This window comes from Psittacula echo (genome assembly GCF_963264785.1).
Source record: "Psittacula echo genome assembly, chromosome: 4".
In the NCBI taxonomy this organism is placed as follows: Eukaryota; Metazoa; Chordata; class Aves; order Psittaciformes; family Psittacidae; genus Psittacula; species Psittacula echo.
Window position 1 is genome coordinate 69,109,943 of NC_137738.1, and position 72,089 is coordinate 69,182,031.

The following is a 72,089-nucleotide window of genomic DNA, read 5'->3' on the forward strand; positions in this document are numbered from 1 at the left end:
ACTCCCCTACTCTTTTTACCCGCTTTCAGTTCTTTTAATGATTCTTATCATGTCCAGCTTAATTAATAATTTCCCACAGGGCAATATATCAAATACAATCAAGATAGCTATATCCATTCCCTTTGCCTAAAAATATCACAGAATTTATCAAAAAATGATCTTTTGTTAATCTGAGATAATCTACTTTTGATTAAAAAGATGTGACATTCCATTCCATTTACCTCCATGCTCTTCATTATTTTCTCCTAGACATTTCATCTTAGAGACTACTGAGAGCAGACCAAGACATACTTTGATGCCTGGATCAGTTTTTGCACCTTTCTAAGACACATTTGCTACTTTATAGTTATTGGTAACATTTCTGCCTTTCTCTAACACATCTTGTATCAGAAACTTCATTTACCATGTCTCAGAGCTTCCAGTTGAAGATTAGCCAGTCTACTGCCATCTGTCTCTCCTCCTTTTCTCTCTGCTAAATTTTTTAGTATCTTTTTCCCACTAGTCACCTAGTTAGTCAACCCCAGCTGCTAATAGCTGCAATAGAGGAAACACATTAGTTTGGTTTCAGGACTGCATCTAGATCATCTCTCACGTTTGCTTTGTCCTTACTGCACAGTGGCTGCATTAGTCCTCTTTCCTAGCTCTCTTGGTGGTTCGGGCTGCTGGAAAACTTTACCTCCTCATCTGAGGCATGTTATATCTCTCAAAGTAAGGTTCAGAAACAACTGCAACCATTTAAGTTCCTGTAACATTCATATAAGAGAATTATTTTCTCCTTTTAGCAAACTGCATACAGTTCTTTGTATATGGCTGTGTGTGCTATTTACCAAAGCAGCTCATACATTTATTTTCCAAGGATTTTTTTTAACATACGCATTTTATTACAAATGATAAGGCACACCTAATTGAAGGAATTCATAGCCTTTTAGAAGACTTTACATAGCATGGAGAAGTCTTCCCAGAAAGGCAAGAAATAAATAAGAAAACATGAAGCATGCTGGGGCTGCTATCTCAGTGTGTTTGGCATAAGGCACCCATGTGCTGCTTTGCAAGAGTTTGCAGACCACTAATGGAAGACAGAGCTGGTGAAATCATTTGAGATTCATAGTGAAATCTGAAACACGAAATGTTGCAACTTGCTCTTGGGAAATCTTAACACAAGAGCCAAAGGAGCTACATGAGAAGAGTGGATTAGGCAACAACTGTGCCATGCTGAGCAAAAGCAATCTTTCAATATCACCGTGGTGATGTGTCCTCATGAGATATTTTCATTGTATCTGCACTGAACAAGAAGTGGGCTTCTCTGGGGTCAGTCCTGGCTGGGACCTGAATTTGTAGAGCACATGCGTTTTATGGTGTGCTCCATACTACTGGTCATCAGGGACCTGCACTGGCCTCACACTCACAAGGCAGTGCACAAAACAGTTCACCCACCAGTTCTTGTCATTCAATCACTCAGACGAATTCCTTTCCTGTTAATTTCTGCAAGTTTCCTATGAACACTGTGCATTCAGACACTTCCCAACACAAAGGTGAGATGTGGCTGATCACTCGCAATCAGTTCTACTGCTGGTGTCAAGGACTTCAATCACACAGGGTTCCCATGAACTGAAATGACATAATTTACAAGACAATATTTAACAAGAAAAAAAATAGTCTTGTCAGAAACCTGAACTGTTCCTATGCTGAGAACCAGAAGGGAACCTTTCTCGTAGGTATGCCAGTTGCTGAGACCATCCAACATCTTCTACCACTGTTTTCTAGTATTAGTCTTCCATTGCTTCAAGTGAGATATTTTAACCAAGAGAAAAAAAAAAAAAAAATTGCATATACTGAAAATACAACACAACTTGAAAATTTTTTTCTACATTAAGTTAGAGAAAAACAATGCTGGTTTGCTCTTCTTAAAAAAACTTAAAAAATGATTTTAAGGGAGCTGGATAGAGGGTAGCCAGGATAATATATCCGTACCTTTGTCAGTACTCATGAAAATGTACCCAAATTCTAAGCTGTAGCATTCTGTATATGTTGGATAAATTTTAGCAAAGATATACTGATCCTAGGCCTAAGTCTCAGGTTTGTCAATCTCGCCATGTAGACTTACTTTATATTTTGCATAACACCTATGGCCTTATCTTCAGAAAAAATATAGCCCATAAACCTGCCCTATGACAGGAGCTACAAGCAACTCCCCAGTAGTTATCTCAGGTTTCAGCATCTGTATGTGCTCTGATCACAGTATCCTGAGACTTCCAATAGTCTGTAAGCAGTCACCTTCCAGGCAGTGTAACCTCTTTCCACTGTTAAGAGACAGGCGACCGAGATCCAGAACATGGGCTTCCCAGGTTCCAGGGTTTTCTCCTAAACACAAAAGCAGCTTTCCTCCAAACTTAACACAGTCTGTGGCAGATGCAGCTTTTCTTTCCCTTCATCCTTCAAATGTGTTCAATAGATGTTTAAAATATTCTATATTGGAGGTGTATAAGTTATACCCAGTCTGTATCAGTCAAAAAACCCCAAAAAGAAGTAATATCAAAATTTCCACATCCTCAAAACTCCACCTCATCTTCACAAAAGTGACATTTTGATGATGACTCTGCCTTCACAAAGAGAGAGCTCATTATTTTTGAGATACATATTTCTATATTAATTTCTGAAAGGAAATGAACCTTACAAGCAACTATAATTGGAATGCTCTCCTCTGCGCTCTTAATTCTCATGAACAAAAAAAGATAAAGGCAACAGAAAAGTCTCACTACTAAAATATAAAATAATACAACTGTCACTTGCCTGATGTATATTCCCAGGAAAGGTCTTTGAAACATAACAAAAAGCCAAATACTCAAGTTACTTTTACTAGAGATCACCATCTGCCACCTAAAGTACCACCACTCACCTGGCCATCTTTCTAAAAAGCACTGATGCAGTTCACCTTTCCCAATGCGTAACATGTCTAAAAAAGGAAAAAGAAAAGACGAAGTTTTAAGTTCAGAATTCTGCCTGAAACCATGCTTGAGATTGCAACTAGGTATCAAGACCAGCACTGATAGAATTTCACACGTCCTTTTTTCTTTTCATTCACTCCTGTTCCTTGGCTTCAGTTGACTTTATGTGTCAGCTGCCTTGAATATTAAAAGTGCTTCAAAAACTGAAGCAATTCACAAAGCACTATAAATTTACATGAGAAAAGTGTGGTTTTGGTCCGATCCACAGTTTCTCCATACCTCAGAAATCCATATTCTTAATCTTCCAAAAATCAGTACATTGCACACTCAGCAGCTGAGACAGTAGCAACTGCTTACAGAGAAGAGATATGCTTTCCTTTAAGAATTCATCAGGCTCAGGTACAAACACAGCACTTCATGACTCCATGTCACAGAATGAGCAAGATGTGAACTAATGGTGGTTTTCATGAAAGTAAAACTCAACGCACCTTTGGGTATAAGCAGGTGCTTCCAGAGACTCGAGAGCACCAGGGTCAGAATGAACATCCAAACTTATACACAGCCTCTGGGAAACGAGGGGCTCTGAATAATGCCATTGCTGGATGAAGCAGGTATTAGCAGATTTCATGATACCTGGAACCTTCCCATGTTTAACAGAAGCCTCTAGAGATATTTCCAGACCACACCATATCAGGAAATCAAAAAGCAACAGGAACTCAATGCATTCAGGACACGAGTCTGCTCCCCACACACACAGATAGTTTGGGCCATGTAATTGCACCAACCCAACCTGTTCTGGAGACTAGTTTCATCTTGCAAGCAATGGAGTCAACTGGTACATGTACCACTACTGCTTGTCTGGAATTCCCAGATTGTCAGCCATCTGAAAGCCCTGGTCAAATCACTGAAGCTGACAGAAAAAGGCAAGAGGGGAGCAAACACGCTCAAACAACAGCCTGTCAAATTGTTGTAGCTCTGACAGAGGTACTTTCAGTTTAGCTTTTCTAATAGGCTGAGCCATCACAACAGGTCACTGCCCACATTCATCCCTGATCTTCTCTTTCCTGCTCAATTGCTTAAGCAGCTTTCTCAGGCAAGCTCTGTAAACCAGCTATATCTCCCATTTACGATACTGCATTGGGGGGTACAGACTTTCACTAGCATTTTAGTGGAGAGAAAGCTACAAAAGTTTACAGATCTACTAAAATTCCATGCTATTAATAGTATTCTACAAAAAAAAAAAAAAAAAAAAAAAAACACCACTTTTTACATATAGCCCTACCTAAGGCTAAACATATCAGAATAAAGCATGGCTGTTTCACAGAAACACAGCAGCTATATCCACTTGCGCCAGCACTGATTTCACACCATGGGTCACCCTTCAAGTGCTGGAAGAATGGGCTGAGATTCCCATTAACTGGGGAGTGAAGAAGTGAAGCAGTGAAAGCTCATTTCAGAGTCCGAACCCCTCTGCTATGTGCCACTTGCTTAATTACCCTCAGCTTCCCGACCACCCTCCTACAAACACTTCACCCCGAGAAAGAGCCGCTCAAGAACACAGGCCACACAAGGCTGCGCTTCTGCCTTCAGAGAAACCTTTTTCCCAGACGCGTGGCCCCCACACGTATACTTTTCCCCTGGAGAAACATATTTAATGCGCATTATGGAACGCTATCTTCAGGATTGAGGCGTGCGCCCCGACAGCCGCACGGCGGTAACGCGCGGGGGGCGGGGGCGGCGGCGGCTCGGCTCGGCTCGGCCCGGCCGGGGCCCCGTGGCCCCGCCGTCCTCCTGCTAGGCGGAGGCACCGTACGTCCTCCGGGAGGCCTGCTTGCCTTTGCCCCCCCCCGCCCGCCCCGTCGAAGACCCGCCGCCGAGACGCCGGCGTCCTTCCTGCCTCCAGGTCGGGCAGCGTTGCTCGCCTCTGCATCAGCCACCGGCCATCAGCAACTTCCAGCCCACTCCGGCGCCAGCGAGGACCGACCGGAGCAGGAACAGGAAACGCGGCTGGGGAGGCGGCTGCGCCCCCTGGCGACAGCGGGCGGCGGGGCGGGGCGCGGTGGGGGTGTGTCCGCCCCCGCCAGGCCGTGGCCCTGCCGCGGCAGTAGTCTCTGCTGCCGCGCTTCTCCTTCCCGCCCTCTCCTTGACGTTCCCTCCCCCACCGGGGTAGCAGGAAGCGGCTCTGATGTCAGCGGCGGCGGCGGCAGCCGCGGCGCGGCTCTGAGCGGCTCCCGTACTCCCACCCCGCCGCGGCCCCCCTGACCGCTGCCGCCGGGACTGGCGGAGGCGGCCGGCTTCGGCCTCGGGGGCGCCCCTTTCTCCCCGCTGGCGGCGTGGCCGAGGCGGCTCCTAGGCTCCACAGAGGCCGCGGCCTAGGGCGGCCAGCGCGGCGCTCCGCGGGGGTGCGAGAGAACGCGGGATGCGGAGCGGTGCCGCCGCCGGCGGGGCCTCAGCCCGCCGTCACTGAGGCTCGCGGCAGCCGCGGATGAGGCCTCGCCCCGCGCGGCGGCCCAGGCGGCGCCTCGGCCAGGCCCCCCCTGACCCGCGCCCGCGCGGAGGGCAGGAGCCGCCTCCGCGTCCCGCGTAGCCCCGGCCCAGGCCCTCGGCTGCCGTCGCCGAGCCCTCCGCCCGCAGGCGGCCCTGGCCTCTCCTTCCCCAGGTGAAAGAGGAGGGATGTCCGCTGCCGCCTCCGCTGAAATGATTGAAACCCCCCCGGTCCTCAACTTCGAAGAAATCGACTACAAAGAGATAGAGGTGGAAGAGGTGAGTGAGGGCCCCACCGCCCGGCCGCCTCCCCCTGCTCCCCGGGCGCGGCCTGCTTGGTGGGCTGGAGGGACCACGGCGTCCCACGCGCGGTCGCCGGGATGGCTCTCCCCAGCGCCGGCCCCCGCTGCGGAAGGGGCCGCGGAGGCTTCCTGCGTGTGCTGGGCTGCTGGGACTCCCCCCAGTGTGCCTGCGTGGGGTTTCCCTTCTTCTCCGGATGCTACAGCACTTGGCACCGGAGAACAAAGGCGGTATGTCTGGGAGCCAAGATGCCAGCTTACTTTTGCCAACCCTGGTGCTGTGTTGTTGGGGAGTTGTTTAAGTGGGGTACATTTATTCGGGACTTTTAAATTTTGAAGTTTCGCCTCCTGTTTTGCCACCTATTTTAGTATGGGTGGCAAAAGCTGTTGTCAAACGCTGACTTAAGGGAGAACTGTTAATTCTGATACTTCTTCTGGCTCTCTATTTCTGTATACCCCTGCTTTCTCCTACTGCCACATAACTGGACCATTGTATATATAATCATCATACCAGTGTCAATTATTTGCTAAATCTAGAGGTCTCTTAGATGTAAAGACATACAGATCTTTTTTTATTATTTTTTTCTTAACGTAGCCTCGTGATGTTTGCAGTCATGGATCTGTAACTTTTCATTTGTGTCCTGTGCATGTTACCCAGGAAGTGACATTCAGTTGTCATATAACATAGTTAGAAGCAAGTATTTCTTATGTGGAAAGTTTTGTAGTTAAGTTACTGTTTTAAATTCTTTGAGGCTGGAATGGGATTGGTAAAGGGCAGAATTTTGGATGTACCTCTCATCTGTCTGGATTTCCTGTAGGATGGGAGTGATGTAGAGTAGCTTACATGCTTTACTACAAGGGCTCAGTGCTATGCATATATCACAATGTTGTTTACCTCTCAGAATCATAGAAATAATTGCTGCTGTTGAATTTCTTCCTCCCATGTTAAATTCTCTACAGGAATGATGTTGATTCACACAGATCCTGATTTTGATGAAATCAGAAATCCACACTGAATTTGATGAGGCCAGCGTGTAGATGCTGGACCTAACAGACACCCAAGACTGCTGAAACTGTCTTTGTGCTTTTATTCATAGATTGACATAATTCTCTCTCGTTACTAATTGCCCTCTTTTTCTTAAAAAGTTAATGCGGAAGGGATTTTTTTTTGAGGTGTAGGTTTTGTAGGTATAACAACCAGTCTCATGTTTTTAAAAGGGTTTGCCAGACACTGTTTGTCATTACTATGTTGGGCTCACATGGGCTAGGAGAGTGTGCAGAACATAAAATCTCCGATATTTTCATAGAACACCAGGGCACTTTGTTGTGTTCAAGTAGCGTTGTGGAAACTTTGTTTTTTTCACCATAGCAGACACTGAAAGCTCTAAGAAGATGGTGTCTTCCGAAAGATTGCCTTTTCCCCTTTCTATGAATATGGCAATCATGACAATATTTGATTCTAAATCTTATCTTCCCTTTATGCATTCAACTGTTCTGAAGTGAGAAAATTTCAGTGTTTGGGAACTGAAAGTATTTTTGCATTTGATGGTTTTGCAACACTTAGTAATGGACAGGGATCAAATCACATGTTTTGAGAGAAATGGCTTTTCATACCCAGAGAAGAAAATAAAGTTCATGTGAATTTATCCATCATAAAAAATGTGCCCAGTAGTGGTTCGTAGAACAGAGTAGCACATGTAATATGTTAGGCATAGAACATTGAATTAATAAAATGCTATACAAATCTTTAATCCTCATGACACCCTTGGGAAGGCTCTTAGCAAGGATTATATTGCCATTTTACATGCAGGAAATGTGGAGCTGTATAGTGTGTAATTGGTGTAACTACAATTTATCATTCTAAGGCTTAGCGTTTGGAGTTTGTCTGTGTCCTGCATACCTGTCTAGCACCCTCAAAGACAGGGCTGTATGCACAAAAATGTATGTAGAGACAATGCCTAAAAAGTAATTTGTGCTTTATTTAATATGATTGTTGCATTATCCTCAAAATAGTATTCTGTTTGAGATGACAAAACTCATGTGATATAAGCACAGGAGCTCTGATAAAGTGTTAGCTCCATGAGAAACTGATGACAGCTGATGTAGCATTTGAAGTTATACTCAGGGTACCTGTCCTACCAGAAATTTCTTGTAGGCAATGGGGATATCGCAGAGCTGAACACAGTCTGAAAGTCATTGCACAGACAAAGAAGTAAGATCTACTTTACAATAAAACAGGTGAATTAGAGACCATACTTAGACCTTGATTTTCTCAACTGTGGTTGTTGACCTCTTCTTGTAATGCAGTTTCAGCACAAATAGTCACCTTTACAGTCATAACAAAACACATAGTTACTGAGGATTTTCTGTGCTCTCACTTCAGGCTTGGAAGTTTTCAGTGACTTTTAAATGGCTGTAAGGACTCAAAATGGTCAGTTTTTTTATATGCTTGGCAAACTTCAGATGTTTCAAAAGGGATTGCCAACATACCTACACTGTTGGGAGCTGTAATGAATGCTTGTATAATCGTAGCTTTGCTGTTGTATTATCAAGGCTGTCTTGTCAGCAGATAGCAGTCCCACTCTGCCACTGGTTTATTAATAGATATTGAAGTTCTGGAATAGTTGCAAGCCCTGAGTACTTGCTAATAAATGTGAGATCTATAAGTGTGCTTTCATTTAGGTTTGGTTGAACTCTGCTGGATAAAACCAAGAATATACCATCTTTCATTTTAGCTACCATGCACATGACTAGCTCTACTGTAGTGTTATTTCCCACCAGTCAAACATGTCTCCAACTTCAAGCTGCCTTTTCTTTATTTAAAGTGCTTAGGTTGAAGTAAAATATAGAGATAATTATTACGAACAAGTTAGAGTCAAATCAAAATCAGTGTGACACAGTGGGAACATCTTCAAAACTAGAAGGAGAGAAACAATATAAAACTTGTGTTCAACAGAAACAAACCCTACTTTACCATGGAAATTTTTGACTGTTAGAATGTCCTCTCTGAAGTTTTCAGGTATTAGATAGACAAATCATTAGAAACTGCATAAATGAAACTGCAGAATTTATCTGAAAACTTAATATCACTGAAATCAAGTTAACAGTCTGACATCCCTGTTTTAAAATCTCATATTTAAATCTAGGCTAAAAAAATGTTGCCTTTTCTTCCCAGAGGAGCTTTCACATCTAAGCAATGAACAGACTATGGTTTTGGATTGTTCTGGCAACATGCTCCCTGCCACTCTTTCCTGAAAATCCCACAGCCCGTCCTCAGTCATGTAACTTGATAACAATCCCATACATGACCAAAACGCAGGCCTCTTTAATCACATGACGTGTGTATGCCTTGGACTGCATGGCCAGAAAATACATGTCTGGTCATGTATGCTGTGACCCTGCCCATGACTGTTTGATGTCGCCTGGTTGAAAACCATTGCCATATTTGTGTAATTGCAGGTTACTTTTGAACAATCTGAAAGCATAAATTAGTTAAAAACTGTTAACAATCTACTGGTAGACTGTGGTATTCCTTTATACGTTGAAATTTATTTCAACAGTCTAGTTGAACAACCCTAGTTAATTCTGCAGGGGTTTAGGGTAACTTTTTCTTTGAGATGAGCAGGCAAACTTTCTAAATATTTATTTTAGAAGCCCTACTTAAGGTGCCAGCAACTAAGGAAATGCAATTTATGGCATTTTAGAAAACAGTTGAATAATTTCATAAACTGTGCTGAGATCTGCATGTGTACCTTGCAATTACAGAGCAGAGCAGTTCAGAGACAAGAGAATGAGGAATACAGCGAGACAGCTGGTTTTTGCTCCCCTTTATAACAGTTAATTTTTAAAAAGTTAATGAGATGCGGTGACTAATTAAGTCTGTTGCATTATAAAGTAAAGCAGATTTGCATTTGCTTAAGCTGCTGCTGAGCATGGAGTTGTTACCACCTCCATTGTTCTTATGTCCTGGGGGATTGTGTCCAGTTGTAAAATTCCAATTTTGAAGTTCAGATGAGAACCACAGGTGTGATTTGAGATCTGAACAATATTCTTGGATATCTTGGTTTTCAAGAGGAAAGGGTGATGGTTAGGAATTTGTTTGAAGTCAGTCACCTCTACAATTTCTCAACCTTTTTCAGAAAGTAAGCCTTCAAGATGCAAAGTTGGCTATCCAGGTGGGAAGGCAAAAAGTTAGTACATGGTGAAAGTGTACTCCAGAATCCTCTGTGATTTTACTTTAAATACATTTCTGATTTAATTGAAATCACTATTTAAATTTAGTGTAGTTATACCAGTGGAAGATTCTCTTCATTCTTCTACAATGAAAAACGGTTGAAATGTCAGCTGGAATGTGAATTTATACTGGTGGTTACACAACACCAATTTCATGTGTATGAAATTTAGTGTGCAGTAAGTGTTAGAAGATAGCTAATAAGCTTGTTAAACTGTTAACATAAGACTTCACACTTATTTCTACACATACAGATTTATCTGATGAACCAGTCTGTGTCCTGTATAATAAACTTGTATTTTACTCTCGTAAAGAATGTATGTGAAAGAAACCTCACAGGCTTTTCTATTCTAGTGATGAAAATAAGATGGTTATTTATGAGAAGGTTATAAAATTAAGTTCCATGTCTAATGCAGCAGCTAAGATCACAACTGATTGACAGTGTAACTGCTATCAGAAACAGGGGTAGAAGGCCTTTCCCTAAGAAAAAACTAAAACAACAGAACAAACTCCATGTGTCACTTATTTCTCCCACCCAGTGGATTCTAGAAGTATTGTACTGACTGACTGCAGAATGATTGTTTTTCAAAGACCAGTATTTCCAGACTGTACCAGTCCAATCAGCTCAGCTGGTATCGGAGTCTTTCACCCCGAGTGCCTCATAACCCAAAATTTTGTGTCTTAAACTAGAATCTCTTTTCTGGGCTGCTGTAACAGAACAAATTGATTCATACTAGAACATGAGGCAAGTGTTGTATTAATGTTTTTAACTGAAGACAGATGTGTAAAAGGCTATCAGTATGTAAAAGCTGGAATGGAAGTATGACCTTGATAAATTGTTATCTTTGCTTGAGATGCACACATTTCTTAGAATGACTAAGCTATCAATGCAAGGGGGATTGGTCGCGTGTTTAGAGCAAGCGAAAAATTTCTGGAAACACCCATAATTTTAGGAATATATGATGGTACTTTGATTCTCTATGACATGTTCTAAAGAAGTTGAAAAGAGAGCGATTTCTTAAAACAGAACTACATTCGGATAGCCGAGTTGCTAAATAATGTGCCCTAACAGATGATGCGCTAAATATGGACCAACTGTATTAGTTTGTGGCAAGCAGAAGTTATGTATATTTGTTGAGAATATAAGTTTCTTTTTAATAACTGATTTTTTTCATTAAGAAATGTGGTGGGTTTTTTTTCCTATGGTGTTTTGCGTAACTTTGAAGTTGAAACTTGGAAACTCAATCAAAGTTATTTAGTTTACTTAAAGTTAATGGGATTGCTTATGGACTGAGGGGAAATGACAGTCAGTTTTGGGATTTGGATTTTTCATTGCTGTATGAATCCCAGAAAGGGAAAGCAACATTTAGAAATGTACAAATAAATCTAACGAGTCAGAGAACATAGATGTAAGAATTGGCAGATCTGAACACCTTCCTAAAAGTGCTGCCAGGGTATTGGCAACAGTAATTTGTGACATGGGGCCAATTTGTTTCAACCTGCTTAATAAAGCATAGCACACACAGAGGAACCAAAGTTGGAATTTGAAGCTGGTTGAATGAATGGTAGAAAATGTAGGCATGTATTTTGGGGGGCTGTAAACGGTTGTTCATGGCTTCTTTTGGCACTTCTTTTATCTATATCCTTTCCATGTGTTATACAGGCAGATGTGTGAAAACCTGAAAATATTAGTATGCTATATTGGTACTGCTTGAACTGTGATAGATGGAAAGAGTAGAAGCAACTAAATTTAAAAATATGCTTCTGGTTTTGCAAAGCATTGTTGAACTTTGTATTTATTTACCTTTTTAACTTACATGAAGTTCAGTTTGCATAAACCTTTCATCTGCAAGTATACCAAAGGGGCATTGATAATAAAGACAATTTAGAGACTGCTCTCTGTTGAGAAGCATGGGTTTTGTTTGGTTTGTGTTGGGGTTTTTTTAACTCTGCTTGTCTTGCTTCTCAAAATCATAAACAAACACGGCATGTAGGTACTGCAAATTATGGAGATAATTCTCCAAAGAATCTGCTAACTGAGGAGCTATTATATTTTATTGCTGTCTTACACATCCAGCAAGGTTTTTTTGGACAGAAAATACTAGGTATCCAGCATGTAGAGTTAGCTAACATGGAAAGTTCATGAATAGAGATGTAAACTTTGCATCTTCATATTTCTGAGTGAATACTAAACCTGTGCTCTTAATGCAAAGGTGAAATTAATTCTTCCTGAGTTTCAACTTTTGGTAGGGGAATAGGGTACATCTGAATAAACAGATGTGGTTTTTTTGTTGTTGGGGGGGGGGGGGGATATTATTGGTCACATCCCTTAGGACAAAATGCATCCTAAGATTTTAATGTATCTGCAGTCTTTCCTGCATTTATAGTCAACATACTTACCAGTCAGTATAGTCTACATACTTGCAAGTCAGTATCATGTATCTTTGTTTATGTACAGCATTTGGTACTATTTGTACACAGAGGCAGAGGTAATGGTGGTTCCAGGGCTCTAGTATGGTTCATATTCTTTAAATAAAACTCTAAATACATTATCTGGAAAACACGCACTTTTCTTTCATCGTGTCGCTTTGTTGCACAGTAAAACCTAGCTTTTTATTGGTATGAGTTTCATAGGGAGAAGAATAAATTTGTGTATACTTTTAAATCTTCAAAGCTCTTTAAGCATTTTTGCCAGTTTAAAATGTATCTGTTTCGTATACTAACCAAGTGGCTCTTGACAAACTTAACTCTGTTCTGTGGAAAAGTAGAAGCACTGGTGTTCTATTTCTAACCATGTCAGCTGCCCTGTATTTTTCTTTTTTCTCCTAGAAGATATTTAGAGGGCCAAAATCATTTACCAAAACATTGTGTTTATTTTTAGATCATTTTCCAAACATACACAGTGCTACAGATCAACTGCTGTTTATTGATTTGTTGTGTCAATAATTCCATTAACTGTGCTTCATATAATTCAGAATATGCACTAGTGCCCAAACATATGGTGTGGCACCAACAGCAGGGGACAAGAAGGAATGAGCATGAAGAAACTAAAGTTCAGGCAGTGCCTCCCTCCTGTGCTATTAAGTTACTTAGTTCCGGCGCACGGTGTTGAAGTGTACATAGTGTTTAAATTGTTCTGACAGATTCTAAGATTTTTAATTTTCAAGGAGTTAGTTCAGTGAAAACTTAAAAGGAAGAAAATATGAAATCCACCATGAGCTGCATTCTGTCAGTTATAAGGGATGTTTTTATGATGAGTAAGGTACTTTTTCCAGATTAAGTAGGAAAGACGTATTGGGCTTTCACATATGGTAAACTCCAAGTTTGGATTGGATCCGTCATTGCTTTTGACGGTTGCTCCTTTCGTATGCTGTCCAAGAGCTGAGCTGCTTTACTCAACAGCTCTTCTGTTTTCCCTGTATCCTAGGTAAATATTCAGGGCATTCGTGTCCTCTTCTCAAGTTCAATCCTCTGCCTAAGCAGGCACCAAGTCACTGATAAATTGTTATGAAACATTGACTGCATGGTCATTTATCAAGCTCTTTTCACCAAGTATAAAATTTATATATCTGACGGTCTCTCACAACTTTCTATTATGTAATTAAGATTTCGGTTGCCTGGTAAGCTCTTCCTCTTGATGCCTGACATAGATGATTTTATTATTGTTGTTGTGTTTGTCATTTTATTATTATTATTATTGGTTTTATTTTCAGTCATCAGCAAGACTTCATAAAGTGCATCTGATTGTTGCAATTTATTATACTTTTCAACTAGAGCTCAAGTATTGTGACATTCATGGCACAATATAAAACATCACTTTGGGAGGTATACTCGTATATCTTAGTTTCTTTATTGAATAGAAATGTTATTTAAAAATGCATCAAAATTGGAAAATAACATTTTCCCTAGTATATGAACTGGAAATACATGTATCATTTCTTGGTATTAAACTTACAAATAGTGGTGCGTCTTAAGGGGAACAGAATACAATTATATTGGCTTATGGGCTGAATTTTGAATTTGAGTATAGAATCATAGAACAGTTTGAGTTGGAAGCAACCTCAAAGCTCATCTAGTTGCAACCCCATGGACACATCTCACTAGTTCAGGTTGCTCAAAGGCCCATATAACCTGGCCTTGAACACTTCCAGGGATGGGGCATCCACCACTTCTGTAAGCAACCTATTCCAGTGCCTCACCATGCTCATAGTTAAGAATTTCTTTCTAATATCTAATCTAGATCTCTCCTCTGTCAGTTTAAAGCTGTTACCCCTTGTTCCCATCCCTGCATGCCCTTGTAAAAAGTCTGTCTCCAGATTTCTTGTAGGCCCCCTATAGGCACTGGAAGGCTGCTATAAGGTCTCCCCATAGCCTTTTCTTCTCCAGGATGAAGAACCCCAGCTTTCAGCCTTTCTTCATAGGAGGACTCATGACCCCTGGTTTACCAAACCAGTGTCACTGGATTAAATGTAACTGAGCTGTAGTCAAAAACCATGAAAGAGTATGAGAAAAGGTACATTAAGAAATTGAGCCTTTAGCAGGAGTCTTACTCAGCTTTGTACCATAAGGCCAATGGTACCTAGCTGGGAGAAATCATTATATGTACACCTCCTTTTCCCAAAGTGAAGGGGAGAGTTTTTCACAGTTACTTGGTCAGTTTGGTTTCCTTCATATTGTGTAGGGGAGCAGCTGTCTTGGAACTGAATTGCTGCTGCCAGTGCACTTTGTCCTATCGAGTTCCTTTGTGGCATACTTCTCTTTTGTTAACTGTCCAGTCTTAGTACTTCCTAGGTGTGAGCAGAGTGCTGTCTGAGTTACGTGTGCTTGCATGGTGGATAATTTCCATGTGGTCAGTATATCGGCGCTGCTGTGAAATGCAGACTTACAGCACAGACACAGAATGATGAAATTTTTCTTGAACTGTAGGTCTGGTTATTTTCTGTGTGAGGTGGATAGAAGGGTTGTAATGAGCAGCTTTTGTGCTGGGGGCAGGGGATTTGTCAAACCCAAGAAACTGGGCAATTTTATTCAAAATGTGGTCTGAGAGAGAATTGGAAATACCAAGGGAGACTGTTTGTACTTGGGACTTTTAGGTTTTCCAGTGACTCATTGTTTCAAATTTGTTTATATGTACTATTTTTGTAGGCTGCTTGACTATCATTCATATGGCTTGGTGTTTCCAACCTCAGTTGTGGACTGCAAGAAAATAGTTGGTGTGTTATACAAGTGAAGAGTCAAGGCCCTCTACTGTAGGTGGGGGAGGAGGTTACACTCAGCAGGTGCCTTTTTACATGGGGCAGAATGGAGCATGTTCTGTGGATCTGCTGCGTATATCTTGTGGTAGACTCAGTCTGTGAACCCCTGTTGTAGAGAGTAAAGGTGAGAAGCCAAGAACTCCTGGAAGGCTAAGTGCGTGCTGTAATGTAGAAGAGAAAAATTGTTATGTATGTGTAGTAAGGAAACTGGAAGGGGAAAATGCTGCTGATTGCCGTTGCTAGGCAGCATCTCTTCTATCCATATGTAACCCTTCAGAAATACTGAGCATATGTCCCCTTTTATAATCTTTCTGAATGCATATTCTTGATTATTTTTTCAGTTTTTCTTTTTACCCCTCTTCAAATTCGGCCCTTGACTGCAGGCTTTCTCATATTCGTCATGAAAGTTTAGCAGGTCTTGAGCTATGCACCTGCAGACTTTTCCACCCCATTCTCAAGGGAAATCAGCTTTGCTATTTATTTATTTATTCATTCATTAGGAAAGCATGTAGTGGGAACCTAACCCAAGCATGGTTTACATAAATGATAGTCAGTTTGCGTTGACATGGAGCTTTGACAAGTACAGTCTGGTGCTTGTACATTCCTAGCTACTGAGTTGCTTTCTCTGGATCAGCACTGTTAATTTATGTTCCAGATTATTACTATATTGGGGGACATTAAAAATAAAATATTAAATGTTATTCCCTCAAAGGATAAGCATTCAGGCAGCAGGCAGTTGGCATTGTTTTGACATTGGGAACATGTGGTCATTCACTGATTGCCTACAAATCACTTTTCTTTCAAGAAGCCATCCCGGTAAGGAGTGAATTCACTAATAAGTCTGTAAGAATAACTTTGATCACATTAAGCACCTCACCATGACTGTATCAGAGTCTTGTGCAATTGTTTGAATTCCTATTATTAGCAAGAATAAAAAAAAATACAGTAGATAGATGTAATTTCACTGGTCAAATCTATAAAACTAAATTTGCCATCATTCCCTTAATTTTCTCCTGAGCAAATCTTGCTTAAAGTAATTAAGGTCATCTTTTGCTGACATACTGTTACTGCATGTTAATAAAATATTTGTGTGTTTTCCAATTCTTCTGTAAATGATCTCTGGAGGAAGCTTACCTAAGCGCTATTGCCAAGTTAAATTCTTTTCCGTCCCTGAAGTCCTGTGTAGCTAATGAAACCATTTCAAGTTACAACTCAAGTGTTTCATGTTTTGTTCTAGGTTGTTGGAAGAGGAGCCTTTGGTGTGGTCTGCAAGGCAAAATGGCGAGCTAAAGATGTAGCCATTAAACAAATAGAAAGTGAATCTGAAAGAAAAGCCTTCATTGTAGAGGTACAGTAAGTTTGCTGGAAAATACAAGGTTTGGTATTTTATTAAACTCATGGGTTTAAGTACACCCACCTACAGACATTTATCTTGTCTGTATTACAAGATAAATGCAGCCTGTGGTACCCAGTACAGGCCTGGACCCCTCATCTTGGCAGAACAGGACACCTGTCAGAGCACATTGCAGCTCCTTTAGTTTGCTTCCCATAAAAACTGGAAAGCAAGGGAGGAGAGAGGAAGGCAAACGGTTGGGGAAACACCAGTTTGTAGGTTATGCCCCAGTGCAGAGTTAGGGTGCAGCTGAAATACTCACCAAAATCTCAGAGCTGATTAACACTTCCAGGGGCTACAGCATGGGATCTTCATACAATCAGGTCCATACTTGAAACTGTTTCTTTGTTTTGTCAACAGTTCTAATAATTTAACTCTTTTTTTCTTACATACAAGTTCATGAATACGTATAATTCATTTAAGGGCAATCACTCTTTTCATTCAATGTCATCTTCTTCAGAAAGAACTTGAGTAGTTCAGATATACTGATAAACTTTCCAAGATATGCAACCTTTTCTGGAATCAAAAGTCAGACATGTAATTTAAATGAGATATATTATGACATACTGCTTGGTATTTAGTCAGTGAGGGTCTAGGATGTTCAATATATACAAAATATGTTTAAAAAAAAATCTCAATTTTGGAACTAAAAATGTGATGCACTGAAGGGTTAAAGGAAACATATTTGTAATAAGCCTTTGTGTAAGTATTGATATGTTGTTCGTTACCATGGAAATTTTTTAACGTTACTAATCTGGGTCTAATTTAATACTGAGTAGATCTGATCAGTCTCTTACCATTTTTGTTAGAAAGAGATCTGAGAAGGTAATGCCAGAAATGCTTCAGTAGTTACTGGCATTCAGGATGCTGTACACAGTACAAGCATCAGTTGTAATACTCCACTCCATTTTTTAGAACTTATGAAGTATCCAGAAAAAATAGCATTAGCTCCCTAGACAACGAACAGCATAAGCTACTTCAGAAGTCTGTGTAAAGGGGTACTACCTACTGGTAAAGAAAAATTCAGTGCAAAATAGTCAGATTGTCAATTAGTACAAGCAGTAGTAGGTTCTTGGAACTATGTCACATTAGTATTATATTGCCTGGCTTATTTTACAGGGGTTTGGGTTTGGTGGAGTGGTTTGTTTTGTGGCTTGTATGGGGATTTTTTTAGAACAGTATATTCTATATACTGGGGGGGGGAAGTAGACTGCGTGGTTCTGATTTACAGCCGGGGCTTAAACCACGACAATTATGAATAAAGCCAATATGATTCAGATTTTTTATGTAGTCAGGCGATCAGGATTCCAAAATTGGAGGCTCCAAGAAAAGCACAGAACTTGTAGAGGTCATAGTTGCACAGTGCATATGACTTGAGTGATTTTACTACACCATGAAAAAAATACTTTCTTTAAATTTAATTTCTTCAGAATTTCTTTTCAAATACAGTTCCAGTTAGACACAGCCCTAATTACACAAATTAAAATGCAAATAGTAATACCTAAAATCACCATCTAGGGTTATGCAAATGTATAAAACTGTAATTGCTGTTGTGATGCTTGAATTACAAATGTGAAAATAAAGCATTAGCCTTATTTTTTTCCATAGTTTGAAATGAAGTGTGATTTGTATTGCAGCTTCGACAACTGTCACGAGTAAACCATCCCAATATTGTCAAGTTATACGGAGCCTGTCTAAACCCAGTAAGTTGTATCTTTGTCAGTACGGCAAAGGTGACTAGTTCAACAAACGCAAGCACCACTGCACAAGATGCGTATTTTATATACAAAAAATGTATATTTTATATATATATTGTATGTTTTAGCCATAATAAAGAAATATAGATACATAGATTGGTTGATATTTTCAGGGGTGTTTTTTTTTTTTTCCCCTGCTATAAGAAGTAAATTCTTTCAAGAAAACCCCAAAGCTATTTTTAAGCACCAATTTTATTTCAGTTTGTCAGAATGGCATCTGATGTGTTAAATATGTAGTGTCATTCATATCTGCAGTCCTATTAATTGCAAATCAGCAATATGAAAATACGTTAGCAACATATGATTCATAGCTTGTAAATCAGTTCCTATTCTTACATGTATAATTTTCAGGATTTGCTTTCTGCCACAGCTGCAAACAGTTCCACAAATTCTCAAAGCAGAAAAGCAAGGACTGTGACAGGCCAGATGTATCCTTAGCTATTCTAGTATAGGCGATTTAGTTGGTTAAAGTAATGCTGCATCCCTTTTTAATTAGCACTAGTGGTATTCTTTTGACATAGTGTTTAAAGTCTATTGTAAGCCACTAAAGTATAGGCAAATGAATTGCCATTTGAAGGCAGCATTTGCTTTTCAAGCCTGAGGAGAGGGAGGTCATTCTTTCTTAACTTACAGTGGGTACTAAGTATAAAACTGATTTCTGTTTCTTACATGTAAATATGTACCATTCAAACTGGCTCTTTATCTCATAGATAAATTTTCCATTAGCTTAGATATGGAGATTTTGCAGTTCCCCTTAAAGAACTTTTCCTTTCAGTTTACAAAAGCTGTTTTCTGCCCCTACATTTAAAACATTCCTATTTTTTTTGTGTCCCTCTCCAAGGTGTGTCTTGTTATGGAGTATGCTGAAGGAGGTTCTCTATACAATGGTGAGTATCACTTCAACATAGTGACTTCTGCTAGTGTTAGGGCAAGCATGGTCTAAAATATGTGTTATTTCATACACATGCTGGGGCCGATGGTCACGAACTAGGAGGTACGGAAGCCAAGCAGCTGGAATCACTTGCTAAGAAGGAGAAAAAATGACTGCTGCTGCTGAACCTAGGACAGTATGTCTCCGTCCTTGGAGATACTCAGATGCCACCTGGACACAGTCCTGGGCAACCAGCTGTAGGTGGCCTGCTTGATCCTGCTTGGTGCACCTCCAGAGGTCCCTTCCAACCCAAACCATTCTGTGGTTCTTTAAAATTCTTAAAATAATTTTAAGGAGATTGGAGTCCACTGATTTGTTTCTTGATACTAGTTTGTTATATTTTATGCAAGTCATTTAAGGTTTTCCAGTGGAACATCTGAAAAGATTCCTCCTTAATTTGTAAAGCCCTGAGCATTTGCTTAATATTGACTTTACCAGGGATAGCCAAGAGCAAGCAACTCCTTTCATACTGAATTTTAACATAAATGAATATGAATAACATACTAAAAAATGGAAAATATTTTTTATATTTCCATTATTTTAACAGTCTGCAAAAGGATATTTTTAGCTTCAGTATTGAGGCATTGATAATTACTTAGATCCCATAGAACTTTCTGACTGGTATGTTGTTAACTCCATTGTATCTGTTGTAATATGCAATAAAGTTCTTTTTAGTTTGTGCCTTTGTTTTGCAGTGCTGCATGGTGCTGAACCTCTGCCTCATTATACTGCTGCACATGCCATGAGTTGGTGTTTACAGTGTTCCCAAGGAGTGGCATATCTCCACAGTATGAAACCAAAGGCTCTAATTCACAGAGACCTGAAACCACCAAAGTAGGTTTATGTCTCATATTTCATATTTTCTTACAATTGGAATTTAAGATAATTTATAATAATTTCATTGCATTTGAAAGAAATACCTTTAATTGATATTATCTTTTTTTGAATGTACTATATGTATGTGGCAGTGATGAGGCACTGGAACAGGTTGCTCAGAGAAGTGGTAGATGTCTCATCCCTGGCAGTGTTCAAGGCCAGGCTGGATGGGGCCTCCAAGGCTCCAGGGGCCTTGGAGCAACCTGGGCTAGTGGGAGTTATCCCTACCCATAACAGCGGGATTGGAACTAGATAATCTTAAGGTCTTTTCCAACCCTAACCATTCTATGATTCTATATTCTAAATGAAAGCTGTGCATTTGAAACTTCTGTTACAGAGTGATGGTGCACACTACAGGAAATGAACTGTACTGTTATTTTCTGTTAAACAAGAAAAACATCTTGCTTCTGCCCTGCTTCATGGAAGAAGATTTTGATAGGGGTAGGGCTTCTAATCAGAGGCATTTGAAATGCCCAAAATTTACAGTGGGCTGTGGTGTTCAGTGTTAGGTGGAGGCAGTTGTTTGGTTTCTTGGTTTTGACAGTATATTTAATTTGATATATTAGAGCTGTTTTCTCACATGACATCCTTTTCAGTCCTCTCTGTCAGCCTGTTCCACTACCCCTGCCAGAATCTCCCATCATTTTCTAGCTAAACAAAAAATAAATAGTTTGTGCCCAGGCAGTTTGTTGATCTGATTCATTTTACAGCTTCAGATCTGGCTCCACTGATTAGGTGGAAACAGATTTGGGGATCAGCAGGGTCATTCACATTTGGTGGTAGCCTGCAGATATTACCAGCTAAAATTACAATGTGAAGCCACCCTTTAATTCCTTCTTGTATTCCCCGTTTTGATTTAGAGAGCTATTAACATGTAACTTCAAGTGCTTTTATTTAAATAAATAACTACATTAACTGACATTAATGGGAGTCTTGATTGCACTTCTTTTGGTAAAATTGTTCCAGCACTTGTTTTGCAACCTCTGGCATCAGAAAGACTAATTTTGTCAATTTATGCTTAGTGATTTATTGTGTCTAAAGATACTTATTGAAAAATCTAGCATGTAGAAATATTAATAAATTACACCATATTTTATTATTTTAAAATGTCATCTGTTCATATTAGGCACAAGTGACCCTACTTATTTCTCAAATTGTGAAGCTAAGCACTGAGAAGCAAAGATACTCAGTTGTATTAGAATGATAATCGTTGGGATAAAGAAATTTGGGTTAGTACCAGATTATTTAATCCTATGATTAAAAATTTTTATTTATTACTTTTCTTTGACAGTTTGCTCTTGGTAGCTGGGGGGACAGTTCTAAAAATCTGTGACTTTGGTACAGCCTGTGATATTCAAACACACATGACCAACAATAAGGGAAGTGCTGCTTGGATGGCACCTGAAGTCTTTGAAGGTAACAATAATTTACAGTGTCAATATTATGTGTTCTTTCTAGGGATGCAACTGTAAATTAGTTTGGTGCAGGAAATAAGTTCATCGTGTAATCTTCCTTTCTTTCCATCAGTGTATTAAAGTTTGAGGTAACAGCTGAAAGAGTCTTGGCAGAATTTATTTACAAATCTGTATGATTGTGTATTGCCAAATCATGATGCAGAGTTTCGAAGAGCAGCACTGAATTGACTCTGTCATGTTAGTATTAGGTAATTACATGAACATGCGGAACTTTTATATGTGTTATTGCTCAGATTTACATAAGGAACGCCTTTAGACAGCTGCTCTTATTTTATAAGTAAAACATAGGCAGAGGGCTATTTCCCTGTGATTGTGCTATTTCCAAGATCCTTGAGTAATTTCAAACTCTTCTGACATTTAAATATACTGTCATTAGTTTTACTCCCTATTCTGATCAGCTTTTATCTTTAGAATTTTCCTGTTAGTGTCTCTAAAGTGAAAATAATTGACTTCATTTTCAGTCCTCTACTTTCTTGTAACTCCATCTTCATCTTCCTTTTGTGTAATCTAGAGATTTGATGTGCTTCCTTTTTCCTGCATACTGAGGAACTTGATGTTAACAGTTAATTTAGTTAAGTAGGAAAATAAGTTATTTCTTGGAGTTTAGCTGGGGAAGACTGATGACACTTGATAATTAGATAGGTGTAATTGCTGCATGATTATCAGAGAAATAATCTAGTCAATATTAGATTGCAAATTAAACACCTTTTAGCCAGTCAGTACCTTAAATTACCACTGCAGTTAGCAGAGTGGCCTGGAGAAGTCATCTTCCTGCTTTAGGAAGCAGGTGTCCTGGCTTTGATATAATATTTGGCAAGTGCCTCTGTGCAGAAATGGTTTCCCAGTTTGTGGATCTAACTAGCCTCTTTTACTGTCCTTATTCTGGAGAGGAGCAGCAAGTTATATATGTCCATACATGGTTGTAGGAGGTGTTTTCTCTGGAACACCACCTTTTGAATTCAGTAAGGCAGAACAATGAATTCTTGTATTGCAAATTTATTGTTGGACAGAGAGAAAGCCTTCAGTTTACAGTTAGTTTTATGTACTTTCATCTGAAAGCTTTTACTGATAGTGACACAAATCTTTACACAAGAACAAGAAAGAAGGGAATCTAGTAGCTTCTGTGAGGTAACATATCAAATTACTCTTGAAATAGTCATTAAACTACTACAGTAATCATGCCAAATATCAAAACTGTTAAAATTTGCCTGTGCTAGTCCATCAGAATTCAACAATGGAATAAATGGTAATTATTTTAGTACTGTTCTAGTACTGACATTTTTAGATAAGAACAATAAAGGCACAAGAAGTATCGTTTGTACATGGTAAAGGGTTCATTGAAGTAGTTGCCCTAATATTAAGATTTGTTCCCCTCCACCTGCCCCCCGAGCCGCCCCCCATAGTAAATATTAGGGCACCTAAAGCCTTGTGCAGATCAAACAATCTAAATTAAAATAATATTTAGATCAGGATAAAGTGAAAGAGAGCAAGTGTCCAGTCTGGGAACTCCATTTAGAAAAAACTATTTAAAAATTACTTTGGGATAATAAGATAAATCTAGAATTGACTGTGTCACTGTGTCTATCCTACCTTGATCTGTTACATAATGAAACACTACAGAATACTTTTTCACTTCTTTTGGACTCAGTTTTCAGAATTAATTCAAGGCTCCTCATCAGCAAAATAAATTTCGTTGCTTAAATAGGAGAATAACATTTCACACTTTCATCTACTTTGATAAAGGTGTAAGGAGTTTTGGAGATGCCAAGTTCTTAAATGATTTTGTAAAAGCGCTAGCTGGGAGAGGTACAAATTAGTGCCTTAGAATTTATGATTTATGCTGCAGCCCATCTCTCCTGTCTGCCTTGCAAACTGGCTGGTCTGCAAGAACTAACCTGAGAACATGCTGCTTTCCTTGCACAGTTTGTCAGAGGTATGGGGGCAAAGGAAGATGGCTCACAGGTAGAGTGCAGGCTATTGCAACTGGATGCTGTATGGTGCATGTCCACATGAAATTAGGCTTCTTTAATTCTGCTATTTGTTAAATTGTCTCAATGCTTTCTGATTACATATTAACAAAAAAGTCTCTTGGCCACTTGATGCTAATTTGATCCTTGTTTGAAGACAGATGAACAAATCTCTATCACATTCACACATCTGTTGTCATTCACACATTTATTATCATGTCATTATTCATTCACATTTCTTTTTAGTATGTGCATAAGTTTTATGGTTACAGAGCATACATTCTTTCTTTGCAGTGTCTGAACATTTTTATTCATTATTCTATATACCTACATGTCTTCTGCATCTTCAGTGGGAGTCTTAGAAATATTGTACTTTTTGTTGAAGAACTTTTAGTAATGACATGACAAAAAGAGCAAGAGTAATAAGCAGCGTGGAAGTAAGATGGTGAGGAATTGAGGAGTCTGCGAGTTTGTACATACGGTGACTTACTAGTTCTGGTAAAGACTCGCAATAAAGAGCAGTGGATATGACAGAGACGTTATTGGCTGGCATATTGCGACTAACATGGAAGAAGTGAGTTGAAGAATATTTAGAGGAAGCAAGCATAATCAATTAAATCCTAAATGCAAGAGATCTTTGAAACTTAATAAATATTATAAATATGAGATAAAAAACTGACACATTTTATCATTTCAGGATGACTTCAAGTGAAGAGGATTGATTTCCAAATTTCCAGAGAGAAGCATTCTTAATGATCCTCTGGTTAAATGATTTCAGATTTAAGTTATCATCAGCTATCTTTAAAAAACTGTTTTTTTCCTCAGCAAAACAAATGTGAAGTGAAAGGAAGCATATATTAGAGCTATTTATCAGCTCAAACTGTTCTTCTTTTTAATGTGTTATATAAAAAAGAGACAAATTATATCAATGGCTTTCTTCCAGGTAGCAATTACAGTGAAAAATGTGACGTTTTCAGTTGGGGTATTATTCTCTGGGAGGTAATAACCCGTAGGAAACCTTTTGATGAGATTGGTGGTCCGGCTTTCCGCATAATGTGGGCAGTTCACAATGGTGAGTTGAAAATACTTAATTGCATTTGAACTCGTGTATTTGACCTATACATTTGCTAAACACTCTTAACTGTGTAGCTTTAAATTACTAGGTATTCTATTTTATGCTTAAAATATGCATTTTTCTCATAAAGACTTAATGGTTAGATACCGCCATTTTTGTGTCAGTGTGGGGTTTATGTTATTTGGCTGCTACAGTGTTTGCATTTCCCACCCCTGTAACTAGTGTATGAACAAACAAACGAAACAGTCCATGTTCTTTTTTTTATGATGCCACATTTTAAAAGTGATCTGAATCATATGCTAAAAAATACCCCCACAACTCCTCTGTCTGGATGAAAATTTCAGTAGCCAAGTTGTGTTGTCTTTTTCCTTTTTTCCTTTTGTTTTTCTAATTGGGCATCTGCAATAAATGTGTGAGTTTAAGTAACTTGGCCTGTCTTTAGAAATGCTAGAAAATGTCAAACTCCTGCAGGACCATTAGGCATTGAAAATGTTGCTTTGTTTTTCATCTGCTTTTATCTTTGTCCTACTGTTTGAATTGTTTTACCTTTTTATCTAGGTACCTGCAATCATGGAGCAGGACTCTACTGTGCTAGGTACTATACAGAACAGACTCTCAGAAGCTTAGAATATAAACAGGAGACAATTGTTGGAGTAAAATGGACAAAAGAAAGCAGTGGTACAACATGGGTCAGAATAATAGGCCATAGTTATCTTTATGCTAGTGGTGTAACTTTCTTAATAGTGTGGCTTTAGGTACCATGGCAAAGCAGTTTTCAGAAAAGTAATAATAGTGAAGTAGTTCAGTGAATGTCTGCAAAGAGTTTCTGCCATTTGTGAAATCAACATCAAAGAAATCACAAACGTGTTTGGAAGATGTAATGAACAAACAAATAGTGAAGGCCTGTACTCTGCCTAAGTGTCATTGCTTCAGTACTAAATGATAAAAGCATAAAGTGAGCACATGCATTCTGTTTGATGAAGAAGAGAAAGGAGCAGTTGTTGCAGATGGAATGATGCACTTCACTCGTAAGAGAAAAATAGCATTATGTTTATTGATATAACCAGTTTATTTTAAAAAGTTTGATATTAAATACAGCAGTGATTTAACAAGATTGACTTGCAGAGTACACTCGATTACTTACTGCATAGAGGGACAGGGTCAGACAAAATTGTCAAGGAGACATTACATTGAGTCATGAGGTTCAGAAAGGACCTCCTTGTATTCTAAACTACTTCTCAGAGGGGAGTTTAGGTGTGGCTGAATCCAGACTTGGTCAGTGGTTTATGTCTAAAAGATTGTATGTGCACAATCAATCCTTTATATCACTTAGCTAAGATTTCAAAAGTTTCAGCACACTTATTCCCAGTTCATCTCCTCAAGTATCTGACATAAGGATTCTCTCAACCTAGAGGAGTAACCTTGAGAGACATCCCTACTCAAGGGGAAATCCTGGCACGCAGCCCTCTGCCGTGCAAAAGAGCTCAGTGAGCCCTGGACCATCCACTACTTATGGAGTAAGATTATTGACGCATAGTGATATTTGCATACTGACTACAGACGTTGGTTTTGTCCAAACTTGGAACTTCAGTTGCACCTCGACCAACACTGTGGTTAGGTGGGTGCATTGCTTAAATTAGCCCTTGGCTCTTGTGGTGTTACCAGTCTCCCCTGAATCCACTTTGAGTCAGCTGCAGTCATCATGACCAGACACATCCAGTATGTCCATCACTGTTGGTTATCGCTTTAGCGGAGTTACTGGAAATAAAGGTCAGGTTGGCAAGGGATCACACAATCACAGGCAGACGGGGATAGGTTGGATGAGCATTATAGTTGTAATAATAAACAAAGATAGATGTTTGCAAGTGGCATTTCTGAACGAAGGAACCAATTCTCCATTTCACTGAGTCATTGAGGTTAAGAGTGATGAGCGCCTTGCATAAAAGGCATTACCTGTGCAAGGAAGAATAAATGTAGTTAGTAGTCGTAAGTTGGAAAGTTTTGGTAAGGTGTGGGAGTATCCTTTAGGGGAAGACAAATTACCTATCTGTCCCTATTTTTCTTTAAAAACTTACCTCTCTTTTTTTACCCCTCCCTTTTTTTTTTCTTTCTGTATTACTTGTTATGGTTAATACATTTTTTTTAATACTCACTGCTTTCTATGCAAAATGTCACTACATCTCATGTATTGAACACAACTGGATATCTACTAATTATACTCATTGTTGAAATAGTAAAAAGAGTAGAAACTTGAACCAAAACACAGCTGAATAGTATTTTACATTAAGCATTGTATAACAAAACTAAAAGTGTGTATAGGCTGTGAAAAAGTCACCTGAAATTGGTACTTCCAGTGCTTAATAATTTTTCAGGAAGTTCTTAAGAACAAAATCAGCCCTTAAAAATACACACATCCTCTTTTTTTTTTTTTGTTTGGTTTGTTTTGTTTTCTGTATGGCATTAAGAACCAAGTTGCTACTCGATTCCTAGTTTGGTCTAAAGCTTTATTCTTTAGAAAATAACTTATTTATTAGCCATGGTAATATGTTGTATTTGGTGAGGTCATGAATTTATTCAAAACATTACTGAAGGAAAACTTAATCTTCTTAGTGTTTATAGTAATTGTAACTTGTATGAAATACAAAGGTACTTGTGTCAGTTTTTTGTTTGTAAGAGAGAAAATCAAGTACAGGCCAATTTTTTCAGACACAATTAACTGTTTGTTTTTCTATATTTATTTATCAAAATACCAGAGAGAGATCAGTCACTGTCAGTCATCTTATAGTCTGTTTAACAAATTGTTTTTTCTAATTTAACTTACAGGTACTCGGCCACCTCTGATCAAAAACTTACCTAAACCAATTGAGAGTCTAATGACCCGTTGCTGGTCCAAGGATCCCTCACAACGACCATCCATGGAGGAAATTGTTAAAATAATGACACACTTGATGCGGGTATAAAAAATTATTTTAGTATCTTAATAATTTCTTAACCTATGAAGTTTGGGAATTGACTTATAAAGGGCGTGCCTTTTATTGCACTCAAAAAGTGGGCTTGCATGTTTTCTTTCTCCTATCTTTTTGATAGAGATTATCAAGTTACTACAATAAAAAAGAGAAATCATTCCTCTGTTTATGGGGGAAGTATACTAAATCATAACAGATTCTAGGAAATTAATGAAAAGAGTCATAGATGTATTTAAATGCATTACTAAAAATAACTAAGATTTCTCTTCTGAATAAATTAATTTCTCTTCTAAATAATAAATTTCTCTTCTAAAGAAATTTATATTTACAGATTTTATGAGTTACTATTTAAGTAATTTCAAAACAATTGTTAATTACTTTTTTTATGAAATCATTGCTGGTTTTTCACAGTACTTTCCAGGAGCTGATGAACCTCTGCAGTATCCTTGCCAGTATTCAGATGAAGGCCAAAGCAACTCTGCCACTAGTACAGGTACGCTTGTATAAATAAAAGAACAACAACACAGAATTATGCAGATGGATTCTAAAGCACATTCTCATACTGATCCTGAACTCAAATTGGGAAAGGTAACCTTTCCAAAAATCTTAAGCATTGGCAAAAATCTATAGTATTTTAAGACCTCATGCCACAACATATTTAGTGTTTTCAGTCAAATGGTTTGATGAAGTGTACCTCTGCTGGAGAATACAGATATAATAAAAGCTGTCTCTGAATGTCCAGGTCCTCTTTTTTTATTTTCTCCCCATGAAGGTTGCTAGCAGTTGACACAATTTCATTCACATACAGTGTTTAGGAGCTGGCATTTTTAAATTTTTTGCCGTTTTTGAAAACTGCACCTGCTTTCAGTTATGTTCTCCACAATTTAAACTTGGCAATCGTTTTATGTTCAGATGCAGGAAATGCAGTAATTTAAATATAAGTGCAAGGAAATCCCTAGAACAGAGAAAGGACAAATTGCAGGATAGACTTTTGTGTAGTGTTGCCCTCAGAGAATTCTTTTAATAATAGAAAATAAAAAATTATTTGGTCTTCTCACGTTTTTAGAGTACAGTTTTCTCACTTCAGTTGTTTTTAATCGTAGGTGTCTTTACCTTCCACTGCTTGGTTGTGCTTTTTTCCTTTTTTCCATCTCCAGACAAATTACTGTTATTTTGGTTGAAGTTTCCTTGGCTATTTTGCAACTTAGTGACCTATATATTTTAAAATCTTTTCATCTGTAACATTGTACTTACTGTGCTAGCTGTTCTCCGCCCCTCAGCACATGACTTCAAGATAAAATTTACCACTTGAAACTGTGAATGTGTATTGCCTGTTATTTTTCAGGTATTTGTGCTCCCTTATGGTTGACGGTGGACTTTGTCATTAGTTGTAAATTAGATCGGTGGTTGTGTTGTTAGTATAGCATCTACCAAAACAATTTGAGAGCAAGCTAAAGATTGACTTTGGAATGTCATTATAGTACTTACTCATGTATTCTTTTTTACTCTTTTTACATTAATGGATCTGTTGCAGTCTTGCAGCTTGCCTTTCGTTAAAAGTTTTCAAAAATCATGCTTTAAAGCGGAGTTAGGCTTCTGAGAATGCTCAAGTGAAGATATGTACTTTAGTATTTTTAATGGAAATTAGAATCATAGAATAGTTAGGGTTGGAAAGGACCTTAAGATCATCTAGTTCCAACCCCCATGCCAAAATTCTCAAATATTTTTCCGTGTTACTGATTTTTAGGTTCATTCATGGACATCACTTCTACAAACACGAGTAACAAGAGTGATGCTAACATGGAACCAAGTGACTTCCAAGGAGCTTCTACAAATGATACTATTAAACGTTTGGAGTCAAAATTGGCACAACAAATGAAAAATACAGCTAAGCAGCCGGTAAGCCAACACATGCAGTTTAGAACCATAAAGATAGACGAAAGTGCTGTAACATCTTTCGAAAATACTACAAAATTAGAGCCAGTTAGTTATAAGAAAAGAACATGAAAAGTGATGAAAAATAGTGACTGATTTCAAAAAGGTAAGGTGGAAGGAAGTCTTTAACATCATCTCAAATGAAATAAAAACCCTAGTTAATTTTAAAGGAATTCCTTAGGTTAAAAATATATATGTAATATATGTTTGAAAATTATTGCCTTAATTTAAGATGAAAGTATTAGTATAATATGAAAGGATTAAAGTTACGTGAATTTTGAGAATACTATGTTTTGTTTTCAAGTAGGATGAAAAAATACAAAGATTCTCTTGTGACAGTATCAGCCTAATTCTACCCTGTTTTTATCTGCATAAAGTTAGATTTTTCTTAACATTGCAGATATTTGGTTCTTGCAACTAGTAGCTATATTATTACCATTTATTGAATTACAAATGTTAAATCTTGTCACTTTTAATCAGCACATTATAGAAATAGATTTTAACCTACATACTGTTCATATCATGGAGGGGCTTCTGCAGGTTTGGGGCTTTTTTTGTTTTTAAAAATGTAACTTTTGAAACAGGGTGATGCTGGCCGCTTGAGTTTACCCCCATCTCGTGGGAGCAGTGTAGAGAGCTTGTCAGATGTTCGTGCACGACCACAGTCATCCCTTGTTTCAGGAGAAGCCAAAAGGATGAGTGCTGACATGTCTGAAATAGAAGCAAGAATAGCTTCCATCACAGGTAAAATTAAAGGATGTTTGAGGGATAGACTAAGGAATTGGAAGGAGGGAAAGGAGAAAGGAAGATGTAAAATATGCATAGTTGTAGAGAATGTTAATACCATTCACTTTTGTCTTTATGTTGTCTTTATTGTCCTTTATTAATTGTGGGGAAAAATGGCTTCATTCATGGTTGTATGCTTGACAAGGTTGAGTATGTTAATTGGATGCTTTTAAGGTTGTGGAAGAGATTACTTTTGCTGAATTAGACTTTCAGCTTTAAAAAAAAAAAATATGATACTTCTAAATATCAGTCCTATTTCAAATGCAAAACTTTCTCCTTTGTATCTGAAATCATGTTATACCATTTCTGCTAGGGTAAATTATTTCTAAAATAACATTTCCTTCAAGGTTATTCCTATAATATTTTGAAATTGAGGTGGGTTTAAAGTTCAGCATGTTCCCAGATAAGCTTTAAAATTCACTTTGACAGATTTGAGGAAAAGAAACATAGTTAAATTTTTTAGTGGTTAGATTAATAAAGCATTGGTATCTTTTGTTTAAAAACAAAACAAAAGCTACAGGTGTTTTGCCAGGTTTGCTTTGGATATTTATAAACTGTTGTGTCTAAACATTGAATCCTTGAGTGAATTGGAATTGATGTGTAAGTATAAATACATGCTTTTATGATGAAAATAATCTTTATTCTTCCCAGAAGAGCAAGTTAATAAAAATGGGTATACTTGGCAAACACTTTCTTGTCTCTTTTCTTCATCAAATATATTGTTTGTTGATCTATGTAAACTTCAGGTGATAAATTTCTTTTATGAAGCTTTTTTTTTTTTTTTTTTGTTATGGTATATAACCACAGAATAAGAAACAAAATGTCTTTGGTTAGTCCAGGGTTATTTAGCTGTTCTAGTATTTTCCAACCAATCTGAAAATTATGGTAATCTAGGGGCAGTAATAAGGAAATTTACATCATATTCTGGCTTTCTTGTGCACCACAACTGTTTTATTTTTGTCCTTCGTTGTATTATGATTATTCCAGGATCTTGTTTTACTAAATACTGAAGTTACTCATTAAATAATATTTATCTTAGCCTAAAAACACTTTTTACTTTTATTTTCTTATTTTAAAGCCTTATTTCAAGATTTGTCTGTTGTATTGTCAGTCTTTGACTGGATGACTGTGTAGCACATCTCACCATTGAATATCTCTAAGGGTTTCCTAACACAGAAGGCAGCTGTGTACTTACCTGATAATAACAACATGCTGGTTTTATTTTCAAATATGTCAGGACTCACTTTGGTCACTGACACTATAAAGTCAATATAAGTTTTTTACCTTAGTGGAGATAACCTAGCCCTCCTTTGTGTGAGTTTTTAATTTTCCTGGTTTGTCTTCCTTAAGTACATTGTCCTGAACAGGAATTATTATTTCAGAATATGCTACAGTTTGTTTATTTATTTTAATTACTGTAGGGTTTCTTTTTCTTGAAACAAAATTATATGCTGAGCATACTAGATTGAGGGTTTAGGTTGTTTGGATTTTTCTTGAGAAATCACTTCAGGCCTGAGTGGACTACTAGAAATTAGGTCAAACCCATCTGACTATAACTTTTTCAAAAAGAGCTAAAGCAGCACTCTATTGATTTTGCTTTATTGGAGTTTTTTAATTCTTCTTAACTGTGACAGAAATAATATGCTGTGAACCTGAAAAAAAAAAAAAAAAAAAAAAGCTGTGTGGTTGGGAGAGTATTGAGCTGTTGTTAAGAGTAAATCAGATCAACAATTATTTAATCTTCCTGTTCCATCCATTGCTAAGTGTAAAAGTAAATCGGATAATGCGCATCACCATTACTTAAGTTTGAGATGGATATGCTGCAATGTTCTAACTTTGGGAGATGTATTCAGACTTTTCTCTAAATGGGAACTATTTATCTTAATCTATACAAGTAGTAAAACAAAAATAAAAAATGTATTATTAGATTTTACTACGGAGTAGGTAGTGTTTCTCGAACATCATTCAAAAATTAAAAGGTTGCTTGTGATACCCAGTTTGCAAAACACAAAATCTTCACCAATAGGTCAAAAGAATGGAAGGCAGGAATTATTATCAAATGTAATTAGAGTATGCGCTTTTGCAGAGACAGATGAGATTTCATTTAAAATGAGGTAATCTAAAGAAACAGAAGTACCTAACTATTAATATTGTTTATAAAATAGTTTGTACCCAACACTAAACAGAAAACGTCAAATAAATTCAGGCAATCAAGAATTTATTCTGAATATGCAGGTGATCTGAAGTAATTTAGTATGCTCTCTTTTTTGATAATTACATTTGGTTTTCCCTTCCTTGTTGCCATGCTGCTTTCTGTGTTTGACTTTTGTGTTGCTAACTATAACTAATTACACAGTGTTGTAATGATGGCTAGTTCTGCATTTTTCGCTTTTTAACCGTTGCTTTACTATGTGTAAGCATGAGTGGAAGGCAATGCAGTTTATTCTGCATGACATTTTTGCATGAACTATAGTTTAACCAAGTTTATGAAAAATGCAATATTAGGAATTTAATAATTTTGCTATTGCTATTTTAGTGTTTTGCATGTGTATTGTATATGTGTATTTTTTCAGCCTATTCCAAACCTAAACGAGGCCATCGTAAAACTGCTTCATTTGGCAACATACTGGATGTCCCTGAGATCATCATACCAGGTATCGCAGACCAGGTGAACGGGTCAATTGGTTAAGATGCCGGAATAATGATCAGACTGCTAAAATACTTCTTGCTCCAGTTGCTCTAGGACAGAACTAGGAATTATCCCAGTAATTTTTTTTCAATAATGTCTCTATGAAGAGGAGCATATTTCACTATAAACCTACTTTTATCAGTAAAGGATTCAGTCTTCTCAGATTTACTTTTATTGATGGATTATTTTTTTCCTTTCTGATCTTGTTGTTCAGAGTCATCTTGCAAAGCAAAATTATACATGCAGTCTTTTATTACAATACCACAGTTGGTGAAAACGGACTTAGGTTGAAAATTGCCTCTCTGGGTAATTATCTTGCCCTGATCTTTGTTGTGTTTAAGCACCCATTTTTAATCAAATACTAATAAAACAAAAAAACTTAAATACATTACATATGGAACTTCAAATTCACATGATACTTGTGATTAAATAAATTAACTCGTAATCCATGTAATTCTTATATTTGACTAGAATTTTCTAGAGCTGAAATGTGTCTGCATGAGGTATTTCTTTTGTGTTTAAGTTAATGCAAACTAGAATTATTAGGAGAGGCTTCTGTCAGGAAGAAAATCAATATAATGAGGCACCATAACTGATTTAAGTTGGGGCATACATGAATAATTCTTGTATATCCCAAGTCTATGTTTAGTTAGCAGCATATAATTTTTCTTTCGCATTTTTTTTTTATTTTATTTTATTTTTTATTTTTACAATTAAAGTGGATTTATTTCCTTCAAAGCCTTGAAAATAAGCATAATCAGTCCCAAACTGGTGTATCATTAGCAGCATGCAAGTTGCTTCAAAATTATTTGTCAGAAGCAGGAGGTGCAAGTAATACTATCTATCGCTAGTCTAGAGGTACATTAAAAACTGTAGACACCCTGTTCGAAATTTGTGTAATCTGAGGAAATTTCCTTGTAAATCTTGACATTCTTTGGTATTTTGAAGTTGAATGCAAAAGATAATTTTTTACAAAAGTTTATTTTGTAAAACAATTTTATTTTGTAAATACCTTTATTGAAGTTTACATATGAAGACACAGAATGTAAAGAAAGAAACAAAACAGATTCCAAAGAACAATAGTACTACCTATGAAAAGAAAACTTACTTGACATTAAAGCTAACAAATCAGTTAGAAAGTTTACTAGTGTACTGGTTTACAGTGTAGCTTTCCACTGTAATTTTCAAACAGTCCTGGCCTGCCAGGACACAAAGAAGATCCTAAGAGAGCAAGGAAAGTGAAGAGATCCATCACGTTTTGCAGTGTCATATGAGAGCCTCATAAATAAACACTAGAAGCTGAGTGCCTTTGGTCTGTGCACAGTCTGCTGCATGTAACAGCACTGAGGCTTCCAATAAACCTTGAAACTTTCAGAAAATAATTAGTGAAATGGAATGCCATGTTGTTTTCACAAATAAGCTGTACTGGTTTTACTTACTTAGGCAGAGAAAGTCAATTAGATATTCTTTACCTGGATTATTTTAATTGAATTTGACAAGATGGAAATTCCAAGGTGAATTTGGAAAAAGATACAAGAGAAATAGCAACCTGTAGAAATGAAAGAAGGTATAGGATTGGAGCAAGTATAATAATGAATTTTCTCAAAATTTGCTCTTAAAGTATTTAAGTCTTCCATAAGCAATAATGAAATTTAATGTTAAGGCTTTATCAGAAGCAACTGTTCATAAAAAGAGGAGGACTTCTAGTTATCACATAGAGTGAATTTTGTTGTGACTGGGGAGAAAAAATAGAAATAGGGTAAAATCCAGGATCATGCACTGTGGGTCATACACTAGCAACAATTTCTTTTAGTAAGATCACATGGGACCTTAGCAGATGCATGCAGGTTAATCCCAGGTAGTATAAGCCACTAATGTAATGCAGCTGTGAAAAACTGAAATCTTAGAGTTCATTTCCAGGAAAGATAAGGAAGTCTTAATGCTATTTACAGGCCCTTGTTGAGGTTTCATCAGAAATTCAGCATACTGTTCTGAACAGCCATATAAAAGAAACGTGCTCTGAAATATTGGCAAGAAGAGCTACTAGGATGGTATGGACAGTAAAAAGAAGAATGTGAAGGCATAGCTTTTTTTAGCCCATAGAATGAAACCTGAGAAATGAGTAATTATTTTCTATAGATGAACTTGCAGCCAAAGACTAGGAAGAGAGAACTACATAAGCTAAGAGACAGTACTGGCACTACAGAAAAGAAAAAAAATGTAAATTGTCTGCAGATAAGTGTGGGCTGTATATTGAAAGTTTTCTGGTTGTCAGAACAGCTTTTCCATAAGAATCCCAAGGCCAGAAAAAAAGAGGTTAATAGTTATGTGGCAGGGATGTGATCATCAGCCCATTAAATTATGTTTTTCTGTATACTTAAAGCAATTATTCGTAAGCACATTGCTCAGTTACTCTTTTAGAGACAGTATTGCCGATTTCTCACCTCTCCTTTCCTTACTCTCTCAGCACAAGGCTTTCAGCCTTGGCCTTTTTAACATGCTTTTCCCCTTTTAGTTATACTTCCAAGACCCCCACAGGAGCACTTCCATCTCAATCCCACCCCATTATGTTCCTTAGCAGTACTGCCACATATCCAGTTCCACTGATCTTCCCTGGGTACGTCTATTAGTGAAGCAAGGAACTTATCTTCCTCCTTGGAGCAGCACAAGTGCCAAGCTAATCTCTGCTACTGCCTGAAGTTCTGCTGAGCACATGGTAAAGCAGCTGCTTCCCAGAGAGGGGAGGCACCACACAGGCGTGTTACCATGAGTCAGCTGCTTTGGGGCAGGGTTATTTTAGAAGTATGAGTACTACATCTGCTATCATTGGGGGATTTCGTAATGTGTTTCCTCAGCTGCTTTTCATCTGTGAACTGATAGGCTACCAAGGTCATAAAATGCAAATTTCGGTCAGTTGAAGGTAAAATGTTGGCAGAAATGGATTTTTTAAAATATCTATTTGATCTTTTTTCTGTTCACCCTTATTTAAACCTGTTTGGAACTTCCATTTATTTAAGATGCTATTTTGTGTTACTAGCTTACGAAACTTAGAAGCTGAAAAAGGGATCAACTAATTCTGTTTTGGTGTAACAACTTGACAAATGAGTTTTTAGTCGTGGTATTCTACAACCAGATGGCAAAGTGAAGTATCATCTTTTAGTTGGCTGGTTTTCAATTTATAGTATATAAAATACATAGTATAGATAATAAACACCAACATTTTTATATATATATATATGAAAAATAAAACCTCTAGTAGGTACAGAAGGCTTAAGTAGGTATATGTTTAAAGAAACAGAGAAAAAATCTAAGTGTAATTTGTAATATGATCAAGAAAAATAATCAGAGCACCTTTTTGATACAAACCAATTAAGCAGCATCTTGCAAATACACCTTCAAGTACAGCCTTTTCTTCACTGGCAACATTAGACGTCTCATGCATATAGCATGCATTTGCCGTTATAATTTTGTCATCTGAAGCTGTGCTACGACATTAAAATTTTTATAGCATTGACACTGAATAAATGATTACTCAGAGTAGACACGTTTTGTTGAGTGTCATTAGAAAGTGGGTAGGAATTACAGAAATTTTAGGTCTGTAAATTTTCTGTCTACTTTTAAAATCAATAAAAGCCAGAAATCCCACCTTTGTCTCCCCAGATCACTTTGTTCTTCTGGAATTCAGACCCATGTTTTAACTTTAAAATGTCTTCTGGCACTGTTATGTTCCCTGATCATCCTGCGCTGTGAGAGAAGTTTGGGTCTTGTAGGTGCATAAGGAAGAGAGAGTACTGTGCACAAACAGGAAAGTGTAAAAGGAGACACAAGTATCTGCTAAAGGGCAAGGGGAAGAGTTCTTGGCTAGTCTGAATGTTTGGCAGGAGGAGTGATCAGAAGCCTTAAGAAGTCATAGAATTTGGTTCCTCTGGGGTACATAGAGCAAGGCAAGGTAGAAGTTTCCTGTTCCTTTTGAATTTCATTGTACAATATATAACAGTATGTGAAATGTATTTGGTTGTTGGGATTTTGGGGTTTTTTTGAGGCCAGGAAGTACGTTTATGATGTTTGATCATCTTTTTTCGTTATCTTAAACTCCTGTAAACCACTGAAATCCTGACACAGTGCATCAAGCTACCGTATTGTAACTTCTGTGCATTTACAAATCTCTTCATTTATATAATGAGAAAAAAATAATTTTAAGTAGACATAGAGGTAAAAACAAAATCAAAACTGTGAAAGGAGAACATAGATAAATAGCAGTGATCATTTCTAGGATTCTCTGATTTCAAACAAAAATGATGTATTGTATGATATTGCAATTGAAATTTGCCTTGAATCTGGAGCAATAAGTATTTGTTGATTCGTAGTCTCTTTCTGCTTTGTCTAAGCTATTTGCCAGATGTCTGCAGTAGTTATACTAATTAAAATGGCATTGCCTAGTAGAGCTTGCTCTTCTCTCATGCTACTAATATGAAGATATTTCATTTAAAGGTATTCATTTATTACAACACAGTAATTTTGGCCCCTCCTTCCCTCACCTCCCCTCCCCTGCCCCCAAAGCATTTCCTTTTCTTTCTTGCACCCCACCCTGATTATTTTAACTTTTTGGCAGCCATGTCTAATATTTCAGCAACACATGTCCTGGGTTCTTTAAATTCACAAATGTTGCTAATCTGAAATGAGAATTTCAGATATTTTTGCAAGCCTATTTCAGCTGAGCTAATTTTATAACAGTGTTGTTGAATGAAATGTGCACATAATTTTGTATCAGTCATGGGTGGATCACCCATATCTTGAATATTGAGATGAGCTGTGGCAGCCAGATGAAGTATCCATGGCACAGAATTCTATTAATTGTATAGTCTTGTTTGCTAAATGATAAGATTATGAAAAAGTTCACCACAAATGAACAAGTTCAGAAATTTTTATGTAGATTTGTCATTCAAACGATCTCTAATATCAAAGTATTATGCGTAATATAGACATTGTTGCTTAGGTAAGTGTATACTTAGCCTGAATTTCAGAAGCAAAAGATCAAGACCACAGAGAAGTTGCAATTCAGATGTATTTGTAGTCAGAACAAAGAAATATATTCCTGTTCTGGAACGCTTTTTGATTGTCTCATATGCTTGTTTCTGATAGTACTCTTTAAATTTTAGACTACAAAATGTCAGCACAAATTGTTAAAGTGACACTGAGAATTTTGTATTGCTGGTTTGTGGTAATGTGTTCCTACATGTAACAGTATCTATATTTAAAAATTTAAAGTATAATGACATTAAATGTATTGATTGCTATTAAATAGGTTTACATTTTAGTAGTAACTGTTGCAAATCAAAACACCTGTCATGATAGGCTGTGGAGTCATATGGAAATGATTCTGGATAGCAAGCATCTAAAAGGTTAAAAATGTGATGCCTGTTAGATCTGGGTTGTTTGCTGCGTGCAGGGTCACTGGGCGAGGGGCTGCCATGGCTGCAGTACATGTTTCGGATGCTCCCCTCCAGCAGAAAAGTTATGTAATGCAGAGCTAAGAGCAAGAATTTTGAGCATTGTCAGCTGTTACTCAGAACATTTTGGTGTTTCCTTTTGGACAGCTGACCTGCTCTCAAGAGACACTATAAACAATCACCGTAATAAAAATCAAAGTAGCAAGGGGGATTCTGTTGCATAATCTCCTTTTATTTTTAAGGAGACTATTTCCTGGAAATGCCTTTGATTGCGTGTCAGTGTGAAAATTTAAACTGTTTTATGTAGCTGTCGCTGGTGGATAATTGCTAACAGGTGGAAGGGGAAAAGGAAAAGATTACAGCATTATGCTTAGTAGGTTGATGGTGAGATGTGATTCAGCCAAGCAGTAGTAGAAAACTTAGTAGAAAAACCCTTTTCACACTTCTTGGAGCATGAATATGGGACATAGAAGGGAGCAAAGACCAGAAGGAACCATTTTCGCTGCTAAATTTTTGTGAGGGGAGCGGCACACGGGCAGAAGTCATTGCTGTGTTCCTTAAGCATGCCAAAGAGCAACAGGTTAAAGCTGGCAGCCTGTTATCTTCGCGGTCTAGGTTTTAGAAATCCCCATAACGTAACGCACTTGAAATAGATGTCGTCATCAGCTCCTGCCCTGAGTACTAAGCCTGACCAAATACATGTGACAGAAGATGGTGGAGTAGAGTGCAGCAGCTATTCATGTGGTAGGAGTGGTTATTGTATTGGGGTATACTTTTTGTTGACAAGCCAGCATGTTTTGAGTTAAAATTCTGCAGCTGTCTCTCTCTCCCCCTCTCTCACTTTCTGTCTGTGGATTCGTACAAATTCCAAGCTCCTCTGCAACAGTCGCACCCTTCTTATTTTGTTCTGAATAGATTTCACTGGTTTGTTTTTGTTTTGTTTTTTTCCCAGCAGGAAACGGACAGCAGAGGCGTAGATCCATTCAAGATCTTAGTGTTGCTGGAACAGAGTCCAGTCAGGTAACGTCTTTCTTGTCTCTTATCTTTCAGTAAAGTCAACACTGAATCTGTACAGGGAGATTGGTCTGGAAATCTTCAACTTTGATGCTTTCGTAGAAATGATGTGGAAGCTTGGCAGACTGTAATGTCATTTATATTGTATTTAAATGAGATTCCATGAGGATAATCTAATGAATGAGCTTTAGATGAGAAGTGTTTTCTGTATAGCTCTTATTTTTTTATGTATACACAGTTTTTGTCTGCCACTTAATTTGGTGAAGGGCAGATGTTATGCAGGAAAGCCTCTTCACCTCTCTCCGTGTAGGAGACAATTGGAATTGCTACTTACAATTTTCTGAAGCAGTTATAGGTACATGAGACTCACTTTTTTCATAAAAATAAAAAGCATGTACATCATTATTATAAGTGTTTTTATTATCAGTCTCTGAACCCTGAATTGTAACTTAAAGTATATCTCTCCCATTTCTTGTGAAAGGTTTACAGGATGCTGTCACAAAGTTTTGTTTAAAAAAAGACTGTCTCAATAGGATATTTTATAACTTATCTGGTATTGTAACTGCCATGGTAACGGACACAGTGGTACAGTTCATAAAATTGAAATTAAACTAAGAACAATTGAACTAAGAAAACTTTAAATGAGAAAAGTACAGCTAATGCTTCATTCAGATGTGTTTATTTTGTGGTTCTTTAATTGCTTTGTTGTCTGTTTCAGTAATTCACAGAGGCTCTTTGGTCGTTAGTATGAATTGGCAATTTTGAGGTCCCTACTGTTATTTAGATGTAGAAAACCAGAGCTTAGAATATTTATCAGGTTAATTGGGTTTCCATGTTAAACAAGCTTCTGCAGTAATCTAAAATACATGATAATTTTGGGGTAAAATACATGTAGTTATCAGGAGATCAACATTTGATCCTTCTTTATTTCTGTGGAGTGTGGTGCCCCAGAAACCTCATCAATTCCCCAGGTATTATTAGAATTTACAATGTACAGCTATCAGAAAATAAGGAATTTGTCCTAAACACATTTTAATATCTTCAGAGGATACAGCTTTGTTAGAAAGAAATGCAACTGCAAAATTTGGTCAAATAGGTTAGCCTGTTCAGTTAATTGTAGCACTAAAATTATGCAAGACATAAGAAAATAAATATGTGACAGTACATCAGTTATGCCAAATGGCACTGATTGATGTATGAATACATTTAATTATAGCTTTTTTATTCTAAATTTTTCATTCTGTTAATTTTAATGAATAGTTAATATTTTAAAATATATAATATCAGCATTTACTTTATATTTTAATAACTATTATAATATTCTTTATTTGAAAGCTATTCTACTGCTTGTCTGGATGTTCTAGCTAAATTGTTCTTGTGACTAGGAGGATGCAGAAAAGGTTTTTTGTTTACCTCACTGATTTCTGATGAGGGTCTATAGAAGTACTAGCATCACATTCTGTTTTCTTGCTTCTGATGTGTACATATTGGAGATCTAAGCATAGGAATTACAATTATATGTTTCTATCTTGCAGGTTTTGAAACATTCTGATAAAATCTATAAAACATAATATTTTAACATGCATGAAAAATGCTCTTGGGAAGAAATTTTTGCACTGTCCCTATAAACGAATAATGTATTTTCATCCCCTTTTTAGTGTGAGAATAAATAGAAAAGTCTGCTGAAACTAGTGCTCAATTTTGATGTAAATAGGTTTGTATATTTAAAAAAAATCGGTAAAAAATGAAAAAAACAAGCACGATGTAGTTGTGGCAAAAGACTTAAAATGACACTTTAGGGGTTTCTGTAGCTCTGAACCATATATAGGTTATCCTGTCTAATGTGAATATCCTCTTGCCCTTCCCTCCCTTCATTGCAAACATCCTTCTTCCCCGCACTGCATGCCTCCAGTCCCGCACGCAAGCCTTGTAAGCCCCTATCATGCTCAACATTAAAGGACTGCAGTGGTGCCACTTTTTTTTGTTTTAAACTATTTGATTGACACACGAAAGCTGATCAGAGGTCTTTTTATTAAATGTGATTTTCCTGAAAATTGCTGCTGTGTTGATAGAGAATGATTCTGTTGTAACTAAATTTTATTTTTATTTATTTTTTTTTTTTTTAATCAGGAAGATTTTTCCAGTTTGGAACGGATTTTCTTTTTTTTTTTTTTTTTTTTTTTTTTTAAGGTGGAGAAAAACACCTCATCATAATAATACCAATAATGTGCTGCTAATAATAAATATATCACAGTTTGGATTGCTTACCTGAAAGGGTAGAGCAAGACTTGTTTCCCTGCTTAACTGCTGGTTTGTTTTAATCTGACCTTCTTGTATGTTTTCTGATAGTGTGTATATTTTATTTCTGTGTACTGTTAGAAGAAATTTTTTTTGTGGGGGTTTTGTGGCTGGTTATTGCTGGGGTTTATGCTGTTGAGGCACTTAAGGCGTTTTCCTCCATTGCTCTTAACTGATGTTATGAACTGCAGACAGTAATAGTGCTTTGCAGATGTTTTTACTACTCCATTGAGCCTTTAACATCAACAGTTTGGATAGGAAAATACATGAAGCCAAAGGGTTTCTGTCAGTGGATCAGCCCTTAGTGTGGTTTGGTGTTGAGAGTGTGTTTTAAGTCTGATTTTTCACAGACTTCTCTAGTGCTTGGTGACCTTAGACTGGACGTTACTCCAAGTGACATTGAGCGGTACTGATGCAACTGTCTCTGTACAGTCAAATGCTACATTTCCATTTGTTTCCATCCATGTGATTCTCTATACATTTTTTTCCACCTAAATTTTTTTTTGCACTGAATTCTTCTGCATTTCTATTTCCTTGTACCTGCATTTTAAAACATTGTGTTGTGCCGCCTGTCCAGCACTACTGCTCCTGCCTAAACCCCTTTGTAACACAGAAGCAGATGTGCAGACTCTGAACTGCAGCCATAAAAACGTTTTTGGGCTTGAAGTAACACAGGAAACCTGCTATTTACACTGAATAGAGTCTTTACAGGATTTGGTATTTTATACAGATACTGAGATTATTTGGCATAATCACTCAAAGACTGCAGGTTATGATCAGGTGTCTAGTAAGGTATCCATGTCCTTGCCTGAGAATCTTTTATTGGGTTGGTTGTTTTGGTACATCCTTCTTCACAGCACTACAGTTAATACCAAACTATCTCCTCTTTCATGCTTTTTTTTTAGTAACTGTTGCTGGGCCTTCTTAACTCTTACAGTTTACTTTGAAGTGGAATAAAAATATATTTAAAAAAAACGCATACTTTTTATTGAACAGTTGAGAAGCAAGCTTAGAATGTACATGCCCACATGCATGCAGCCTAAGTGTGGTATTTTAGGGGATCTGATATTATACAAATGAATCATTCTGTCTGCATCATTTTCAGAACTGGTCACAGATACACTTTATTTCCTCTCCTTTCAGAGTGAGATAAAATCCTAGCTGAGGAGGGCTAGTAACAATGATTTCTTTAAATTGGGTTGCCCATTTAAATTAAACTGGGCAAGATTATTCCTCTGAGTGTGACAGCTTTTCAAGATCGGAAGTCTGAGAAATGGAAGCTAACAATGTTGTGTGGGTTTGGCCACTGGCAAAAATTACTTGAGAATACCTGATAACAAGTCTGTTTGAGTGTATTGAGACACCCAGAGGAAGCAAAGGTGAAAGGATACCTGTAAAAGTGTAGCAGAAGCTGGTGGCTAAAGAACAGGCTCTGGTTTGCCTGTCAGAGGGGCTGGTGTCTAGGAGGCCTAAAGCAGCTCACTTAACACACACTTCAACTCTGTAATCTAACAGGTGATCACTTTGGGGAACTTCCTTTGAATTTTGCAGTGCTTTTTATATATGCTTTGGATACCGTTTTTTTGTATCTATCTCTGGTAATTTGGTCTAAATAATGTTATCAAGGAAAAGGGTTTTTCTCCTGTTGATGAATCAAAACAATCTGGTGCAGCAAGGAATCTGGTATAGCATTGAGAAGTATAATAACTAGAGTACTTTTCAGGTGCTATCAGTTGTAGATACCCAACAAATCTTTGCTTAAAGGACTTACATGCTGTTAAATGCTCTGTTTTTCTGACCTTTCACATCAGCAGAGTGTGTTTATCTTTCATGTCTCAGGCCAATAACAGTAAGCAACTTAAACCTTACTTGATATTAACAAAGACTCCAAGACAAAACCTTTTTGAAAGTGCATGATGCCATCATTCTGATAATATCATCCATTGGATTATTTCTACAGTAGCTTATAGCCCTTTTTCTGGCTACTGACATAAAACACTGAATGGTTATTAAGAATTACAGGACAAGCATAATGCCGTTGAAATAATGGCTATTTCGGTGTATAAAATCTTTTTACTCTTTGGATTGTTAGTTGCCCGAAATCCTGACTTTTGGAAGTCAAATTAAGATAAGATATTTGGAAATTAGTCATGAAGAAATATGGTTTCTAGGTAATGTATATTTGAGTGGTTCTTTTGAAAAAATAGGATCTTTAATCATTTGATGATAAATATACCATATTGAAAATAGTTATATTTTAATAGCATCTTTTTACTTCAATTTTTTTCTGTAACACTCACTGGGGTTTGTAGTCTGAAGTCCTTTACTGTGTTACTTTTGTGTCAGTGAAGGGGGGTACGTGACATACAAGAAACTGTAATTAATAATTCTGAAAAAGCAGCTCAGTAGAATAATGAAGTCTTCATGATAGGTTTTTGCACTTTTGGTAAACAAAAGGGTTGGAGGAGTCAAGCTGTGTATATAAAAGAACTTCTTACATAATTTTATTTTAGTTCTTGATTTGCTTTGTGAGAGATAATGTACTTATTTTCTAATTGCTTTGATTTCTTGATCCTTATTGATTAAATACTGTTTTTCATGTTTTCTGGAGATGAATCACTTAACCCCTGAGTTAACTTAGGAACCATATGAAAACTGTAGATTCATATACTGCAGTCTAGTATAGCTACTAAGCTGCATTCGTTTAGTTGGATTTAGTTCCATTCATTGATTAAACACTGGAAACAAACTTTATTTCTTCCTAATGTTACAAAGCTGCTAGATTTCACTGAATGGAAGTGTAAAATTGACTAGACATCATCTTACACATTTATATAAAGATCTCGAACATATTGTTCAGCACTGCTTTTGTATTATGCTGAATAGCAAAATTATATCCATTTATTTTTTATGGTAAAGATGAAGCAGAAAGGGAGATGGAATTTTCTATGCAATGCATGTGAAGTTTATCAGACTATCTGGAGAGCTTTCAGGATAAAAGCTTCTGGAAGGGAGTATTTGGTAGGACTATAGGTTCAGGTTTCTTCACATTTATTTTTCTGTTACTAATGTTTTGGGGGGTTGTTTTTTTTGTTGTTGTTGTTCATTTGGGTATTTTTTTTTTGTTTGTTTGGGGTTTTTTAAGTCTTAAAAAAATCTTCTGTTAACTTTTGTCATTTTATTTTACCACTTCAGGAGAGTAGAAACAGCAGTAGATCATCTAGTCCTAGTGTGAGAATGATCACTACCTCGGGACCAACCTCTGAAAAGCCAGCTCGTAATCCATGGACACCTGATGATGCAGGTACTCGTTTGTTCATTAGTTTATTTTTTGTGCTTAAAAAGTATAAAATATTTATTAGATTATGGCATGGGATGTGTGCCTGGACATTTAACAAAATTAATCAGTGAAAGTTGCAGTCCATTTTAGTTCTGCTTCAATTAAAACATTACTGCTTTGTTTTGCACACTGACTTGAAGGACTTTTTTATACAGATTATATTAAGTTACATGAAATTGCAAGCATTTTGCATTTAAAGTACTGTACATACTGTGATAGTAGTATTTAATGCAGGTCTTTTAGCATGAGTTTTTTGACTAGTGTGGTTTTAGGGAATTAAGGAAAGAGATTTTAGAGTATTTAGTCTTGTGCAATTGTAGCATGAATGCACAGTTAAAGCTTTCGTTGCTCTGATTTCTGGAGTGAAATGCTATGTAGGTGAGTATCAGCTTGGTTAATTCTGTTTTTGATCTGTGTTGTAATTTTGCTTATGCAGAATGTACACATGCAAACAATCTTACTGGGTTTTAAACGAGCTAATATGTGTCTGCAGAAGTATTGTAAATATTTCCATAGCATCGCTGTTCTTTTGTTATGAAATTGCATTAAGAATATGTGTAATTTACATAGTACAATTTAATTTCATTTAAAAAGTCATCATGCACTCCATTATTAAAAGAACCAGTACTGTACTGCATGAAAACAGTGGGTCCCCACAAATTTTTCTTTTTAGAAACACAAATAAGAATTACATTTTTGTCACTAGAATATGAATGTTGAATCTTAAACTCAAGCTGGTACCTCATAGTGCCTCAAATTTTGAAATCTTTCATGTGATCTGCGTCATCTTTGACTGATCACTCTTCCATTCTTTTCCTGTAACCAACTGTGAAATGGAAACTTTCATGCGGACTGACTTTTGCACAAGCATATATATACACACATGTGTATATATGTGCACAGTTGTATTTTACCAAATATAAGATGATTATGTAAGATGTGTACTTTCCCCTTACCCTGTTTTAGTGGGAGGGAGCAGCATACTCTTGTATTTTGCTTCTGTGCTTTTTTCTTTCTGTCCATTATCACCTTACCTGATCACACTCTGTGCCTCATCACTCATAATTTCCCGAAACTCTTGTCCACTGCTACAGCCCACCCTATTCCCTCTTTCGTGTAGCATGGGTCCTGTGTTGCTTTAGGCAGTGAGCACTTAACAGCAGTTGTTGCCCTTATGTGGCAGCAAGCTCTTACCCAGTCAATAGTTCATTGGGAACTGAAAGTTGCTGATTGTATGCCAGTGTAAAGACAGTTTTCCCCAAGTCTTTGGCCTAATGTGTAGCACTGCACTAGAGCTAAAAGTCAGGTCCATTTTCTGACCCACAGAAATTACACACCTTATAGTCAAGTAAATACAGAATGTACCACATGTATATTTTTTCTTGTTAGGTTTATGCAGTCCATGAACAAAGACTCGTTTGAATTTCTAAAGAGAGAAATAATTTTAGTTTTCTGTAGAAGAGGGTATGTTTTGAAGTTAATGAGGCAAAATGATAAAATCGGAATGCAGCCAAATCTGGTCAATTGCAGGTGGGATTACAGTTTTGTGACGCTGTGGTGAAAGGCTCGGGAATGTCATCTTGAAGTATTTTGCATGTATTGATATATTTGAAGCATTACACTAATTCCTTTGCTGTAACAGTATTCCATATATGATAATAATTTCATGTAGAGAAGGACTTTTTATACTGTTCTCACTTAAGATACTGCAGTGATTAAGTCTCTGGTTTTAGGGTTATTTTTCTTTTCTTTTTCTTTTTTTTTGTACCACCTTCCAGTTTCCTTACAAGCGTACACTTAACCACTTTTTCTTCATTTCTACCCTCTTATTTCTGTTTCCTTTTGAAGCTGCTCTTGGAGATAGCATAGTCTTTGAGGGCAACACCTTAGTTTCTCTACCACGACTACTCTGTGGCAGGTGCTATTGGGGTATGGGTAAGCAGCCCCTTTTTTTTCCCACCTACCCTCCTCCATGTAATCCTCTAGTAGCAATAATGCAGCTGTAAAATCAGTAGTTTCTCCGTGTGTCTTTACTCCTATATCTCTTCAAGCTTAACAGTAACCCTGTGATCCCCAGATTGTGGGCTACCAAAAGATAGGATCTGTAAGAATTTAGAACCATGTTAAATCTGGAAAGAAAGAACTGGAGAAATACAGAGTAATTGCAATGCAAGAAGAGAGCAGCCAGGCCCAGGAGATAGATTGGTTACTGGGTTCCTTGCTACCCACAAGTATCTCTACAGGGCAGAGAAGATGCCCTAGAGCATGTTGTGAGGAAGATCCTCACAGACTTCATTGGGAGCAGGTTTCAAAACTGAGCAGGAGGTTGTGCTTATTTTGTTTTGGCAGAACTGGTTTGCACAGCTTCTAATTTTAAAATCATTAGATGCATGGGCTGGCTGGCTGATCTTTCATAAACAAGAATGAAATGACAATTTTTTTATAAATAGAGAGCATGATTGCAAACTGTATAAAAATAGTATTTAAGAAATCTGTATGCTGTTACATGGCTTTTAGAAGTGTAGGCTGATAACATTAATCTTTATTCCTTCTTGGTGTGACGGACCATACTTTTGAAGTTCTTAACTTTATCAGAAAAAACTGATTCATCTGCCTTGGGATTGGAGCGCTGCTATTACCATTTGCCTTTTCACATTCAGACTGTTTATTGTGAAATTACTTAGAATTCTTGCTTTTTTCCTGTAAGAAGAGAATTAGCTCTCAAAATACATTAAAATTTTCTTGGTATTGTTACAGAGACCAATGGGTCAGATAACTCCATCCCAATGGCATATCTCACATTAGATCATCAATTACAGGTAATAAATACGTGCTTTATTAGAGTCTTTATCTTTTCTTTTATACTAATGTGTGAATTTTGGGCTGCAAAATATAGTGCTGCATATTTACCTGCGTTTATGTTCTGTCTAACTTTCGACCAAGGCTAAAAAAATATATTATGTAATCTGAGATTGGTTGACTCAGATTTGATCAAGCTATTAAAAACAGGCCCTGGGAAACATGATCCCTAAAACCAAATGTAAGCTGAGTTTGACTGTCAAAATAAGACATTATTTGCTGAGTATTACTGAATTAAATTGTTGTATACACTTTATTTATTGTGTGTGAGATTAAATACTTTGACTTTTGTGATGGAGAGACTTTTGGGTCAATAACTGTAGATTTGGGGTGTAAGTCAACTTTGACATCATTGCAGTAACATTTTGCAGGGCATGGTTTAACACTTATTTTTAAAAGCTTACTGGTTTTGAAAAGCTGTTATAAATACACTGCAGAGACATTCTAACACACTGTATACTAGGATGTCAGTTCATTAGTTTTTAACATGTCTGATTTATTTTCAGCCTCTAGCACCGTGCCCGAACTCCAAAGAATCTATGGCTGTGTTTGAACAGCACTGCAAAATGGCACAAGAATATATGAAAGTTCAGACAGAAATTGCATTGCTGTTGCAGAGGAAGTAAGTTAAATGTGTTTAACCTTTTCTCTTCTTCTGTATGTTTCTTTTACACCAAGTCTGTTACCTATAACTTATTTCTGGCTTTATGAAGTAACATTTCATAGAAATACTGAGCTGTTCAGTACAGGTAAGATGCTTACAGCAGGTGATTGCAAGTTTTAATCAATATCAGGACTCTTCTAGAGAAATCTTACTTCAAAGTTTGTGGCACATCTGTGTATTTAACATGCTAGTAATATTTGTATCATCTCAAATGAAGAATCTGGACTGTCAAGGACTGTTGGAATTTATTTCCAATACTGTCCAGTAAAAGAACTTCAGTATTAGTTTGTAGATAACCACTTGATTAATGGATTATAGAATTTTGAGTAATATGTCAAAGTTACTAATTTTACTCAGTTATATCTGACTTCAAGCATCGCATTGACAATTATATTATGAACACACATCTTACGTTTTTCTGCTGGGGGTGTAGGACCTACTACTTAAAAACCATTATGTGCCTTCTTAGCCTTGTGCACTTGAAATAAACTCTTTCTTCTTAGATTTTGTTTGCCTGTAAGTGAAGCAACTGCATGTAATGTTGGATTAAGGCCACAGTTATAGCTGTTTCAGAACTTCAGTTGTGCTTCTTATCATTTCTGTTTCCTGATGCTTGGGAGCAGCTCTGAGAGGTCATATATACTTCCATGCTAGACCAAGTAATCAGCTTGTTACCCGCCAGTGTCTGAGCCACTGCAGGCAAGCAGCTGTTAATGAGGAGCTTGCGTTGGTGTTTGTGGAATAGCATATGAGGAAAATGTGTGTGTAAACTTCTTCTACATTAGAAATAGCATACAGAATGGGGGGGAAAGTTACTGTGAGATTGACCTATCATCTATTTGCTTTTGGCTTAGCATCCTTAGTTTTCAAGTGCAACTAGAATTTTTAGACTTCATGAGAAGATGCTGAAGCTGGCTTGAAGATCTTCAGTTTGGTTTTATTTCCGTTGTCTCTAAAGGTCAATAAATTACATTAAAATGTATTTCTGTTTCAAAACTGTTAACTTGTTGCCTTTAGATTCCTACTTTTATCTTTTTTTCTAGGAAGTTTGCATACATGTTTCTCCCAAACTGTTTTTTCTTAGAACATGATTGCCCATAGGTGTTAAAACAAAAAAACAGTATTGTGATTGATGAATTTAATGCTGGTTAAAGTAATTATTAGTTCAGTCTTTATATCATTATTAAGTTTTCTTTAACTGTAATTACAAACCGTATGGCAACAATTAATTAACATGAACTTTCTCCTCTACTGTTTTGTTGCTAAATATTGCTGGCAGCTTGCCTTCTTGTCACCTCATAAACAAATAGTAAAACAAACTGCTACATCAGTTTTGCAGGATAATTTATAGTAAGTTTATCAATGTGTTTGTTCCTCTCAAATTGTTGCTAAAAAACATATTGAGCAGTTACGGCATAAATTAAGTGAAATGACAGTTACAAAAATAATTTATTTGATTCTGCTCTTCCACTGCCTTAAGTTCAAGTCCAAATAGAAAACAGCACTTCACTAAAAAGTTACCAAATTACTGCAATTTTGTCTTTTTAATTTATTACCTTTTGAATTTTTAAATACACATGTAGTTCAGCAAATTTAGAGTTGAATAAATTGATGAAGTTCTGTGTGGATCCTTAGCTGTTTTACTGTGACCTGTAGAATTACATCTGAACGACATTATATAAAGGACAATTTCAGAGACTGAGGCTATGGCAAGCAGCTATTTTAAAGTTTAAATATGGATTTGATTTGGAAGAGATAATTTTTCCCCAGACTACAGTGAAGAATAAGGTTTTAAATTTTTTTGCACAAAATATCACCAGCCGTGAGTTCAGACTGATACTCAAATACTGATTTGAAACACATGAAGTCATCTTACAAATAGAAATAGATTCTAAATGACAATTACTTTTTTATTACTTTATTTTAGACAAGAACTAATAGCAGAACTGGACCAGGATGAAAAAGACCAGCAAAATACATCCCGTCTGGTACAAGAACATAAAAAGCTGTTAGATGAAAACAAAAGTCTCTCAACTTACTATCAGCAATGCAAAAAACAATTAGAGGTCATCAGAAATCAGCAACAGAAACGACCAGGCACATCATGATTTCCTGGGACCTTTCAAATGAAAAATATGCACAGAAAAGACTGATATTTTTTTTATTGTTATTATTATCCCTTATTATGACAACTCATGAGTGTTAGCTTCTTGGTGTGATCTGTATTTGTCTGCTACACTTACCATCGTTTAATTTTCTTTTTCCTATGGTGAACATCCAGTTCAACAGGTTAATCGAATAAGGTGGGAGAACAGTGACTTGAATTAACCAACAGCACTCAATTTAAAGCAAGAACAGTGGCTGTATGCATGCTCCTTGTGTGAAGGCTAGCCTAACAAGTGTTAAAGTGGCTGCTAAATTGTAAGATCTTGGTTTTAGTTTTTGGTATTACCTCGATATGAGCAAAACAAAAACTTCCCTTTTTAAGAATGGTTTTGTTCCAGTGTCTCATCTCAGACTGTTAATATGACAATTATTTCAGGACTTAAAACATGCATCAAGCTGCAGAGGTGATGCTGGCCTACTAGAGTAATTCATGATGCATTAGTAATGCCTTTTACCTTTAGACGTAGTGTATTTTTTCCACATGCAAAATGGTAGGCAAACTGATGCCAGCATCCTTGGTTCAGTGCTTGATAAGCCCTGCATTTTGACTAATATATTTCTTGTAATCTTGCTTTCATAAAATATTTGAAGTAAAAGTCTGTATTTTCTTTACTTTCTTGGGGGGAATAACATGCAGTTTCATTCAATTACTGGTCAAAAGTTAGGAAGGAGATTCACTGGGCAAAGTTGTTCGTTTCTATAAAAGAGAGGGAGAATCAAAATTGTGTGAAAGCGTGTTTAAGGTCTTTAACGCTTTTGTCCCTACAGCATCTTTGGAAGAAAATTCAGAAAGCAAATTAATACAAAACTTTAAATACTTGCTCCCTCCCTTATACCACTTCTTGGGTTTTGGTTGTTTTGGGTTTTTTTCTTAAACGTTATTTGCTGAAAAGCACTTACCATAAATGTAAATAAGTTTTGTTTAGCTAGGGAGGAGAAGGGTTTGGGGAAATGAATTTATTTTAAATCAAATTACGAAATGGAGTCGAGTATGCAAATAGCGGAAGCTATTAAGAGAATGAGGGAAATGGCTTAGATCTCCATCAGGAATCTCAGTTACTCCACTCATTTGAGCATAGTTCAGAGGAAGTCCATCACAGAATGCCTGCTGTCTTCATGACTGAAGAATTGCTTTTAATGAACTCAAGCAGAATATGTAATGATCAGTGTCATTATTTACTGTTATTACGTGGGAGAAAATAACTACTTGTTTACATTGCAGATTGGTTATTTGGGTTATGAATTAACTTTTAACTGGTGCAAAAATGAGGCATTTCTAAATATAATGAGAAATTATTCCCTACATAAGCTCTCAGTGTGCTCAGTTGTGGGCAGGGTTTTACTAACGAACAGTCTTGCAAAAGGAAAACAGAAAATTGCCATTTAGCTGTAATCCAAAATTGGACTTACTACAATTGAATAATTACTCACAAAAGCCTATGAGCAGAACTTGGAAAAATATTAAGGGTAAAAACCTCACAGTATTTTTCTCTTCCCCTTTCTACCTACCAGACAAAAAACGTCAGTACTATTGTGCTTATCTGTAAACAAGAAAGATAATGAACAGTATACTGAACAGTGTCATCCTCTTTTGAAAATAAGTCTATCACTGGCAAACCTTTGGGAGTTAGAAACCCTTCCCTCATTTTATTTAAATAAAGGAAGGGTTATCATTCTCAAAACCTTAGCAGATAATTTGATTAGTTAGCTGAAATTGATATTGGGATCAACTTAAGGGCGCACATATTTATAGCAAAATGTAATTGGCAGAGAAAATAACTGTAGTATTAGGAATAGCACAAGTTCTCCAGAGCATTGCTGTTCACATACATCTGTCCTTCTACCAAAATGGACACACACAGTGATCAGCAGCTTACTTAACACATGCTGAAGCATGAAGTAGGGCAGCATAAATACTGATGGTCAACTTCACATGCATGGCTGATAATTACATACACAAAATCATTTCCCAGGACAGTTTTTACAGTTTGCTCTTTCGTAAAACACAGGCATAGTTTTCAGGTAATGTATATGAAGAATCACTTTATGGCAAAGTTAGATTACTGAAAGCAATGCTAACTTGATGGTGTGTAATACAGAAGTCTTTTCTAACAGTTGCTTATGACTTGCTAGGGTTTATGTTGAAAAGGGTCTCAGATTGTAAAGTAAGTACTGTGCTACCATGCACTGTTGAACTCCACTCCAGTCAGTAGTTGGGTTATATTGCTCTTGTTCAAATTTTCAAAGGGAATTTGGAGTTTGACCTTTTGTCTCCAAATTGTCCCTTTCTTAATTCTACCAGAAGTTGAAAAATTATTTGCCCAAGTTTCACAGTGAAGTGTTCTGTGTAGCTAAGTCTCTGTATCATTAGCAAAAAAAATACTATAGGGGTAGAATATAGTGGTTTGGGCTAAGAAGAGTTTTAACAGCTTAGCTTTCAGTGACCTTTATTATTTTCATAAGGCTCTTGTTTTAAAGTTGTTTACAAGTGTACTTTTTGTGTTAAACTGCCTGGAGTGTCAGGAATTTTTTAAAGTTTTTGTTGGTTGTTTTTTTTTTTTTCGTCCAGTTAAAGCTGCTCCTCTAATAATGGAGGTGAAACACCTGGTTTTGTCTGGGCACTGCCTTCTCAGAAAAAGTAACAGGCTCTGCTTTTTGTTACAGTATGTGTTCTGTAAGATATTGTGTAATTGGAAGTATGCTTCTCTACACTGTGCAGTTCTGCCAAAAATGCTCTTTTTAGGCTTTTGGGGTTTTTTTTCTGATAAGAAGTTGAAGATTGTAATTCAAAACTTGTACATAAAATGGTGAATGATTTCATATGATTCAGGAATGAAGAGTGTGGCTTTCTGCTGCAGGGTTTTACTGTGTTGTCAGGAATCTAATTAATAAAAGCTGAGAGACTTCCACAAACATGTAGTAATGCCCCAGCGCTTGCCAGGGCATCCTTGATCTCCTATGGAATCCCACACTGGGTGGGGGATAATCATCATGCAGTTGTTCCCACCACCACAAGAAGATTCTTCTGCTATTAGCTCTTCCCTTCCTGTGTGCAGAAGTAGGGTGTAGGATGAATAGTCCTACTCATAACTGAGTATCAAGATATTTTAAGAATGCCACATCTTTCATATGCATGTTCCACAAAAAGAAAAGCACTCATCTTTAATTGTTCAGTTCGGACAAATTCCATTCCATGGAACTTCCCTATTTTGTTTGTAATGGATTTTACTGCTTGAGAGTTCCCACTGCCGTACCACAGACAGAGGCATCTCCCGTTAACTTTGTCCTTGCCTGCGAAGAACACAAAACCATGCTTCAAATCTGTTCTGAGCTGTTTCGAACAACTAAGCTGTTTCAGGTGCCCTGGTCCAAACAGGGAAATTTGAAAGGGTAAGTGCAAAAAGAGGTGTGGCACACTCAATCGTCAAAATACAGATTGTCCAGTGGTGAACTGGTTGAAGAGGAGGATCTTACAAAAGTAAGTCTGTGTATGTGTGTACACGCATGTATGCATGGTGTTATGTACTTATGTGCGTAGGTGTAGGGAGCTGGATATACCAAATTGGAATTGATAATGTCTCTGTTTCCAAAATCTGAGCTTTAATAGTTAGCTTTAATGTCACTAGGTAAGTGGTGCTCTAAGCCTGTGAGGATTGAGTTCTGTAGAGACAGATAAATACAGGTGTGCGTACATGAGAGTGCATCAGTTCTTTTCTGTGCCTGCAAAACCCTTTTCTACTTGCAGGGATGATTCATATCTCCCGCTGCACTTGGACAGATTTGCTGGAAATGTTTTGACTTTGAACCTGTATTCCTGATTGTGGGTCATGGATTTGCCCTAAATGAGAGGGCAAAACTGAATTTAGACTGAATACTTTGGGTTTAATTATTAATTAATTTGTATCTTAAAATAATTGAAGAGCACTGCCAATCCTAGGGCTTTAACCTAAACAAGTATTAATGAAAAAGGTTTTTATTAACAGCTGTGTGCTTTACACTAATTACCTAAACATTTTTAATACTCCAAGGGATAAAAAAAGGCTTGTGTTCACACAATTGCACGTGCTTTGTCGGTACCCCCGTTCTAACTTGGACAAAGGCAGTCCAACTACTCTTACACTTGGGAATTACTGCCTTTTACAGATAGAAAGAGGCGCAGATCATTACAACAAGTTAAAACCTATCCAGTCTCATGAAGCAAAAAGCAAAGGGAGAGGGAAACCTGGAAGCAAATGAAGTGAAGCGCTTTGCCTTCCCTCAGACCTTTTCCTGTCCTTAAACAGTGAGTGCTCCCTGTGTAAATACAAGTCCACTAATGCTGACATGTATGCTGGTGGAAATGCCATAGTTTTCCCTGTTCCCGGCCGCACTTTTCCCTCCCACTGGTGTTGAATGGGAGAGGCTGTGGAGCAGTTGCATGTAGGCTGCTCTTGTGTGGTATTTAGGCAGAGGACCAAGGAGTAACTTGCATTCATATAACCTATGGGCTCAGCGTGGGGGATGGGGCACGATTTCAGCTCATGGCAGAAAATTAGAAACAAACAGTTCCTAGTTGTAGGAGTCTTGAAGATCGTATGGTGAGGTGATACGCCTGCAAGCAATACCTGAGTCTGATCTTTTTCATGAGGAGTAGCAAGGTGGACTTCACCTTTGGGCAATGCGCAAAAAGCCATTGTGACTGTCCTGGTAGCTCCTGCAATGTGAAAAAAGGGGTGACCAAAAAACTGCTTAAGAAAAGGAGAGCTGTTTGCACTGAACCTCCTGCTTCAGCATTGCTGATGTCAATACAATATATGTTTAAGACTACTCAGACGCAGTTACAAAGGTGAAGCTAAGAGAGGGAGTGAAGTGTCCTGACAACCAAGGATGTCCATATTTGCCAAGCCACCACTGCAGAAATGTTCCTGTGAACGTCTTTGTTCTCCAAGGCCCCAGAGGAGCCTGCCTGTGCCTGTCACCATAGGACTCCTCTAACAGCTGTCTCCAAAAAGTTAAACCTGGTGCGTGGAAATCAGAGTCGTATTATATCATCATTAGCATTGTGTCTAGAGCATAGCTGGGAATTGTTATGAGGTAGGAGGTGAAGCTAATTTAGCTCATCCTCTGAGGTCTGTCAGGCATAAACTGCTTCTGTCAATGAAGTGCATGGGTAGGATCTAAGAGGCAGAGACAGCACAAGGAGTCATTTTGGTCTGTGCAGCTGTTCCTTACATCAGAGCACAGTGCAATGGCCAAATGTTAGCAGGCCTGCTGGTGAGAGCCATGCTGCTGGCTTTTGTTAGAGGACTCCAGGCACTGCTCCAGATGTGCTTGTGTGCTGACAACACACTGCAGCTGTAGCAAAGTGTGAGGTTTAAGGTGATCACCAAATGATCATCATGATGAAATGGTCTTTATGCTTGTCAAAAACAGCAGATACAAAGGGATGGCTGAGGAGGGATTTTTGCTATTTGTTTTGGAAAGGAAAAAAAAAAAACAACCCACAAAAAACCAAGGGTGCTGACCATTGAATGCACTATATCCCAACATCTCTGGATCAGGGAAACCACCCTTAGTATTGGCATAAGCCCTCTGAGTGCGCTACCAAATGAAACAAGTGGTGTGGTGGCAGCTTTCGTGGCTGCTCTCCTGAGCGCTCCGACTTCTCAGACCTGAAAGAGTAAAAGAGAAAAAAGCCTCACCACACAGCTGGGGATCTGAATGTGGCTGGCTTGTTTGTTTGGCATATTTTGGTATGCCCTAGCCGAGAAATGCTATAGGTCTGTCGTGGTTTAAATTGAGTTTTCAATCTCAGCTGCTCTAACTCAGTGGTTTTAGGACCACGTATCCTGCACCTCCTGGGCTGCACCTCAGCCTTGGCTGGCTTTGAGCAGGTACAGATGAATGGGCTAGTCCTTTCCAAGAGCAGAAGGAGCCAGTGTACTCGTGAGAGCTACCAGCAGCAGCAACTTCTTTTCTCCAAGCCAGTGGCTTCAGCAAGGTGGAGGAGCAAGTGAATTTGCTTCTCCATAAGACATTTTTTTTTATCTGACTACTTCAGGAGCAGGACCTCAGGCTAAGAACTTGATTTCTTTTTAACAGAATCCTATTGTGATAAATCATGAAAGAAGTGAAAAGGGATGAACATTAAGAATCTAGCTTGGTTTTAATTGTCTGAGAGCTCAGATTCTGGGGATGTGTTTTCCTTCTCTGATGCCCAGTCTCAGAGCTGGAAGGGGAGCTAGCTGGTACAACGCATCACACATTTGTCTGTATTCTGTTCAGCTCCTACAAATGTACAAATCCTACAAATCCTCTGCCGCTGAGGCTCATGTACAGAGATTAGGCAGTTGCTGAAGAAAGCCATGAAATCTGATTACAAACAAGATGGCTCTAGGGAAGTTTAGCCTTTACTTGATTTATTTGGGAGCAAATTTTGTAACAGTGCAGTGAGTCATTTTCAGAGTATCTTTAGTAGGGAGAACATCAGACTAATGGCAGGTGTTGGTATTACAGGTTTTTAAGCAGCGCTGTGTCTTTGAGTGCTTACTTTTAGTCTGCGTATTGAAGTGGCTGGGAGAAAGCAGAGCTTTGGGTTCACAGAAAGTGAACCTACAAAGTCCCTTTCTGAAATCAAACAGAATGCAGAGATCTCCAAAATTTGCAAGAAAAATTAAGGAGACTGTCATGTGGAAAGTGAATTTGCAGTCTATTTGGCATGTTAATCCAGATGTCTGTAACTGGCTGGGCAGGGAAGCAAATGGTGTATTACGCTCACACCTGCAGGAGGGAGAATGTGTTGCAAAAAACTGGCCTTTTCCAACTCTGTCAGTTGGCCTGAGAGGTTATTACTCTTCCAGCAAAGCATGCCTGGCTGAGACCCTTTCTTTGTCACAACCACAGATACTGTTGTGCTCTTTGCTCTTTAACAAACATCAAGCTCCCACGATGGTAGCCCTTGATCTGTAACAGCATGTGCAGGGGCAGGAAGAAGGGTACGTTCTTAAACATTTCCCAGGGAAGTCTCACTAATGTCTCAACATCAGCAGCAATGGCCAAGTTTCTTGGGAATGGTTTATAGTGATAAGCAACTTGCTGCTTTTAACTGTTCTTTGTTTGAATTTTCTTCTTGCACCAAAAGACAGCATTTCTCAGAATTACTTATTCCCCCCCAAAGAAAATATAAACAATTAAAAGCTGATCTCTAAATTAATATTGAAGAGCTTGTTGTTGGTTGTTAGAAGAGCTGTCCACTGCAATATAAAATTATCTGTAGTGCTGCCAGGCTCCAAGAGCCCTTTTTGTTTGCAGGATAAATTAGCTGAATGTTTTAAAAAGTGCTTAAAAGGAGTTGGAAAGTGCTGACTGATTATGCTCTGCCTCAATGCCCCTCCTGCTGTGCAATGGACAAGCATGTGGTGGCTAAAAAACATGCCTTAAATACAGAAGCGTTCAGGCAAGGCATTTATTCATCTGTATTCAAGCCACCACAGCAACACTTTATGTTGTGAGGATTGTTGCAAGATCATCACAGGAGATTTCTCAAGTCTCACAGCTCCATTGTCTGCCCTGTGCTCCAGCCTGAGAGTGTCCAGAGTAGAAAAGTAGCTGCCTCCACATGCCACTTAAAAATTGAATGCAGCATCAGTGTTATTGCAGTCAGATGCATAAAATATTGCTGTACAGTATGGCAATGAATCGCGGGTTATGATGCTCACTTACTAACGTGGCGTAAATACAAATCCCTTAAGAATCAAGTGATGAATGCTAAGCACTTTGAGCTCTCCTGAACCTTTATGATCCAGTAGTTGGTATTTACTTGGACTAATGTTCCCCATGGTATCTGCTCAGACGTAATCGTTGTTCTGTGAGTGATGATAATGCACTAATGCTGCCTCCCCTTTCTTTCAGACACAGCAGAGTTCAAAAATTTTCAACATGACTGTAAGCAAGCCTTGACTCTGGTGATGGCTTTCGAGTTGCTCTGAAGAAACATGGGAAAGAAAGCTACAGGTTTCTTTTTATTTTCAAGAGCCAAATGTGCTCGTCAGGGTTGGAAAGCCTACCCACAGCCTACCTGCGAATGGAAGAAGTTCCTGTGAGCTTGAAGATACGCAGCCTTCCCTATAGCAAGGGTCACATGGTGCTGTCTACCCACTATATGGCTATTCTTCCCGTAACGACCATTTTCTCAGCTCAGTCTCAGGGCAGGTAACTGGAGGGGTAGTAGAAGCATTCACAAAGACTCTTTCTCCTACTTGTGTTACAGGCGAGGGGGAGACGTGTTCTTCCACAGTAATTCAATATTTAGGCTCCTGTAATAGATGACACGGAACATACATGTGTTTGCCTTGCAAGTTAGCCTCCCCATAGGACACACAGATGAATCTGGGAGAAATTACTCTCAGATGCCTTCAGCATATGTTTAATACCCCTAGAACCCTTTATTTGTCAGCATCTGCCACTGAGGAAATCCAGAGGTGACACCTACATCCATTTGACCCATCTGTTGTGTTTGTGCTGCTGAACATGTTCTAGACTTAAAAATCATTTCATAGATAAATACATAATTGACCTGCAGTTCTCCCAGTAAGAGTGCATGGCATAACTTTCCCTGTTATTTGAACGAAGGCTAGTGTTTGATATATAATAGCTGGGTATCTAAATATGCTTAGAATTAGTAGTATGAAAAGCAGCGCACAGGCCATGTGTAGCTTTGGTGTGTGCCTGCAGGTAGGCTGCAGGAGGACCTGTGGTACAAGAAGTCTCGTAGCCGCCACAACTCACCTCCAAGAGCAGCAGGGGTGTTAACTTGTGGCAGTGTTTTTGCAAGGTAAATGCCTATAATCTAGGCTAGCACAGCCATTTCGTCCTGTGTTTGCCACCCAGCAGACAAATTAATGGTGTGAGTCATTGTTGACTCCTACTAAATAAACCAGTGACCTAGAGATGAAAGGCTCTGTATCCAAATTGTTTTCATTAATGGCCCTGTGGGGCAAGGATAGATTCCATTTCAAGGACAGGAATATTAACCTCAATTCCTTTCCTTACTTGAGTGTGAAGAAACAAGAGGCGTAAGCAAGGGAAGCAGAGAACAAAGACATGGGTCATTAGCACAGTCTTCTGGTCTCACAGGCAGCAGCATCTTATGAAAAATGTCATTGCAGCAACCAGGAGTCAAAAGCTTATTTGGCGATGTGGAGAGCACAGTTAATAAGAAAATCTCCACCAGTGACTGGATTTTCATCAGTATTTAGATGCACAGGTGTCAGCACAGGCTTATAATGATAAACCAGCAACTGGAGCCCATCTTGCAACAACTCATAGTGTAAAAACACCAGCAAAATGCTGCAGAATGGTCTCCATGGGTGGTGCTGGCCCCATGGGAAGCATGCAGGGGAAAAAGTTGTGGTCATTAGGCCTACTTTTATCACTGATGTGTAACACTTGCCAAGTATTTCTCACCTGAAGCCCATACCTAATCTGGGAGTAATATTCAAGTTTCCCGCCTGTTCATCCAGTAATTCATGTAGCAGGCCCCAGTGAGTCTGTTGCTGATTAAATATCAGTTAAACAGCACATCTCAAGAGAGGTTTCCTAGATCTAGCTTGGCCAGACAGTTCATCCTTTTAGTTTCAACAAGGATTGGATACTTCTTATTTCATTTTTAACTCTGTTTTTTCATTATTATTTTTAACTGGGTTTTGCAGCTAAGATCATAAAACTGATACAAATGGAAGCAAAAAAATTACAAACCAGGTCAGCTCTTGTGAAAGTAGGATAGAAATGAATGAATGGGTACATCTTTTGGATGTGCATAGCAGGATGATGAAATTACATCGTGATGTGAGATAATGTGTCTCCTACATATAAAAAGCTTTTATTAAAGACCATGGTTTTGGGGCTTGCTGCAGACTAGGTGACTCTGCTTAATCTTGCTCAGGACCATAACTTTTAATGAAATGCAACAATCTAGCTCTAAAGAACTTATAATTCAAGGAGAGGGTAAAACATTCTAAACCAAACACATTGTTAGTTGTTAAAAAATCTGTAAAAGTATTTAAAAAGTATGGTATCCTTTTTTGTTGAAAGACAAAAGAGAGCTTAACAGAGATCTGTTTATGCTATAGGCTTCATGATTGTCCTTACAAGTGACTGTGCTTAATTACTTTAAAATGCTGTGCAGTTAGGAAGGAATGTGCCTGAAGCTGTATCTCCACATGCAGTGCTCATCAGAAGAAAGAATTTCTCACCAAGCTCAAATTCTTTCTTTTCTGCTATGTAGAACACAGGAAATGCAAGATCAGCTTCCTTTCACGAATCCAGCAGTGACTGCATAGGCATAAATAAAAAAGCATTACTTTCTGGTGACACCAGTGAGCGAGCAAGCAAAACTTAACTAAGTGCATGTTTCACTTATATCTGGAGAAAACCTTTAAAGTGCTTCATAATAATAAATTCTGCTAGTCTCTTGACTAGCTCAGTTACCCCTGGCTCCCTGGAGGCCCATCATTTTGAGAGAGCTGTGGCCTACTTGGCTTGAGAAACGAGGCCAAACCCTCTTTACTTTAAATAAATAAAAATTAGAGCCAGAGTTTCTTTCAATGATCGGGAAAATACAGCTGAATTCAGGAGGACACAGCCAAAACCCAGCACACTCCAGGATGGCACCGTGTTCTGTGTTTGCTTTCAGCGTGCTGTTGCTGTTAGTGAAGATCTGACTCGTTGTCTCTTACTGGGGGGGTGCTGCCAGCCCCAGCCAGAGAGCCAGCCAAGGCAAACGCCTGTCCAGTGGAGCGTGCCTGAGATCTGCACCACCAATACCCTAAATTAAGATTGACACGATCAGTCAATGTTTGCGTTCAATGGCTTCTTCATGCCCAGCTTAGGGGTTCTTTTTTCCATGTTCTTCATCGCTGAAATTTAGGCAAGTACGGAGGTCTTATGCAGTCATCCTCTACTTGTAATCTCTGTTGTAAGATTGGACATGGGCACAGAGGGGTTATAAACTTCCTGCTTACTGACCTTATTTGCCAGTATATAGAAATACATAGTAAGATACAAATTGGCCTCTAAATTCAAGCAAAGTGAAGAGGAAAAGTGTGTTATTCCTTTTTTATTGTGCATACTGGCAGACAGGAGCAATATATTTTCACTATGTAAGTGGTAATAAATACATGCAGTTTTTCTACAGAATTTCTCAGTGTCAGCTTTGTGGTAGCCAAGACACAGCATTTACGCTGGATCTGCAAGAAACCACAATAAATTTGAAGCAGTTAATTAAACAATACTGAGACTGCCAGCAGAGGCTAAATTATGTCATGTATAACCTGGGTTTCCTGGAGGACTTCTGCTGCAGAAGGGCTGAGCAGCAGGAGGAAGCTTCTTTTTAGAGCTGTATTACTCATGGAGCCCTTCAAACCATGACATTATGCTCTGCAACTGCGATGAGACCCTGAATAAAGACACGGCAACAGAAAAATGGTGCAAAGTAGGCCTCATAGTCTGATCTCATGTGCAAGGCAATTTCTCCCTGGCATTAACAAGTCAGAGCACTGAGCACTTAGTACTTACTGAGGCTTTTTGTTTTGCCATTTCCCACAGAGCAGTGAATTTTGTACTACTGAAAGCTGTGATTATGCAAAAATATGGCTTGGGTTTTTTTCCCCTTGCCCCCAGAGGAATATCGCTGCTTTTGAAGAAGCATCTCTGCTCCGCAGAGAGAACACGACAGGCCTGGTAACTTAAAAACGTGATTGTCAGTGAGTGAGTCTTCAGTTATGCGCACAATTCATTTCAACACGGTGGCCTGGGAACATTCCTGAGCTAATTAAAATGCACTAAGTAATCATCTGTGGTGCTGAAAGTGGCTTTACAGCTTGGAAATGGGAATTGCAGTGGTATGGTATCCCCCTTCTGGTCTGGAATTGGAATTGTTGGGAAGGAACATCGAGCGGAGCCTGTTCAGTGCACAAAGCCTCTCTAATGGTACAAAATGGTTTTGTGTCTGAATTTTGATATTGTTAATAATTGAAGAGCAAAGAAAATGTGCACTTGGGGAAAAGCTGGGGTTTGCCAGCTACTACGAAGAGCCTGCTTAAATCCCAGGCAAACTCTGATGGCGGCTGGACAAGCTTAGACACAAAAAAGAAGTTGGATCGTAGCAGTTAAGAAATTAGCCTTTATTTTAATAAACACCTTGGGTGGTGCTTTTGATAAAAGATTTTCCACATTTAAAAAAAAAAAAATTAAAAAAAAAGAACAACACAGTCCCTGAGTCATGCAGATTAATTACCAGAGTAGCCTTTGAAATGACTCCAGCAGCCAGAGGATGCTTGCAGTATGTACAGCTGCCAACAAAGAGAAGAAGGACAAGTGCAGAGCTCTTCTGCTCCAGGTGGTGACTGCTATGGGTAAACCCCGGAATAAGCCTCATACCCATAGTGGCTTCATAGCTTTAACCCTGAAAGGATTCAAAAAGTGCTTGTTGGAGTCCAGCTTCTGCTTCAGCAGCACACAGGGCTCTTTTGAAGGCAGAAGTGTGGCATTTGCACCACTCATCCTGCTAGCTGGCATAAAAGATGCAGACATATCACTTGGAGATGAGGCATCTCTGTGTTCAGCTACAGTCTGCCTCTGTTTTTCAACAGCAGTGCAACCTTTCTAAACTTACCAGTGATTTACCTGAGTATGACAGAAAGGAAAACAAGGTATGGTTTTGCATTTCCTTCTGCCCCATGAGCATGTAGTCTCACGGTCACCTACGGAAACTGGCGTGGTGGAAAAGTGAATTTTCCTCCTCTTGTTGCAATTTAAAGAAAGTATGTGGAAACTATTTTGGTAGATCTGCAGTCTGTATCTTATTTAAAATTGAAATTGTCCATTGAGTAGGTTTCCACTTACTCTCACAGACCTCTGGTGATTTGCATCAGTTAAGAATCAGCTCATCATTTCCTTTAAAGTTACTTATATCATTCTGTGGTTATAAGCACTCTACAGAGCATCTTAGCTGCATTTTTAAAGAGAAGAAACCCTCAACAAGCTTTCTGTTGCAAATACAAGTTTGAAGTGACATTTCACAGTGAAAACATGGCTAATTTTCCTCTTCCAGAGGTTCAGCGCTGTTGAAGGTATAATTATCTGTTTAATAAAATTGGAATGCTTCATCCTGTTGGTCTGTATGTCAATTTGTACTTTATATTATGTTTTACAAAATATCACTATCACAAGCCATTTTATTTAAACTTAGCATGTTAAACATGGCTTTCCTGAAGCTCTGATGTACTATCAATTATTTAATAAGCATGAAGTTTACAACTTAGCTAAAGGTTGTCATCTATAATAGATACATCTGCTTGTTTTCCCCAAAGCCATGTGTTTTGACCTTTTTGCTATACAAAGGTAGTAAACTGTTTCTGTGTCTGTACAAATTATGACGAGACTGGTTTTCCTCTTGCACTGCTCACTTTAGATGATCTTGAATTAAAAAAATAAAAAGGGTAAATTACAGGAGGTTTACACAGGAAAGTAAATACAAACACTGCTGTAAGCTCACACACATTGTCTTAAACACTACATGAAAACCAGTTTTGGGCACTGTCAGAATACACTCCTGAGGACAACACTCCTTTTGGAAAGATTCAACTTTTCTTGCAAACAAGGCCATTTCTAGGAAGACAACACTTTCTCAAAAGAGCCAGATGAGTTATTTATCTGAGCTGCATGCTCAGAAGGATGTTTAGCACCTTGGTATCTAGGTTTCCACCGAAGTCAATGAGTCCTAGTTTCTTATAAGACCAAGTTGCTTTTGAAGATGAGCACTAGTTGGCCAAATCATTTTGATCTGGTATCGTAGTGCTGTAAAATTAACCAGGTTGTTTTGCCGTCAATAGATTCAAGGCCAAGACCACCTTGTTTGTGCTCCTTCTGTTGTCACTGTCTTCCCTGGAACTGATGCCCCTGTGCTTGGGGTGACATAGGCCATTGAAATTTAACACCTGGTCTTCCAGATACAGAAGTGGGCAATACTGAAGAGTGGTCCAGCAATCCCACAGCTGGGCACTGGGGAATGCGCCTCAGTCACCACCAGTGGCTGAAGGGATCAGTCTTCAAAGCGCATACTTTTTCAAACTGGGACAAAGGCTCTTAAATCATTTGGCATACGTAAAGTTTTTAGCCTGGTCCTACTAGAATTAGAATTTCAGAGACACATAGAAGAGTTTTGTGTTTTTAATGAAACCCCAGAGCTGATGCATTTTAGTATTTTGAGGGTATTTTTTTACCTCCGCCTCCCATTATTCATCACATGAGGAGGAATCTCCCCATTTGGAAGGAAATTTTCTGGACTGATTGATGCTCAGTGCTGTGGTACCTTAGAGTTATGTTTTGGATGTGGTCATTTGAGGTGATGTTTCTCTGGTTTACTCCTAAAGGAATACATAGGTGAGGCTTTGCAGGAGAGCTCTCTTTGTTTCTTCCATGAACCTGTACTGAAGTAGGTAGGAAACATTAAGTGATCCATTATTTTAACAGAAAGATTGTTTAAACCAAAATGCCTGGAGGCACCTTAACTCTAGACAACTGGAAACAATTTTCTAAAACCTCTTATTCAGTAAGAATCGTTTAATTCTTTGAAATGTAGGACATTTTCAAGTCATTTTCTACAACAAATGGGACCAGCTCAATCTGCTCTTCACATTTTAGTAATTTGAAAGGACATAACTGAATTTTATTTTAATGGTAATTGCAAACTCATGCAGAAAATGTAAATGCACACTTCCCTATTAGCTTGCAGCATAAACCATGGCTTCTATTAATGTATTCCAATTTGTAATTCTTTGCACAGTATGAGATTTGAAAGCTGTGATTAAAATTAATTAGGTTAAGTAAAGTTTATCCCCCCTGAGCACTGCTATTTGAAGAAAGAAATAGTAAAACACTAGCTACATCTGGCACCACAGGAGGCTAAAGCATCACAAGGAGTAGCAGCATTGCTTTTTCAGAAGAGTTGCATGCTGCTTTTTTGGAGTACCTTAAGCACCATGTATTCTTTTCTAGAAGCTAATTGGGAGCTGTTAAGTTATCCTTTGTCTCATAAATGCTCTGGAGCTACTACATCTGTACCAGAGTCTGACTGTTTGTAATACAGTGGATGACATCAATTTGCAAGTGGCCTCATGCTACCTAGACACATTTACCATGGGAAATGCCTCTCCAAAGTTCAAGAGGCAACATAAATGTTATCCTGAGGGAGCTCCTGGAGTTTTTGCTTGCTAGTTTATTTGGTTGTTGTGGGTTGGGTTTTGGCCATATCCTTTATAAAGGATTTTTTTTTTTCCAAAGGCAGAGTATTCGGATAGAAAGTATTCAGTGTCGGGAACACTGAGCTTGCTGGCATGGAAAGGCCTTTTTGAAAAAATACAGTCTTGCTCTGACCTCCAGTCTCTGGTCCAGAGGCCAGGACACTGGCTGGAAACACTGTGCAGCTCACCTGTGTGTTGCATTTTACACTGATTTCTGTCACTCCAGAGGTGGCAGCCAATTACCCAGAATGTGGTCTTTTGCCATTCTCTGCTCCTTCAGAGCAATGCATAGACTAATTGAGCAGTTCTTTACCAGGTGAAGCCTTTTGCAATCAGCATCTGTCACAGCCAAACTCTTGTTTTAGGTTCTGGGTATTGAATATACTTGATCCAATAACCAGATTTGTGCTACAAGCGGGAAGGTATTTTGGCAGACTGACGTCATTTGGTGACCCAAGATGAAGCCTTCATACTTCTCTGATGAAGACAGGCTGTTCCCATCAGGGGAAGGTAAGGGCACTGTGCCAGATGATAGCTCTTGAAATCATTTTGCCCTGCTGGTGACTGCTTCCTTTGTCTTCTCTTCCAGCTGGATTTCTCCATGAGCCCTCCTTGCTCCTGTGAGCCATGCTCCCATGCCTGGATCCCCTCTGCTTCTGTGGTTACCAGGATGCACCTCAGAAATTCAGTCAGATTCCTCACAGAAATTCAGTGAGGAGCAATAGGAGAGGTAGGGAGAAGGAAGCATCCTTGCAGGAAATGAAGCTTAGCTCACTGCACTCATGACACCCCAGCAGATAGCAGAGGGGCAAATTGATATAGGGATGACCCCCAGTGAAGCCAGTTCAAAACTGGATGAAACTTCTCGAGGAATTAAAAACCTGAAATCTAAAGCACACTTCAGGTCAGCACTGAGGTCTGAGAGGATGTTTTCCCGTAACTCTCTCTGACACTGCCATGGCATCTGATCAGGAAAGAAACAAAAATGAATTTTGCTATTATTACCCTTGCTCTAGTCCAATATTAAGGAGCACACTAGTACATGAGTTATGGTGCCTTTCTCACTCAAACAGCTGCTCTCTCTCACCTCATATTTCATTGCCTGAAGTAAGGCGCTGCGCAGAAACGTCAATCCCAGTGGAAGACTAGGGCTGAGCTGCTGCGTGTGGCAGAGGAACCGCCATGGGCTGGCACCCAAGGCAAAACTGCTTGTTTCATTTGTTTGGTGTGAGGGTTGAAAAAAAAAGAATTGAGAAATCCTGTTAAAATGAACATACTTTACACTGCCCCCCGACAGCAATCCCTCAGTAAGAATTTCTTACTGTCCATGGTATTTCTGTGTTAGAAGGAAAGGCCAGAGAATATACAGTCATATGATCCTTTAGCAATGCAGCTGCCCGAGCCAGTAAGATCACTGCCATTGGGGTGGTAAACAAAATGGACTGAAAACAATGAGACTCTGCAGTATTGTGCAAAGCCACAGGCTTCACAAAGCGATTCATGGTTTCTCAGGCTCAGGAAGAAGTTCTGCAATCCCCAGGTCTAGTCTATCATCCTTTTAACTCAGGCCAGGGAGTTACACCCAGTAATTTCTGTTGAAGGCCTGTAATTTACCTGAGGTACGGCCATGTGCTTTAGTGAAATGGCAGGGATAATGGAGGAAGTATCATTACACTATAGACATGACGGTAAGTCCTACCTGAGGAAACAGCATAAGGCTGTGGTGCCCAGCAGTTGTGGTGCCTCTGAGCTGGATGCAGCGGGAAGGCTGCTGCTGTGCCAGGTTCAAAGGACATTCGTCCCACCAGGTGCTGAGGGTATTGTCGCACTCATCTGTCCTTGGGGCTGTGGTGACAGCACCAGAGCAGGTCTGAGGCTTGCATTCAGTCAATAGCAAAAGACCCTACATAAGCCATAAGCCACTTAACTTGCTAAGTACAAAGATCTTGTATTTTTAAATATCACATCCATCCTGCTCCTTCCAGCTGTCCTCATCCTCCATCACTCTCTTTTAGGGAGCGTGAGAAGGGCCAGTCTGAGCCATTACAAAGGACTCCCAGCCCTTCCAGCCTGTTTTTGATGGATGCTTAGAGAAGCAGGGTATAGATACGGAGATCTTTCTGCTGGCAGTGTCCTGGCCTTGGTTGAGCAGCGTAGGTTTCCCTTGAACTGGAGGTTACAACATAAATCATTGTATTTCATGAACCTTCATAGCTGCTGAAGTACAAACCGAAACCAGCTGTGAAACATCTTGAAAACTGAGTTCTTCCTGTACAACTCTTACCCTAGAGGGCTCCCTTTTGCCATGTACCTAAGGAAGACTGCGTGTCATCGAGAATTAGGTAGAAGGGGCATGTGAGATTAATTTTCCTGTTCCTCCATAGTACAATATTGTTTCAACAATTATATCTCTCCAGAGGTCTGCCCAACATATTTCAACTAAATCTTCCTCTCCTTCCCAATGGAGACAACAACGATCTAGCGGACCACTCTGCAATCAATATTTATCAAGTTAGGAGTTGTTAGGACAAGTCTAATGACTTACTTTCTGAGTCTGGGACAAACAGCCCATTCTCCCAATAGCTCATGCAAGGGAGCTTGGCATGAACTAACCAGGCTCCTGGAAAGTCATTTTGCTGACTACTGAAGTGGAAAACAGGCAGTGGTGGAACTGGCTTGGAATTACCAACAAAAGCACACAGAAAAGGTGAGGGAAGATCTGCCTCACAGTTTCTGGTAAGAGATTGTTGTTGTAAGAGATGGGTTCCCAACTAGGAGGGCCTGTTCATGTATTCCTGGTGCAGAGCCGGCTTTACAGAGCTGGTTTATGAGTTGTTGAGATGAGAGCTAATTTGCTTCCTTGTCCAATGATCTTACATGGGCTTTTGCTGTGAGCACTTTAAAATTAGGTTTTGGTTTGGTTGGTTTTGGGTTGGGTTTTTTCCCCCTATAAGCCTGAATGGCCTATTCTGGGGAAAAGACAAACCTCCAAATGAAAGAGCTGAAGAAAGGGTGTGATCAACTGCCATAAGGCAGCAGCATAAACTCTCATTGACCTGCATGGTGGCATAGTCCCAAAGTGATGGATTAGAGAAGTTACTCTGCACGTGGGACTTTGCATAAGGAGAGGCTAATATGTTTCTGCTGGCCTGGCAAAAATTCATGACAAATCTGCAATGCTGCTTCAAAGATCACCATAAACAATTCAGTGCTCTCGTTAGTGTCTACACCCTGCAAATGTTTAAACCACAAGAAACCACAAACCACAAGAAACCTGCGAACTGAATAAACAGCTGCTGCTCCGAACTCAGAATCAAATGTACAAGATTCTGCTAATAGACAGGCATTTGCATTGCAAAAGCAGATTTCGTATTACCGATATCTATGTCACAATTAGAATACAGTTGAGCTTTTAGGTCTTTAAATGAATTCATGATAGTGTACTCAAGAAAATTATAGCTTCCATAAAAAAAAGAAAAGAAGAGGCTCTAAAATGTCAAAAGATAAAGTGGTAGAGGATGTGGATGTATTAACATCTCAAGTAAGTAGGACTCATTAGCTACAATATTTCATACATTACAATATAAGGTATGCACATAAGAAAAAACTCCCTTGGGTTTTTGTAGTGCATGAGTTCTCTAGGTCTTCCCCTGTGTTGTTACCTGACTTGTTTTAACACAGCAATTCAGTATGTAAATCTAGCTGTCCTCCCACTTCAGAAAACACCACCCGTATAGGTATGGCCCGTGAAAGTGTTTTTGCTCCTGCATACAGGGCAAGCAAAGAGGAACAGATGCCGAGGGCACATCCAGCCCATCCCTGAGAGCAGCCGGTGGGGAATGCTTAGGGAACCATGTCGGATGCAGAGCAGGTATGAGGTGATCCTCCTCTCCTAGTCACTCCTCTCACCTCACAGTTGCCTGGGGCTTAGGGATCTCTGAAGAAAGCCTGAAGAGTCTCAAGCTCCTTGGTGTGCCTTTCTGCCGTGAGTTCATGCCAACGCTTCCCCAAATGTGTTACATCTTCCCGATAGGTATGGTGAGGAAGGGCACATGCGAGGGCACAGCTGTGTGAGTACAGCCCTGGCTTGCTGAGAGGGAAGGATCAGAGTGCTATTCAGTGAGGATGCTGTCGTCTTTTGGCTTGTGAGTCATTTGTCACAGCAGTTTTGATCATGCTGATTGCAGCTACCTTAGTAAATAAAACGGTTCTGAAACTTCTTTTAGGTCTGACACACACGTGCTCACACCACACAGGTAACCCCGTCCAGCTGCTGTAGCCTATTAGGAGTGGTCCTGGACTGTGTGTGCCTCAGCATGGTCAACAGAACGTTAGTGTGCCAGGACCTTGCTAATTAACTGTATGGACAACAATATGCCACTGTTCAGGCCCTTTCTCTTGGCCTGTTGAGTTTTGTTAGTAGAAGCATGGCTGTTGGGTCTGAACTTCACAGAAGGAGAGGACATAATGCCCAGAATAATGTTGGTCAAAGCCGTGCTTGTGACTAAAGGAAAGAGTGGGTCAAAACGGAAGATAGGTCACAGCAGAACTCACTGTTTTTCTTAGCAAAACCTGCTGGGCTCTGCAGAAAGGGGCAGCAGGGAATGTGGTGGAGGAAGAGATAGGCATGGGCCAAAGCAGGTGAAAAGGCCACTAGACCAGGTTGCTTAAGGCCAGGCCTTGAGCAACTTAGTCTCATGTGAGGTGTCCATGCCCATGGCAGTGCGGTTGGATCTTGATGATCTTAAGGTCCTTTCCAACCCAAGCTATTCTATGACTCTGATTCTAAAAGGAGCTGAAATTCCTGGTGTAGGATTCAATGAAAGTGGAGGGACCAGCTGGGAAATAGATAGATGAAACAGAGGAGTCTTCATTAGAAAAACTCAGTGTGACGCTAATATTTATATCAGTGATGTCCACAGCATGGGAAGACAAGAGACGTCACTGGGGAGCAGATCAGGAGGGGAGCAAGTTGATTCTGGAAGTTGTGAGCAGTGAGGAACTGGGCTTGAGCATATCAAAGGGAGAAAGCAGTGTGTGGGCATTGACAGGCTGGAAGTCTGAGGAGAGCTGGGGTGGTGGGAGCAGGGGAAGCTGGGGTTGCTGGTGAATCCCCAAGAAGATGAAGGGGAAGCTTGCACTGAGGAAAGGCTGGCAGACAACTAAGAGGAGCAATAGGAATGCTTTCCTTCCATGTCAGGTGGCTGCAGGTGAAGGAAATGAGTAGGAGGTCACACTTTCCCTGGCACATCCTCGCAGCTGCCATCAGCACTGACCTCCCTCTCTTCTTGCTGCCTTGTGGGAAAGAGCTCTCCTGCCAGATCAGTCTCTTGAGAGGAGGAGTGCTTACTGGGTCATTTTATCAGCAACCTGGCTGTCAGGGTCCTCTCTTTGGTTATTCACTGGCAGAAGAAGGCATGGCCCATCTCTCAGCCCTGACTCTGACACCAGCCAGCATGAAGGGAGGCACAGCCAGAATCTGTCTTCCTTGCCCTTTGATAGACTTGTATGTGGGCATTTCCTATTTGCTGAAACATTAACAGTTCATGGGAAATGGAAACTTGGATCTGAGCTGCCACCAGCTTTTGTCAATCTGAAACACCCTAATTTTTTGCCTTTTCAAATTAATTTTCTATAATTGTGAAATAAAATAAAGATCTGAGTCCAGAACTTCACTTATTTTTTTAAAGTGCTCTAACCCAACGCTCACCCTAAAGGCTGGGACTCCCCTGACTTCAGTGTTAATCTTTTCACTGATCTATTAGACAATGCTGTAAGTGGTGGGGGGCAGTCTGCACAAGAAAAGTGCTACTGGGAAGTCAGTCTTGGACAAAAAGATGAACAAATGCTGTTGCAAATCTCTCCTGGTCCTATTCTCACAGCCCTGCTGGGGAGGAGAGGTCCATAAACACAAGAGCCACTAGATGCCACTGTAAGCATGGCTTTATATTTA

General features: G+C 38.6%; 1 protein-coding gene across 5 annotated transcripts; it reads left to right on the forward strand.

Annotated features, from left to right (window-relative positions):
- Nucleotides 1-5,071: 5,071 nt before the first annotated feature.
- MAP3K7 (mitogen-activated protein kinase kinase kinase 7) lies at nucleotides 5,072-53,680 on the forward strand. Of its 5 annotated transcripts, none has more exons than XM_080616733.1 (17): nucleotides 5,073-5,708; nucleotides 16,452-16,562; nucleotides 18,245-18,310; nucleotides 19,206-19,251; nucleotides 19,991-20,129; nucleotides 21,463-21,587; nucleotides 24,557-24,685; nucleotides 27,512-27,642; nucleotides 28,066-28,147; nucleotides 29,402-29,553; nucleotides 30,174-30,333; nucleotides 32,949-33,029; nucleotides 39,467-39,534; nucleotides 45,022-45,130; nucleotides 47,924-47,985; nucleotides 48,532-48,647; nucleotides 50,617-53,680. In XM_080616733.1, exons 1-17 carry the CDS (start codon nucleotides 5,619-5,621, stop codon nucleotides 50,795-50,797), a joined length of 1,848 nt encoding a protein of 615 aa, XP_080472859.1. In that variant the 5' UTR covers nucleotides 5,073-5,618; the 3' UTR covers nucleotides 50,798-53,680. The 5 variants fall into 5 exon arrangements, with proteins under 5 accessions (XP_080472861.1, XP_080472862.1, XP_080472859.1 ...); XM_080616734.1 differs by having other exon boundaries at nucleotides 39,470-39,534; XM_080616735.1 differs by lacking the exon at nucleotides 32,949-33,029 and having other exon boundaries at nucleotides 5,072-5,708.
- Nucleotides 53,681-72,089: the final 18,409 nt, after the last annotated feature.

Bases quoted from the DNA above. Each gene is read 5' to 3' on its own strand.
- MAP3K7 (XM_080616733.1), top strand. From the start codon at position 5,619: ATGTCCGCTGCCGCCTCCGCTGAAATGATTGAAACCCCCCCGGTCCTC. The intron at 16,563-18,244 runs GTACAGTAAGTT...TTTGTATTGCAG, and splicing joins GAAAAGCCTTCATTGTAGAG to CTTCGACAACTGTCACGAGT. The intron at 21,588-24,556 runs GTAACAATAATT...GCTTTCTTCCAG, and splicing joins GGCACCTGAAGTCTTTGAAG to GTAGCAATTACAGTGAAAAA.